Below are 60,948 nucleotides of genomic sequence, written 5' to 3'. Positions count from 1 at the left end.
ATTTAAAGTGGGATATTTAAGAGGTATTTGCACAGGCCTGGCCGGCGTGGCTCAAAGGTTGGGCGTCAACCTATGAACCAGGAGGTCACGGTTCGATTCCAGGTCAGGCCACATGCCCAGGTTGCGGGCTCGATCCCCAGTTGGGGGTGTGTAGGAGGCAACTGATCAATGATTCTCTCTCATCATTGATGTTTTTCTCTCTCTCTCTCTGAAATGAATAAAAATATTTTTTTAAAAAGAGGTATTTGCATACCCATGTTCACAGCAGCACTATTCACAATAACCAAGAGGTGGAAGCAACCTTCGTCCATAAATGGATCAAGGGATAAACAAGATGTGGTACACACACACAATGGAATATTATTCAGCCTTAATAAATAAGGAATCCTGTCATGTTACAACATGGATGTACCTTGAGGACACCATGCTAAGTGAAATAAGCCAATCACAAAAAAGTAAAGTGTATGATTCCACTTATCTGAGGTATCCAAAGCGGTCAAATTCATAGGAACAGAAAGTAGAATGGTGGTTACCAGGGCCTAGGGGTAGGAGATGAAAGGGGAGTTGTAGAGTTTCAGTCATGCAAGAGGAGAACATTCTGGTGATGTTTCACAACAATGTGAACATACTCAACATTACTGAACTGTACACTTAAAAATGGCTAGTATGATAAAAATTTTTTACAATAAAAAATTAAATTTAAAACATCTCATCACTGGTGTGGCTCAATTGGTTGGTGGTCATCCTGTGCACCAAAAGATTGCCGGTTCATTTTCTGATTAGGGCACATGCCCAGGTTGTGGGCTTGATCCCTGGTAGGGAGCGTGCAGGAGGCAGCCAATCGATCTCATATCGATGTTTTTCTTTTCTCTCTCTCTAAAAATCAATACAAATATTTTTAAAAGCATATTAATTTATTTTTAAATCCTCACCCAAGGATATTTCTTCCATTGCTTTTTAGAGAGTAAGGAGGGAGAGGGGGAGGGGAGGGGGAGAGAGACAGAAAAACACATCAATTGGTTGCTTCCCACACACACCCCAAGCCAGGGCCCGGGATGGAACCTGCAATCGAGGTACGTGCCCTTGACTGGAATTGAATCCAAGACATTTTGGTGCACAGGCTAACACTCTAACCACTTAGCAACACTGGCCAAGACTAAATCATATTTCTGATAAGGGGTTAATATTTAAAAATATAAGGAAGTCAACTCCATAGCAAAACAAACAAAACACCCAAATAAGCCAATTTAAAAATGGGCAAAGGATTTAAATAGATGTTTCTCCACATAATACACACAAATGACTAGGTTCAGAGAACTTTCAGGGTGGTGAACAAGAAGGCATCCACATACATAGGGGGTGGCATACCCTGAGCAATATGGGGTCAGAAGCACCTGTGCTCAAGACCCTTCCAGGCCTTATCCTATAGATCGCTTCACCTGGCCATCCATTTGTATCCTTTAACATCCTTTGTAATAAATCAGTAATCTAGCAAATAAACTATTTTCCTGAGTTCTGTGAGCCATTCTAATAAATGATTGAACCTGAGGAGAGGGTTGTGAGAATCTCTAATTTATGGTTGGTCAGAAGCACAGGTGATAAGCTGAACTTGAGACTGGAAATGTAGGACTGACCCTCTCTCCAGGTAGATAGTGTCAGTATTGAGTTAAAACTATAGGACACCTAGCTGTCTCAGAGAATTGCTCGGCGTGGGGGTTGAAGTATAGAGTATTCTATGAGTGAATAGTGAGTAAAGGAAAATGAGATTTTCATTTCAGGTATCTAACACAGTCAAACACATAGAAACAGAGAGTAGCCGAGACTGGTTTGGCTCAGTGGATAGAGCGTCGGCCTGCGGACTGAAAGGTCCCAGGTTCGATTCCAGTCAAGGGCATGTACCTTGGTTGCGGGCACATCCCCAGTAGGAGGTGTGCAGGAGGCAGCTGATCGATGTTTCTAGCTCTCTATCCCTCTCCCTTCCTCTCTGTAAAAAGTCAATAAAATATATTTAAAAAAAAAGAAAAAAAAAAGAAACAGAGAGTAGAATATGATATCAGGGGTTGGGAGCAGGGGGAAGTGGGGAATTGCTATTCAATAGGTATAAACTTTCAGTTATGTAAGATGATTACATTCTAGAGATCTGCTGTTCAACATTTGTATTTGTAGTTAACAATACTGTACTGTACATATAAAAGGGTATATCTCATGTGAAGTGTTATTACAAAAAAAGTAAAAAGGAAATTAAAACTTTTGTGAATAAAAGGACACTATCAATAAAAGGTACAGACAACCTATAAAGTGGAAGAAAATATTTGCAAATCACATATCTGATAATGGTCTCATATCCAAAATATATAAAGAACACATAACAACAAAAGGAAAAACAACCCAAATAAAAAATGGGCAGCCCTAGCTGGTTTGGCTGTGGATAGAGCATCAGCCTGTGGACTGAAAGGTCCTGGGCTCTATTCTGGTCAAGGGCACAAGCCGGGATTGCAGGCTTGATCCCCAATAGGGGGCATGCAGGAGGCAGCAGTCAATGATTCTCTCTCATCATTGATGTTTCTCTCTCTCTCTCCCTTTCCCTTCCTCTCTGAAATCAATAAAAATACATATATTTTTAAAAATGGGCAAAAGAGAGCCCTGGCCAATGTGGCTCAGTTGATTAAGCATCATCCCATATACCAAGAGGTCGCTAGTTCGATCCCCGGTCAGGGCACATGTCCAGGTTTTAGGCTCAATCCCTGGAAGGGATGTGCAGGAGGCAGTCAATTGATGTTTCTCCCTCACATTGACCTTTCTTTCTCCCTCTCTCTCTAAAATAAATAAAAACATTTTTTAAAATGGGCAAAAGACCTGAAGAGACATCTCTCCAAATCCTATCTAATAAAAGAGTAATATGCAAAATGACCATACCTCTGCTACACCCACAAGCCATGCCCACCAGCCAATCAGGAGTGAGTATGCAAATTAACCCAACCAAGATGGCTGCGGCCAGAGTGAGCAGGAGGCTTGGGTTTCCCCGGCAATGGAGGAAGCCAAGCTTCCCTGCACACTCTGGCGGGCCCTGGACTCCACTCAAGGCCACAAAGTTTCAATTATAGAAGATAAATAAATCCCAACAAAAATGGCTGTGGCCACAGAGCGAACAGGAGGCTTGGGTTTCCCTGGCGATGAAGGAAGCCAAGTTCCTGGCTGGCCCAGGCCTCCTCTGAAGGCTACAAAGTTTCAATTATAGAAGATAAATAAATCCCATATACCAGGGCCTCCACTTGGGTCACCGGGGGGCATGGCCAGCCTGCAAACCACCACAGGTCCCTTGCCCAGGCCACCCCATGCCCCAGGGGAACCCCCACTCTGATCCAGGACACCCTTCAGGGCAAACAAGCTGGCCCCCACCCGTGCACCAGGCCTCTAGCCTATCTAATAAAAGAGTAATATGCAAATTGACCATAACTCCAACACACAAGATGGCTGCCCCCATGTGGACACAAGATGGCCAGCAGGGGAGGGCAGTTGGGAGGGATCAGGCCAGCAGGGGAGGGCAGCTGGGAGGGACCAGGCCAGCAGAGGAGGGAAGTTGGAGGCGACTGGGCCTGCAGGGAAGAGCAGTTGGGGGGGAACCCAGGCCTAAAGGGGAGAGCAGTTGGGGGGGGACTGGGCCTGCAGGGGAGGGCAGTTAGGGGTGACCAGGCCTGCAGGGGAGGGCAGTTAGGGGCAATCAGACTGGCAGGGGAGCAGTTAGGCATCAATTAGGCTGGCAGGGGAGTGGTTAGGGGATGATCAGGCTGACAGGCAGAAGCGGTTAGAGGCAATCAGGAAGGCAGGCAGGTGAGCAGTTGGGAGCCAGCAGTCCTGGATTGTGAGAGGGATCCCTGATTGGAGAGGGTGCAGGCTGGGCTGAGGGACACCTCCCCAATGCACAAATTTCATGCACCGGGCCTCTAGTAAGATATATAAATGGCCAACAAGCACATGCAAAAATGCTACACAGTATTAATCAATAGAGAAATGCAAATCAAACAATAAGATTAAGACTTCACTAAGCTAACTATAATCAGAACAACAGAAAATGAGTATTGGTGAGGATGTGGAGAAATTAGAAACCTAGTGTGTTGCCGATGGGAACGTAAATTGGCTCAGCCACTGTGGAAAACAGTTTCATGACTCCTCAAAAAGTTAAACATAGAATTACCATATACTCCTTGGTACATACTAAAGGACAAACTAAAAATACAAATTTGAACAAAAATTTGTACACAAGTGTTCATAGCAGCACTATTCACAACAGCCAAAAGGTGGAAATAACCTAAATGTCCATTAACTGATGACATGTAGTGTACTCATACAATGGAGTATTATTCAGCTATATAAAGGATTGAGGTACAGATGCATACTATAAATTGGATGAACCTTGAAAAAATTATGCTAAGCAAAAGACATACACAAAAGATCTTTTATTGTATGATTCCATTTATTGTTTTATAATTTAAAAAATGTTTTTATTAATTTCAGAGAGGAAGGAAAAGGGAGAAAACATCAATGATGAGGGTAATGGTTGCAAACACTGTGAATGTGCTAAATGCCACTAAATAGTATACTTTATTATGGTTAATTGTATGTTATGTGAAAAAAAGGCCCTGGCCTGGTAGCTCAGTTGGTGTCTCAATACACCAAGGTTGCAGGTTCGATCCCATCAGGGCACATACAAGAATCAACCACTGACTACATAAACAAGAGAAACAACAAATTGATGGTTCTCTCTCTCCCCCTTCTTAGCTCTTAAAAAAAGGAAGAAGCCCTAGCTGGTTTGGCTCAGTGGATAGAGCGTTGGCCTGCAGCCTGAAGGGTCCCAGGTTCGATTCTGGTCAAGGGCACATGCCTGGGTTGCAGGCTCAATCCCCAGTAGTGGGCGTGCAGGATGCAGCCAATCAATGAGTCTCTCTCATCATTGATGTTTCTATCTCTCCCTCTCCCTTCCTCTCTGAAATCAATAAAAATATATACAAAGAAAAAAAGCAGTAAGAAAACCAGACACACAAGGTATAAGGTATAAGCAAAAGGTATATATTTACAAACCAAAAAGTTCCCAAACTAGCTGGAGGTAGCAAGTATAAACAGTTCCTTTAAGTGCCCAACTTTACTCCTTATAGAAACATTTGAGTACCAGCTGAATGAGGTCAGTTCGTACTCCATGGCTTCTTCCAACCCAAGAAGTAATCCCGCCATAGGCCACAGCTCTCAGTCCTCTTGCCAGTCATCCTGTGCCCAGGTAGGCATGGGTGAAAAGTACTCAAAACCTGGCCCTTTATAGCGCAGGGCGTGCAGAAACATCACAAGGTCCTGGGGCAAGGGGTCCTGTCGCACCAGTCGGCACTCTGCACAGAGGGGGTCTATTTCTTGATTCACAACATCTGTTTCAGCTGCATTCCCTGGTGCCAGGGCCTTTGTGTCCAGATCCTGAGGGGCTGCCTCAAGTACTCCATCCATCTTTTGAGCAGATGCAGCTAAGTCTTCTAGGTGGTCCTTGCCCAGCTCTGAGGAGGGAGCAGTAGAGTCTGTGAGTCCTGGGGACAGATCACCTTCACAGAGATCTAGCACGTCCAGGCTCTGTTTGGCTTGGTGTTCTGCAACGAGGTCCCGCAGCAGTTCCTCATCTGTCTTTGGAATGTGGCCACCCCGGCCCAGGGAGGGGCCCCAGGCCACTGAGTTGTAGATGGGGTCATTCAGGATGGGGTGGCCCAGGAACTGGAGGTGGACTCGGATCTGGTGAGTGCGACCTGTGAGCGGCCGACACCGCACCACACTGGAGTGGCCGTTGTAGCTCAGTCTCTGGAACACTGTCTCACAGGGTTTGCCCCGAGGATTTACACGGCACACCCCTACCTTGTAAGATACTACCAAGATGGGTTCCTTGCAGGTCACTTCCTCGGAGGGGAACTCCCCCTTCACGCGGCACACATACTCCTTTTCCAGCTACACAGGAGGGAAGAGGGAGAAAATCAGCACAAAACCTAAACTCATGAAGCCCAGACCCACTGCAAGTGGTGAGGAATGCAAACAGTGCCAGGCAGAAGAGGATGCAAACCCCACCTCCACCATTTGCCAGTTTCATGATTTTGAGTACATTACTTAGCCTCTTTAAATACCCTTAACTTGTCTAGAAAAAGTGAGATTAGAAAAGCATTAACCTCAAAGGGCTGTTGTAAGGATTCAGTAAGTTAGCCAGTGATGGCGAACCTATGACACGCGTAGCCATTTCTGATGACATGCGGCCGCCTTAGCGGCCGCATGCCAAACATGAAACATTTGTGAAATAATGTTTTTTCCTCAAAGTGACACACTACCCGAGTTATGCTTAGTTTTTTGGCGAAGTTTGACACACCAAGCTCAAAAGGTTGCCTATCACTGAGTTAGGCTCTAATGTACTTGGTACTTAGTCTGATATACAGTCAGCACTCAATAAATGTATCATAATCAGATCCAGAATTACAAGTCTCAAGACCACAATCAGTACCACTTAATTATTCTACCCAAGCCTCTTCTAATTTCATTCACAATCTTTCCACCAACGAGGCTCTCCCCAAAACCTTAAAAAACTCGCTCAGCCTGTTGGCACTTTAAAACTTCCAAAGAGCTAACTACCAAGACAGTGTATGCCATCTCTAAAAATCTCTTGAAACATCCCACATAATAAAAAGGTAATATGCAAATTACATCACTCCGCTACGCCCACGATTGGGCCGGCGGGAGGCGTGGGGGGCGGGACTCAGGGTGGCCGATTGGGTTGGCGGGAGGAGCGGGTGGTAGTTGACCACCGAGGGCATCTGCAGCAGCCGGATGCAGAGCTTGGGGTTCGCGTTCTCCAGGTTGGCCTCCGTGGGGTCCGCGTCGCACCCATAGTGGCCGTGTGGGGACGCTGGCATCGTAGCCCCAGCAAGAGGCCAGCTTCCCAAGCCAGGCTGCGGGGGGAGGGAGGGCCTCTGGGCTGGGAGCACTCCCCCCACCCCAGCGGACAGGGCTCGGCAGCGAGCAGCAGAGAGCTACCAGCGGTGGTGGGTGTGGTGGCCTGGCTTCCAAGAGGCTGGCTTCAGCTGCTGTGGCCTGCGCTGAGGTGGCTGGTGGTGGGGGCAACTGCGGGGGCACATCTGAGGCTGGGGCACTGGGAGACGTGGGACTGCAGCTCAGAAGGCGAGGCTCCGGAGGACCTGGTCACCGACCCCCGGCATTGGAGCCGCCTCCTACAAGGTGTATCCTAGCCTAGGTGTGTGGGAAGCAGGTTCAGGAACCTCTCCCTTTGCGGCGCCAGAGCCCAGGCCTGCCAGCGCCCCAGAGGAGACCCCCGCCAGGATTGGGGGTGTGATCAGTCTCCAAACCAAGGTGGCCATTAGCCCAGGCCTGCCAGCGCTCCAGAGGAGACCCCCACCAGGATTGGGGGCGTGACCAGTCTCCAAACCACAGGCGGCCATTAGCCCAGGCCTGCCAGCACCCCAGAGGAGACCCCCACCAGGATCGGGGGCGTGACCGGCCTCCAAACCGCCTGCAGCCCTAGCCCAGGCCTGCCAGCACCCCAGAGGAGACCCCTGCCAGGATTGGGGTCATGGCCGGCCTTCAAACTGTGGCAGCCCCTAGCCCAAGGAGGCCTCCTGGCCGAGGACGCCCGAGTCTGTTCTTGACCTAGGGCCGGGCTCTCCCCACAAGGGACTCAGAAACCGCCAGAGCCTAACTGCCAGTCTCGGGGAGGTGGGAGTGCATCCACTGTTCACCAAAAAGTAGGGCCATCAAACCATTCAGTCTCAGTGCAGGCACAGGTCCGTGGCTGACGGGGTGGAGGCCAGACCAAAACAAAACAGCAAAAACACCCTGCCCACCTGGGTGGGTGCAGCTGCAGTCCACGTGGCCTGGGCAGCGTAGAAAGCGCTACCTTCTCCCAGGTCCTGTGCTGGCACTGCTGCCTCGCTCACCCTCAAGCCCCCCTGAGTCCTGACGGGGAAGTGTGTAGGGCATCCTGCAGGAGTTGTGCCGTTCTGGGTTCTTTTGCCCAAAGACACCCTTTGGGATGAATTCAGAGCCACATCTCACTTCCCATGAGACTGGAAGAACCATGTAAAAGGATTTTTGACAAAAGCTTTCCACATCTCTGTTTATTCTTTTGAATCCTTAAACCGACCTTAAAAAAAGCATTCGGGCCACCTAAGAGAGAATGCACTTTCTGGCCAGAGCACGCAGGATTCTTTTGCCCAGCAGGTTAAAGGAAGCAGAGCTGGCACAGTAGAAATGGCCCTGGTGCCCTATGAGGAGACCATGGGAATGGGGTTACAGAAATTCCATAAGCCTCTTGCCACCTTCTCCTTTGCAAACCACACCATCCAGATCCACCAGGACTGGAGGCAACTGGGAGTTGCAGCCATAGTTTGGGACATAATAAGCAAATCCTGGGGGGGGGGTGGGGGGCTCTGAAAACATCTGCAATTGATTATAAGGCTGGTCTTTATTTAAAAAGAAATAAAAGAACAGCTTTATTGAGATATAATTCATATACTGTACATGTCACCTAAAGTGTACAATGAACTGGTTTTTAAAAGTAAATTCAGAGTGGTACCACCATCACCATGCTCAATTTTTAAATATTTTCACGACCCCATCCCCTCCAAAAAAACTTCTACCCACTAGAACCACTTTCCTGATCATCTTCCCCAAAATAGATTGTATTTTAAGGGTGGGTAAAGGAAAGCTGAGGGAAGTTAAAACACTGCACAAAGGATATTGTAAAATGACAAAGCCCAAAGTGAAGATCATGTGTTTTCTTTAAAAAATATATATTTTTTAAATTTCAGAAAGGGAGAGGGAGAGAGAGAAACATCAATGATAAGAATCACTGATCAGCCCTGACCGGTGTGGCTCAGTGGATAGAGCGTCGGCCTGCGGACTCAAGGGTCCCGGGTTCGATTCCGGTCAAGGGCGTGTGCCTTGGTTGCGGGCGCATCCCCGGTGGGGGGTGTGCAGGAGGCAGCTGATCGATGTTTCTCTCTCATCGATGTTTCTGACTCTCTATCCCTCTCTCTTCCTCTCTGTAAAAAATCAATAAAATATATTTAAAAAAAAAAAAAAGAATCACTGATCAGCTGCCGCCCACAAGCCCCCTACTGGGGATTGAGCCCGGAACCCAGGCATGTGTGCCCCTGACCAGAATCAAACCTGGACTCTTCAGTCCACAGGCCGATGCTCGCTCCATTAAGCCAAACTGACCAGGGCCATGTGTTTTCTTCAAGTTCTGCGGGGTTGTAATGGTCCTCAAATCTATACTAATAAAAGGGTAATATGCTAATTAGAGTGGTTGTCTTCCGGACATCCTTCCAGACAAAGCCGCAGTGCCTACAAGGGCCGAGGCTCAGGCAGCCATTACCAGCTGCGAAGTGCTGAGGCTCAGGCCAGCAGTGGCAGCAGCATTGGGGTAATGGGAGGCCAGACTGGGGGCCAAGGCACAGGCAGTTTGGGGTGATCAGGCCGATAGGGGAGGGCAAGGTAGGGGCAATCAGGCTGGCAGGGGATCAAGGTAGGGGTGAGCAGGCAGGCAGGCAGGCAGTAGGGTTAGGGACAATCAGGCAGGCAGGCAGGTGAGTGGTTAGGAGCCAGCGGTTCCGGATTGTGAGAGGGATGTCCGACTGCTGGAAGTTGGACATCCCCTGAGGGGTCCTAGATTGAAGAGGGTGCAGATTGGGCTGAGGGGCACCCCCCCTCCCCCAGTGCACAAATTTCGTGCACTGGGCCTCTAATAAGAGACAATAACCTGTTTTTGGTACTTTAGGTGTTGACCTCCCTAAAGGTAGGAAGCCTGGCCAGAAAAATACAAAGGCCCACTTCAGATAGAAGTCAGTGCTGCCCTTCTGACACAGCATTTGTGAGCCCAGAAAGTGACGGGCGTGAAACAAAAGCCAGGCTCACCTGCCGGTCCCGAACTTGCTCATGTATCTTCTCCGAAACAGCTGCTGTCTTGGCAAACATGAGGACCCCCGAGGTAAGGCGGTCGAGCCGATGCAGTGGGTGCAGCTCCTTAAGTTGGTGCTCCTTGCCCAGGATGAAGATGACCGTGTTGTGTCGGAAGCGGCCACAGGGGTGGACAGGAATGGAAGAAGGCTTGTCTACAACCACCATGTCTTCATTCTCAACCAGCAGGCGGATAGGCTCTGCCGTGACTGGTGGCTCATGCCTGTGCACTGTGTTCCGCAAGAAGTCATTGTCCTGCCGATGACATAGGCAATTGTTCAGCCCAGGGACCAGCAACCTATCATCACTCAACTTCACACACAGCTTCCTCTCTTATTTACTGACACGAAAGAATGGTTAAAATATATCCTTACACAAAAAGCGGTATGCACAGTGTATACTCATTTTGTAACAATGCAGACAGCAGGCACTGAAAAAGAACTAGAAGGATAAGACACAAAAAGGTTAATGGTTATATCTCCAGGTGATGAGATTATGGATGGTTTTTTATTTTGCTTATTTGTATTTTCTCGACAGTAACATTGTATCTAAAGGTAATTTCACTTAACTTCTCTAAGCCTTAGTTTCCTTATCTATAAAATGTGACAGCTAGACCAGACGCTTGCTTTTCAAAATTGGGATGGGAGAGTGGATTCAAGCCACTCATTCCCCAAATGTTGAGATCGCCTTGTCTCCCCTCACAACCTGGTGAGCCAGGGGTGTCTGGTACCTCTTAGCTGTGAAGGAATTTTAAAGAAGGGTCAAAGCACTGGGCTAGACAGCTCTAGTCTTTATCCCTGAGAGTTCACAATTCTATCAACTTAGTTTCTATAATACATAATTTAAGTAGTTATAACAGCACAGGCTTTGGAGGTGACACTGTTGCCTTACCTCTGTGAGGTTTACCTTTATTTAGTTCCCTCACAGGTAAAATGAGGTGGCAATACCTACCCCAAAAGGCGATCGATAAAATTAAATGTTCAAGTACTCAAAAATGCCTAACTCTGTACCCAGCAAGGAGACATAAATGATAGGCTCTACTGTTCTATTTGTAAAGGGATCCACAATGCAAAATAGAAAGTGATCAATGTCCGTGCCAGTGGCACAGACTGCATAAAAGGAGCCACAAGAATTCCAACTTCTATGCTCTGGAAACAAGAAAACTGTTTTTGAAGCACTGAGGCTACTTGCGGAGATGCGGTGGGAGGAGAGGGCTTAAAGACTGAAGTGAAAGCGAGAAAGCCTCGGAATTACCCCGATTTTACTCCAGTACCTAGGCCCAGTAACTCAGGGGGGGAAATCCCTGCCCCTTTCCTGGTCCCCTTCCGACCGGCCCCATCAGTACTCCACCTTGAGCACAATGCTGAGGTCTTGGACCGGCTCCTCGTTGAGGTGCAGGCGCCCCGCTCGGACTGCGGCCTCGTAGTAGGCCAAGGGCTGGGCTCGGAACTCAGTACTGAAGACGTGCAGCAAGCTGTGGCCCACCCAGCGGCCTTTGCAGTAGGTTCGGAAGTCAAAGTAATAGGGCCGCACTTTGCGCAGGCCGCCCTCGAAGTAGTAGCTGGTCTCTGCAAAGTGCTCATCGCCGAAGCTCACCCCTGCCCGCCGCTTCTTCGGGGGCGGCACTACGCGCTCCCCGGTTGCGCCCCGCCGCTTCTTGCGCTTGCCCGGGCCCGGCGCTGCAGCCGGGGCCTGCTCCTCGCTCCCGGTGACCTGCTTCCCTACCCCCGGGGCCGACTCCACTCCCGCGGCGGCCGGCTCCGGGCGCCCTGGGGGTCGCTCGTCCCTCGCGTCGCCGTCCGCGTCTCCGTTTTGCTCAGCCGGAGCCCTCAGCTCGCTCGCCGCCTCCGCCCCGGCGGAGAGCATTTCCGCCATCCGGCCTCCTCGACCACCCCAAGTCCTGGCAAGGCTGAGGCCCGGGAGGCTCAAACACCCCTTCACGAGAACCTGGAGCCACCTGCAGCCGCCCAGCCTCATAGCCACGCGGGCGCCCCGGCTGGGTCGCGATCTGAAGACGTCACTCAGCTCCAGCCAATCACGAGGCCCAGTGCGAGGTGGGGACCGCGAAGGGAGGAAGTGAGTTGAATGACTTGAGTGGGGAGTTGAGAGGCTCTGAGGAAGACTCACCAAAAGCATTGAATTCATGTAGATATACTCCAAGTTCCTTGGGTATGGAAAAGCTCCTGAAACAGACTTTAAAACAAAACAGAGTGCTAAATTCCGAATATGCTAGGGATATTTAAGCATAGCGTTGTATACTTTTAAAAAATGCAGCTTCCCTTGCATCTTGCACATTGGTGTATCCTCTGGGCTCTATCCGTCAGGCAAAGCCTTTGGTACCCGAGGCACACAGCAGAGGAAGCCAGCATCGTGTCTGACAAGATAGTATTGGAGGCATTTGATTTGGGGGGCTAGCAGTGGGGGAGGTTCTTGTGCCCAGTTTCCCAGTCAGCAATGCCAGCTGCAGTGGCAGTGTGGTGTTCCTTGAACAGTTCCTCAGTGAGCTTAGGACACTGCTCCTGGCTCCATAGACCCCAAGCCTTACTGTCTGGCCCATCTCAAGATTTCCTGAACAACTTACTATCTTTTAATCCTGTGCTGTACAATAGAGCAGTCATTAGCTACCTGTGGCTATTTAAATTAATTAAAATGACATAAAACTTAAAATTTAGTTATTCGGTTGCACACGTTGCATTTCAAGAGCTCAATAGACATATAAAGCCAGTGGCCACCATATTGGACAACTCAGATATAGACACTTCTATTGGACAGAGCAACTTTAATCAATTCCTTTTACTGTTTAAACTGGCTAGAATGAGTTCTGTGGTTTGAACTAAGAACTCCAACTACCTTACTGTGATAAGGATTTAAGTAATTTAAGAGTAATGGGAAATCATCAAAGAGTTTTTTGGGAAGGGGTTCATGACATGATTTGGTCTCCATTCCAAAAGAATCACCCTGGTCACAACTTAAAGAAGGGAGAAAAGAGGGAATCACACGTTCTAGCTCCAGTTCAATGTGGTTCTTGACCATGGGGGCTCTAATCCAAACATTCATATACCACCAAATTTTGAACATTTGCCAGGCATCACTTGGCTTCGGAGGTACAGAGGTAAGAAAGACATGGCTCCTGATTGTAAGGACAGAAAAAGTCCTCGCCTTTTCTTTGCTGTGGCCTTTCCACAATTCATGAGGAGTACCTAGTAATTAAACCCCAAGATTATTGGCTCTTCTGATTCAAACAGTTCCTCTATTCAAACTGTGGGACAAAATAAGACTATACCCTCTAAGTTGCATTCTTGCACCCCCTCCTCCCTGCTGTTTTAACTCTGGAATAATTCACACTAAGGAGGCTCTAGTTAGTTGAAACCTGTCTGCCCGCCCCCCCCCTCCCTTTCAGAAAAGCCTCTCTTTTGAACTCTTCATAACTTTTGTTCTAAGCATGTTTTACAGGCTGGGGAAAATACTGATAAGACACCTCCTTAGGATATCTGCCGGACTGTCTCCTGGAAAACAAACAAACTGTAACTTTTTAAGACAACCACCCTGGTATCTGCTTAACTTCAACACAATCCCACTTCCTTCCTTGTCACTTAGCAATAGCAACTGCTTAAAAGTGCAAGCCACTTTTTCTTCCCCACCCTGTAAAATAAATTTCCTCCCTGCATCTATCTCTTCTCAGTTGTGAATTCTTTCATGGTCCCCGTCACCAGCCAAACCCTAACACTGATTTCAATGAAGGCATAGGCAAGTAGAGAATACAAATAAAAAACATATTTGTGCCGAAACCGGTTTGGCTCAGTGGATGGAGCGTCGGCCTGCGGACTGAGGGGTCCCGGCTTCGATTCCAGTCAAGGGCACGTGCCTTGGTTGCGGGCACATCCCCAGTGTGCCCATCAGGAGGCAGCTGATTGATGTTTCTCTCTCATCGATGTTTCTAACTCTCTGTCTCTCTCCCTTCCTCTCTGTAAGAAATCAATAAAAAATATATTAAAAAAAAACATATTTGTGCTAACTGCACTGTTGTTAAGTTAGAGTCCAATATGTCTTGTGTTCTTTAAAAATAATATTTGAATTTTTAAATTACAATTGACATACAAAATTATATTAGTTTTAGGTGTAGGACATAATGATTAGACACATAACTTACAAAGTGATTGCCCTGGTAAGTCTAGTACCCATCTGATACCATACATAGTTATTACAATACTAGAGGCCCGGTGCACGAAATTCATGCATGGGTAGGGTCCCTAAGCCTGGGCTGCGATCAGGGCCGATCTGCGGGGTGAATGGCGGGGTGATTGGGGGCTCCTGCTGGCACCCACCTTGGCTGGCCTGGGGCCTGCGGGCTGGGGGCAGCTCCTGCATTGAGTGTCTGCCCCCTGATCGTCAGTGGGCATCATAGCGACCAGTCATTCCACTGGTTCTGCCGTTCGGTCGATTTGCATATTAGGCTTTATTATATAGGATTATTATTGACTATATCCCCCCATACTGTACTGTACATCCCTGTGACTATTTTTATAACTGGCAATTTGTACATCTTAAAAAAATCTTTTTCATCCTCACCCAAGGATATTTTTTCCATTGATTTTTAGGGAGAGATGGAAGGGAGGGAGGAGGGGGAGAGAGAGAAACATCCACATGAGTGATACACATCAACTGGCTGCCTCCCATACATGCCCCTACTAGGGCTGGGGAACCTGCAACTGAGGTATATGCTCTTGACCGGGAATCGAACAAGTGCCCTGACTGGGAATTGAACCTTGAACCGGCAATCTTTCCGTGCACTGGACGATGCCCAACCAACTGAGCCACACTGGCCAGGACAATTTGCACAACTTAATCCTTTCCCTTTTTTCACCCTTTCCCCAAAATTCCCTTATATCTGACAATCATCAAAATGTTCTTTGTCTCTATGAGTTTGTTTCTGTTTTGTTTGCTTGTTTATTTTGTTTTTTAGGTTCCACAGGTAAGTTAAATAAATGACATTTGTCCTTCTCTAACTTATTTCATTTAGGATACTACCCTCTAGGTCCATCCATGTTTTTGCATATGGCAAAATTTCATTCTTTTTTATGGCTGAGTAATATTCCATTGTATTTATATACTACATCTTTGTAATCCACTCACCTACTGGTAAACACTTAGGTTGCTTCCATATCTTGGCTATTGTAAATAGCCAAGTTTGTTTGGTGAGCAGGAAATCAGAGAAAAGGGCATAAGTGAGTCAAGAGACCATGGAGTAGTTTTGTTTTTCTTTATCTTTATTGTTAAAAGTATTATAGATGTCCCCTGTTTTCCCCCATTGACCCCTTCCTCCCCATTCCCGCCCCCTCCCCAGGCCTTCACCCCACTATTGTCTGCGTCCATGAGTTATGCATATAAGCATGTAAGTTCTTCAGTTAATGTCTTCCTCCCCCTACCACTTTCCCTCTGAGACTTGTCAGTCTGGTGCATGCTTCCATATCTCTGGATCTACGTGTATTTTGTTTGTCAGTTTGTTTTGTTCATTCAATTCCAAATATAAGCGAGATCATGTGATATTTGTCTTTATCTGACTGGCTTATTTCATTCAGCATAATACTCTCCAGGTCCATCTGAAATCCCTCTTTTTTACAGCTGTATAGTATCCCATTGGGTAAATGTACCACAGCTTTTTTATCCACTCATCTATTGATGGGCACTTTGGCTGTTTTCAGATCTTAGCTGTTGTAAATAATGCTGCTATGAAATAGGGGTGCATATTTTCTTTCTTATTGGTATTTCAGGCTTCTTAGAATATATTCCTAGAAGTGGGATCACTGGGTGAAATGGTACTTCCATTTTTATTTTTTGGGGGGGAAACTCCACACTGTTTTCCATTCCCACCAGCAGAACGTTGGAAAAAATGTAGTAGGGTTCCTTTTTCTCCACATCCTTGCTAGCACTTGTTTGTTGATTTATTGATGGTAGCCAGTCTAGCAGGTCATTTTAATCATACTCAATGGGCAAAAACTAAAACCATTTCTCCTAAGAACAGGAACAAGATAGAGTTTCACCACTTTTATTCAACACTAGAAGCCCAGTGCATGAAATTTGTGCACGGGGGGGGGGGGGGGGGGGAGGTGTCCCTCAGCCCAGCCTGCATCCTCTCCAATCTGGGACCCCTTGGGGGATGTCCGACTGCCGGGTGGGATTGAGCCTAAACCAGCAGTTGGACATCCCTCTCACAATCTGTGACTGCTGGCTCCTAACCACTCATCTGCCTGATTGCCCCTAACCACTCTGCCTGCCAGCCTGATAGCCCCCTAACCACTCCCCCACCAGTCTGATTGATGCCTAACTGCTCCCCTGCTGGCATGATCATCCCCAACTGCCCTCCCCTGTGGGGCTGAGGGGACTGGGGGACTCCGGCTGGATGAGGCTGGATGCTGCAGGGACTGGGTAACATGGGACTGAGGGGACTGGGGGACTGAGGCTGGATGAGGTGGGGCTGAGGGGACTGGGCGCCACCATCTTGTGGCTGTGGGCACTGCCATCTTGTGAGGGTGTGATAGTCAATTAGCATATTCCCTCTTTATTAGATAGGATAGTATTGGAAGTCTTAGCTACAGCAATCAGACAAGAAGAAAAAATGAAAGACATCCAAATTGTAAAGGAGGATGTAAAAGAGTCATTATTTTCAGATGACATGATACTGTACACAGAAAATCCTAAAGATTCCACCAAAAAACTAGGTTTAGTAAATGAATTCAACAGTGTAGCAGGATACAAAATTAACACCCAGATATTAATGATATTTTTATTCACCAATAATGAACTCTCAGAAAGAAAGAAAAAAAAATACCATTTACCATTGTAGCAAAAAAAAAGTAAGATACATAGGAATAAACTTAACCAAGGAGGTAAAAGACCTGTATTTGGGAAAACTACAGAACGTTGAAAAAAGAGATAGAAGAAGATATAAACAAGTGGAAGAATAGGCCATGTTCATGTATTGGTAGAATTAACATAATTAAAATGTCCATCCTGGCCATGGAGTAGTTTGATGAAGCATCCATAAGTCTATGAGACTGCCCCATTCTGTGGATCAGATGCAGCCAGACTCAAATTACATAGGATGGTAGTTGGAGGACTCATGATCCTTCAGTGGGAGATTCCACTCCCCCCATTCATTCCCTATAAATAAGCACTGTCAAAACCTTGCCTGCTGTAAGTTCCTTTTTTTGTAACCTCCTTGCTTTCCGCTTCCTTCTGTTTGCACATTCTAAGAATGGTTATAAATGTGAGCAACGGAGTACCTTGTAGTTTCCTTTCACATATTGGTAGTTATTAACACCACAGCCACATTAATTTACTTTGGACACATCTAGACGCTATATCATAAGCCAAGTTACTTCTACTGATGGTTGGCTAATGTCTTTCCGCACGTCCTTTTAGGAGTAACCAGCTCTGGAAATTGGGGCTGTAGGGGCGAGGAAGAGTTGCATCTCAGCCTACTGATAATCCCTAAAAGATACCAAAGGTCACTTCCTTTTAAAAAGTGTTTCTGACTCTCACCTCCCAAGACCACTCTCTCCTTTATGTGCTCTGGCTACACTTCTGTTATATCCTCTATAACTATTTGCTGTTATTTGTCAAGTTGTCTGCCCCCCGACGCACCCTCTTACAGTAAGCTGTGAAGACCTCCCGGGACCCATGCCGAGTCTGTCTGTCTTGAATTCCCGCTTCACACAATGCTTAGAACACAGCAGGAGTTTGGCTATTGACTAAATGGATGAGGAAAAGCTTCATAACACGAATGGGACAAGGGTCTCCTGGTAGGGACGAAGTCTCCTCCTACCCCATTAACGCCCCCAAGTGCTCTAACTTGGGTAGCGGAGGGCTGAAATTTGTGGAGACAAACACCGGCCCAGACAATTGCTGAAGAGGTGAACTTGCTCAGGGAACCAAGCAAAGGCAAAGGCCTTGGAACCCGGGCTTCCTCACCCAAGCAGGGGATGGTGGAGGCCACAGTCCGCGCGGCTGGGACACCCAGGAGTCAGGGGAATCAATCCAGCTCCAGGGAAAAGCAGGCGCCCGGCGTACTTGGCTCCGCCGTTTCCCGGCAACCACAGGCTCGCCCCCCCCTCCCCCCCCCCGCTTCCTTGCACTCAGCTGCTCACTTCCTTATCCACTGGACCTATCCGCGCACAGAACATCGCCAGGTCGGCGGTGGTTGGAGGATTTTCAGGATCCGTCACTCGGAGACTCCGCCCACCATTTCCTCCGGCTGCCGCAGACTGAGCGGAGCGGAGGGTTTGCGGGCTGCAGGGCCGGCTGTTGCGGTAGGTGAGGAGGGGCGGGGGGCCCAGCATTTTGTGTCCCCGGTTCCGGCCTCATCCTGGAATACCGCAGGGAGGCCTCGGAGCCGGACTCGTCTCGCCCAGCCCGTCCTGGAGGCCAGAGTGACTGAGGCCCGTCTGGCCACCCAACTTCCCTGCGCTGCCCTGGACTTCCTAGGAGGGGAGGGGGACCGGGCTCCGGGGTGAGAAAATGTTTGGTTTGGGTGCGTTTAAATTATTTTGGGGTGGGGGTGGGGGTTCATTGTGCCCCCCCACCCCCCCCGGCATTAGTTCATTCAGGGCTTCCGTGACGCACCTGTCCCGTTTACTTCTGAGCCCTTGCGCTCGTTGGGCTCTCCTAGAATTGGAATTTTTCAAACCTTTCTGTTGGCAGCCTTCCTAATCTCAAAGGCCCATCCTGTAAGAGACTAGACAGTTATGAAAGCCTCCAGGTGCTGTGTGGAGCCCTCCACCTACCTACCTCTGCTAGGGCTACTTTCAGTATATTCCCAATCAGGCAGAATGGTATCTGGTAAAAGGATGGATTTTGGAGCGGCACTGGTCTGGTTTCCAATCAGGGATTCACCATATATCAGTAATTACCCTTCTGATCCTCAGATCCTACAGATTCTCCATCTGAAAAATGATGAAACTGTCTATTAGTGTTTCTATTAAAACAAGAACACAAGCCCAACTTCTACCTATAATGAGCGAATGGGCCTTTGCATATGACAGTGCTCTCTGAGAGACACTTTTCACCAAGCAGCACTTGTGTATATGGAACTGTGCAAGACCGTTTAGTGCCTTATTGAAAACGGAATTTAATTAGCTGAGGGCAGAATTGTTGAATTTGGGAGCTTTTTGGAGAAAAGTGCAAGCTGATTGTCTTCACTGGAAATGCCATGAAATGTGCACGCACCTGTGGTGTGTGTGTGTGTTTAAAAACATACAAAAGTAAAATTTGCCATTTTAGCCATTTTTAGATATATAGTTCAGAGGCATTCACATTGTTATGCAACTATCACTACCACCCATCTCTAGAACTTCCCAAACTGAAACTCTGTACCCATTAAACTACCCATTAAACAATAACTCCCATTCCCCCATTCCAAAAACCCCTGGCAACCACTGTTCAATTTTCTGTCTCTATGAATTTGACTGTACTAGGCACCTTATATAAGTGGCATCATCCAGTATTTATCCTTTTGTATCTGGTTTGTAGAAATTCCATTTTTGAAGACAAACTTCATTATGAGAACAACTTGGGTGCAGAGCCAGAAGAGGAACCCAATTACCTTTTTGTCATCTTTTTATCTCTAACACAGAAACCTAATAGAAGAAATTTTAAATTTTGTTAAAGTTCTTAAAAGCCTATTACCTTCAATGGGAAAACATACATCTGAATACTACATACTTATACTGTATCCTTAAAGCCAGTCCTTGCTCACTTGAGCTTCTGTTTTTTCAGCTCAAATTCCAAATGAAAATGTTTGAAAGCATTGACTCTACGGCTACAAAATCTGGCCCGGATCTTTGGGCTGAAATATGTTCCTGTCTGCCAAATCCTGACCAAGAGGATGGTGCCAAAAATGCCTTCTCAGACTCCTTTATGGATTCTTATCCTGCAAGCACAGGCCCGAGGGAGGCCCCGGACTTTGCTACTCAGCCAGCTATAAAGCCTTGGGCTCCCTTGCAGGATTCAGACGTGTATTTAGCATCTTTAGGTAAGTTAGATGGCTTTTTTAAAAAAAATCATAAATTGATGGTTTTAAAGATGCTTGTTGAAGTTCCTTTACCTTAAACCTGGTTTTCTGTTCTTTTTTAAAATTCTCACCCAAGGATATTTCTTCCATTGATTTTTAGAGAGAGTGGAAGGGAGGGAAAGATCAGGAGAGAAACATTGATGTGAGAGACACATCAATTGGTTGCCTCCCACACAGGCTCCAACTGGGTCTGGGGATCCAACCTGCAACCCAGGTATATGCCCTTGACTGGGAATCCAGTCAAAACCCTTCAGTGCACAGGCTGACAGTCTAACCATTGAGCCACATCAGCCAGGGTGGTTTTCTGTTCATAAAAAAATTTCTTTTTGTCCTCACCACATGTATCTGTCAGGTGTAAGTAAGTATAGGGGTTGTTTCAGGTTGGTTGTGGGAAGGACCCCATTTTCCTTGTACATAGGGATTAAAATGGTCTTTGCAAACTCTTACCTCTGTTATATCTAAATTATGCTTTATGCCCTGGCTGGTTTGGCTCAGTGAATAGAACGTCGGCCTGCGGACTGAAGGGTCCCAGGTTCGATTCCAGTCAAGGGCACATGCCTGGTTGCAGGCTTAATCCCCAGTAGGGGGCATGCAGGAGGCAGCCTATCGATGATCTCTCATCATCCATGTTTCTTTTTCTCCCTCTTTCTTCATCTCTGAAATCAATAAAAAAATATATTTAAAAAAATAAATTTGCTTTATTTCTTGGCATTGTGTAGACCCTCTTGCCTACTATTGGTGGCTCATATATTCAAATAACTAAAAAATATCAAATCTTATGCTATCCTAAAAGGAAAGGTCAGAGCTACATGTGGATTTATGGTGCTACAGTTTGAAAACCTGTTATAGTAGATAGATTGATTGTTGGAATGGGAACATGTTGACATAAAATTCATTCTGCCTCTTGTTAGCTATTTTATTTTTTTAATATTTCCTGAACATATCTTCACTATCCTGTCCTATGGCCTTAAGTGTTAGTATTTAGAAAGACTAAATACACAAGAAAGAGATTCAGATTGTTCCATGCTAGGGGAAAGAGAAATATCAGTCAAGGGTAGTAATCGCCATGCTTTAAAATTGTAGTATATTTTTATTATTAAACATACATGAGACCCATCTACGTGTCACAAAACCAAACCTAGGAATAATTGCTTAAGGAAGGAAAGGCAATTCAGGAAGAAGAAGCTTTTAAGGAAGGGTAGAGAGAAGAGTCAGAATAGAGTTTACATAATTGCTGAGAAATACCTTGGAAAAACAAGGAATTTTGTTAACTGTGTACTGGGGGAAAAGATATGAGAAAAACAGGTGGAATGATGGATAATGAGAAAGATGAGGGAATAATGTGAGATTCTCAGGAAGCCATCAAAGATAGGCTATGACCATGGCTGAGTAGGTTGGCAGTTCTGTTTTGTGGTAGTCAGAACATCTGTTTAATGATGATAAGGAGAAGAAGCAACATTCTGAGAAAACTAAAAAACCAGATCCTTTGGCTTGTGGGTGCTCTGTGCCCAAGGGTTATAAGAAACTTTCATGGGTTACAGACATGGTGGCCGTTAGGATGGGAAAGCTGACAACTATACCTGCAAGTCTGATGTTCGCATTTATATGTGTGCATGCAGCCAGAGAAGAGGAATCCAAAAAGGAGCTAGTGAAACCACCGCTCCAGTCTAACTATGTTGAAGAGCAGCCTGGTAATTGACAAGTGGGCTTTGGCTCCATCCACACTGCAGCTGATCCTGATATTGGCTGGCGCAAGGGTGTCTATGTCCTTGTGGAAAATGGGATAATGGATACAGTACAATTTGGACAAGAGGCATATGTTTATCTGAAGAACCCACCATGGAATTTTCTTCTGAAAACTGGACTAATTGGTTTCAGGATTGGCAGGCTCGGTTTCAGCAAGAAAAGGTTCTAGATTTAAGAAAATTGGTTCTCCACTGGGACTGGCCACTTCAGGAACAACTGTTTATTGTCCAGTTCAGTCCGTAACAATTGCAAAGGTAACTAGAAAAAAGGCATATGGTACAAGCCAGAAAATTTGTGAAGCAGGTAAATCGTTATGGAAAAAAAAAAAAAAAACCACCAAAAAAGTATCACTTCCTGAACCTAAAGAAAAAAACAAAGCTAGGAACCTCTACTGAAATAGAATTACCTGCAAAAACAACTCACGACTTGAAACACTCAGTTTCTTTGCCAACAGAACTCAGCTCTGAAACGAAGACCAAATCAGAATTCACCTCAGGTGCTACACGGTTTATGCCTGACATGGGTCACAAGCAGTCCCATCTAGAAGGTGTAGATATGTATGTACAGCAGTAGAAGCTGAACTCGGCTAATAGAGAACTACAGATGTGTGAAGTTCCAAATAATGACGAAAAAGATCATGTAATGAGTAACTGTGACACATAGAGTATAACTTAAAGCAAGTTTGTCCTTTAGATCTTCTAATGTATAGTTTGGCCAATCACATAAGTGTTTAAAACACACACAGCAAACACAATCCAAATACTAGTAAATGATTGGTGAAGAGGCAGTAGTATTAGGATGCATTTGATGACTTTCAAGGGTGTTTATAAAAACAACAAAAAATAGAGTGAATACGTGAACACTTCTGAGACTAAAATTTGAAGAAACATCTATCTGTATATAAATACTTATACATATACACTAGGTATATGTGCTTTAGCTTTTGTAATTAATGTCAGCTAAATTAGAATGGTGTATGGAAGGATGTGTTATTTATTTCCCAGAGCTGGAATAAAATATCCATAGTTTATGACAAAATAAAAGAAGCTTTCATGATTATCAGTGATAATTTTGATTGGTTCAGAAAGTTAAAATTCCCTTGATATTTTCTAAAATCAGATAAGATGATGATTAAAATTTCCTTCTCCGAGGAAAATAAGAACCATTTCTGGCTCCTGTGGCAGAGTTTGGGAGACAATGGCAGGCAGGTTTGGAGTATGTAATGGCACCTGCTTCTGCCTGCCCAACTTAGATCACCCCTGATCATGGACTCAGCACACTCAGAGAGGGGAAGACCTTTTCCAGCCCAAAAGAGCACCTTCCACCTGACAGCCAAGGCCAGACAATATAAAGATAGTTTTTATTGCCAAATAAACTGTATCAAAGATAATTCACTAAGATCACTGATTAAAACCTTAGTCAGTTCAACATGAGATATACATAATTCTTTCCATATCCTCAAGGAGAAAAAAATTCCTCAAATATTTTACAGGTGTTTTACATGGGTGAGCTTGGAGGTCACTTGCATCAACAGAAGGTACTTATTGCCCTAACTGGTTTGGCTCAGTGGATAGAGCGTCTGCCTGCGGACTCAAGGGTCCCAGGTTCGATTCCGGTCAAGGGCACGTACCTTGGTTGCGGGCACATCCCCAGTAAGGGGTGTGCAGGAGGCAGCTGATCAATGTTTCTAACTCTCTATCCCTCTCCTTTCCTCTCTGTAAGAAATCAATAAAATATATTTTAAAAAAAAGAAGGTACTTATTGTTTTGATCAGTAGATGCTAGCTGATGTGGCTTATCTACAATAATAAAAGGGTAATGTGCTAATTAGACCGGATGTCCTTCTGGACGCCCTTCCTGACGAAGCTGGGCCAGAGGGAAGCCAGCCCGGGTACCCGGTGCCTGCCTGCGGCCGGAGGAGGGAAGCCCAGGTCCCAGGTGCAGGAGGGAAGCCGGTGCCGGCAGCTGAGGGAAGGAAGGCCTACTCTTGCACAAATTTTCATGCATCGGGCCTCAAGTTTAGAAATGAAAACAGGATTGTAAATCATAAAGTTTCCATTGGTTCTGGGCTTGATGTTCACCATCCCTAAAAGCTATCATTTACCCATTTATTATAGTTGAAGGCAAGACTAAACAAAGGCAGAGGTACATGGTGATACCCTCTCTTGTAATCTTCAAAAGGGGATATCTGTTCTCAACAGTTACACTTAAAATGCAATAAGAGTAATTAAACATCTATCGTCAGGAAGCCATATGGACCACTCTCAAAGAGATTACAAGATGTTTGTTTTTATTAGGCTCCAACATCCAGGCCTGAAGTTGAGCAACTTTAAAAAATGTTGGGAGATTCCTTCTCTTTAATCAAGAATTTAATCACACATAGAAATCTTACAAGTCTCTTACTGAGTTCTTATCAAGTCAATTTTAATGTCTAATGAACCATTGGATCTCTCATCATTTTCTCTAAGTCTTTCTCTTGAGGTTTGGCAACCACTTTATGTCACTGTAACAAAAAAACCATTTACTCCTCAGAGAGACTATTTTCAAGGAGTTAAAAAAAGATGAGAGTATACACATGTCAAGCCAGGGAAAACAAGCATTCCTTAGAGAGATACCTGCTGGGCTTCTGTGACTTCAAAGAAAACATGCCATCAATTTGTTATGAGAACCTATGGTTTTTCCCTTTTTGGGGTAAAACATTTATTTGGTGCAATGTAGAGTGAAAACATTGTTCAGGAAAAGGAAAATTGTACATTTCTCTTTATCTGCCCTCCTTAAAAAATTAGGGTTTTTTGTTTTGTTTTTTTTTGTAGAGTGTGTGGATGTACTCATCAGTCAGAGAATTTTTGAAGTTGGCATTTGCATTTAAAATTTAGTTTCATTTCATATTCACTTTCCTTGTTAAGCTCCATTTCTTCTCTCTTTAGAGAATAAACTGAGAAGAATCAAAGGTTTAAATCAGGAAGTGACTTCTAAGGACATGCTTCGAACCCTGGCCCAAGCCAAGAAGGAATGCTGGGATCGGTTCCTCCAGGAAAAGTTAGCATCAGAGTTCTTCGTGGATGGACTTGATTCTGATGAGAGGTAAGTGATTCCCAGGCCAGTTCTAGGTGACGGTCTGTTTTACTGTGCGCATTTCTTTTTCTCTAAAGAATTCAGGGAGAGTGACATGTGAGTTGAGATATTAGTTGATATCAACATCGGCGTCTGAGTTAAAATCATCCTTTGTCAGTTTGCTCTATTTGCTCTTAGTACAGCAGCAGATTTTTGAGAAAGGGTATTTTTGCCAAAAGGCAAATACTCCAGCCACATCTTGATCACAGATTGGATGTAGTTGAGGATAAACCATTGCCTTCTTTTTTTTTTAATTTTTTTTTTTTTATCCTCACCCTAGGATATATTTTTTTATTGATTCTCAGAGAGAGAGAGGAAGTAAGAGAGAGAGAGAGAGAAACACTCAATCAGTTGCCTCCCATACATGCCCCAACTAGGAATTAAACCCGCAACCTAGGTACGTGCCCTGATCTGGAATCAACCCGCAACCTTTTTGGTGTAGAGGATGATGCTCCAGCCAACTGAGCCACCCGGCCAGGGCCATTGTCTGCATTTTTAAGTGCAAGTACATAAAGCACTTGAGAAATCGACAACTGGAACTATGTCTTCTTACCTCCAAATCTCTGTTGCCTTACAGAGTTTCTGTCATATTGTAGCCACTCAAATGGGTGTAGAGTAAATGAATAATTTCTTAAGCATCTACTGAGTGAAGGCACTGTGCCTGGTGTCTTGGGGCTGGGTTGTAAGGAAATTTAACACCCTCTTTTTTTGTCCCTGTAACTAGTTAGGGAGAGATGACAAATAGGTATAGACGTACCTAATAATATGAGGCAGCATGAGAGAAGAGCCAGATGAGAAGAAGTGATAGAACATGCTTTAGGAGTTGAGAGACCATTGAGCTCCCTTTGGGCTCTGGTGTTTGTGCCAAGGAAGGAGGCAGGACTTGAAAGCACCTGCAGGTGGGCCAGATGCAGAAAGGAGAGAGCATTCTGCCACAAGGCAGGGAATGCTTGACAGCGGGAAAATGGCTCTGCCACTTAGTGGTTGGATGTTCTTGGGTAAGAAAGCTGTGTGTGCCTCAGTTTCCTCCTCTGTAAAGCAGAGGAAACCTCATAAGGTTATTGTGAAGGTTGAATGAGTTACTGTGTGTAAAGTTCTTAGAACAGTGCCTGATACATGGTAAGTGCTATATAAGTGTTAGCTATATTAATATTATTCTTCCTAACATAATTTTATTTATTTTTAAAGACTAGTTTAATGATTTTTAGAGAAAGAGGGAAAGAGAGGGAAGAGAAGCATCAATAGATGTGAGAGCACAGTATGGATCAGCTGCATCCTGCACGCCCCCTTACTGTGACTGAACCCACAACTGGGGCATGTGCCCTTGACCAGGAATTGAACCAGCCACCCTTGGTACACGGGACGACGTCCAACCAATGGAGCCACACTGGCCAAGGTGCTAACAGAATTTTAAAGTTCAGTAACAACTTATTCAAAATAAGATCAGTGAGGGGAGTTAACAACCTCAATTTTAACAAAAGGTCTTGAGGGGAATATGACTTAATCTAAGTTTACAACATATCTTTAACATTGATTTTGAAGTCCCATTGTGTCAGATGAAGAGATTGCTGCTGAAATTGTGGGCAATATGTGAATAAAACTTCATACATTTTATTTTTTAATTTGCAAAGTACCTTCACTTACATTATCTTAAATACCAAATCAGCATTCCCTGAGATCCTTCAGAAATCGGTGTGGCATCTAAGGTCAGGCCAGCTACCTTCTCAGGTTCAGAAAAATAATACAGATTTTGCTCTTTTCTGTATCTAAAAGCTCAATCCAATTGAGCTTTAAACTGCCCCAAATACAGAAGACTTGAAGATACACAGATTCCTGACTCACTAATAATTTGGTGTTTTCTCTCCCCTTGAATAGTTCCTTCCTTTCCAGCTCTCAGAAGGAAAGATAAAACTTTCTCCTGCCTAATTCCCAACTAAGAATTCTTTTTCTTTGAAATCAGATCAGCACCAAGGCTCGTTAACATTTCAGTGTATTTATCAATAGCTAAGATAATGTGTTTTTCCCTTCTCTATAGAAATAATTGAGCCTGGCTGGCATGGCTCAGTGGTTGAGGGTCGCCCAGGAGGTCACGGTTCGATTCCCAGTCAGGGCACATGCCTGGTTTTCGGGCTTAATCCCCAATAGGGGACGTGCAGGAGGTGACCAATCAATGATTCTCTCTCATCATTGATATTTCTAGCTCTCCCTTCCTCTCCCTTCCTCTCCGAAATCAATAAAAATATATTTAAAAAAAGAAATAATTCTATGAAAAGCGTGGTAGGTGAAGATTAAATGCCTGTGCAGCATCTGAGTCCCCTGAGCTGGGCTGTTACTCCCCCGAGCCTACATCGGTGGGAAAACTTCTGTCTTTCTTCAGAGCAAGGACCAGCAAACAGTATATATGCATCTGTTTTCAAACTCCAAAGTTTATGTTTTAAACAGAGGCCATTTTGTAGGGGATTGTGTGGTTCTTCACCTACAGGAAGGCCACCCTCTTCATGCTTTTGGCAAGGAGTCATGGCTGAGCAATCCAACTGTGCACAACATGAATCCCCATCCCTGAAAGATGTCTTAAATCTGCTGCTTATGGCTTTATTTCTTGGCTTACTAGTAAGACTTTGTGCTATTGAAGAGCATAGAATGTGGTTAACATTATTTCTGGTCATTTATATTTTACTGTGGATGTCTAATGGCTGTAGAGGGAAAATCCTGTGTACTTAAGGAAGGTGGGGAGGAGACCACTTCTCCCTTCCCCACAGATCCAAACCAAAAAGGGCCTTCTGGCTTGGTGGCCATTCCTTTATGGGGGACATTGCTGTTCCAGTGTTTCTATCTTGGGGACTTGCTATAGGGTGAACTAAACAAACAAAAAGCCCATAAACAAAATTGCTCTCAGTGCAACTAAGCATAATTGAGTCTCAGACTATCTCAGGTATGACATTTCAAGATGCTCAGGTTTTTGCCTAATAATTTGGTATTTATTGGAATGTTTTCTCCCCTTGACAGTTTCTCTCCTCTTTTGAGGGGGGAAAAAAAAGGACAGGACTGAGGTATTAGCTCTTCAGCTGTTCTCATCAAGCCTTCAGAGGCTCTGCATTCCTAGGAAGTCTGATGCTGCTTATAGCCAAGTGCCCACCAGGGGGTAAATTATGCCTGGGAGCTGCCAGGATGCACAGCTGTCAGAGGAGTATCGTCTCCTCCCCGCGTTAGCAGTGAAAAACTATTGTAGGAAGAAATTGGTTGTGGGTGGGAAGGCAATATTTGAGTAACTGAGATAATCATTAAGTAATTAATCATCCAGGTCTGATGCAGTCACCCTTTTCTCTTGCTCTTTTCTAGCACCTTGGAACATTTCAAGAGGTGGCTCCAGCCGGATAAGGTGGCCATCAGTACAGAGGAGGTCCAGTATCTGATTCCTCCAGAGTCACAGGTGGAGAAGCCAGTGGCTGGGGACGAGCCAGCGGCAGCAGAACAATAAATTACACCCACATATAGACAGACAGACAGACACAGATAGACAAGTAGACACACACACACACACACACACACACACACACACACACACACACTTGCGTGGAGCAGCTGTCTTGAGTCCAGAGGGAAGTGGGGAGCTCAGCGGCAGTATCAGCAAGGAGAAAACTCTGGAGGGGCAAAGCCCAACTTTCCACTCCACAAAGCAAACAGCTGTGGGTACCTGAGGACTTGCTTGGGGCTGGAATGTGTGTCTGTCTTGGATGAAGTGACTGACCCAGTGCATCCTGGATCAAAATACCGGTTTCCTGTATGTCTCACAGCTTGCTCGAGCTCTGGTGGAGCAGGTGAGAAGTCTACCGAGAATCTACTGAGAATCTAGTGAAGGATCCAGGTGTAAATGTATGTGGAGCAGCTGATGCCCTTGTGTATAATGTTTAAGTTAAGTGAGCCATATTTATCCTTGCCTCTTCTGGATTTTCCTGCCTGTGTCCCAAGCATTCCCTGGGTAACTTGTCAGGGGTGAGTGGGCCAAAGAAAGTGAAGTCTGCCTCCTTAAATCCAAGCCCCATTTGGGGCTTCTCTAAGTCCATAATAAATATGAGGACTTTAGCAAAAGAGCCTGTGCTTTTGATTTGTTTCTTGTGGGGAAAATGGACAAAAGAAATGTGGAAAGGTGTGTGTGTGTGTGTGTGTGTGTGTGTGTGTGTGTGTGTGTGTGTGTGTATTTTTAAATTTCATGAGTGGTTTCTCCCCTAACTTCCTCCTGCACTTATAAAGGACTAAGTTCCAAATTAGACTTGCAAATATGGTTTTGGTATTTGACACCACTGCTTGAATGTTCCCTGCTTGCTACTAGTAGCAGCTTTTTTGGATGAGCCTGTGCTTCCCTCCTTATTTATGGTGCTCTTGTTCCGATGGTGTTGTCCATATAAAACTTTTCTCATCAGAACAGCTGTATGTGTGGTGCAATTGACCTGATTCTTCCCGGAGAGATGCTCCCAGGCAGTGGGGAGGTAAAAACAAAAGCATGCCAATGCAGGTGAGCTGGTAACTTGTCAGCCTTCTGTTTTTAACATGTGCCCTCTGACAATCCAAACCTCGGTGCTCTGAGGGGTACATTTCTGAGGCCACAGCTCCATGGAACTTCTTCCTGGATAACAGATTCCTAGTCCCTAATGATGAGCAGGGTGGCCATACAAATCTTCAGAGAACATTTGCTCTTTTTTTTTTTTAATTGAATTTATTGAGGTGACTTTGGTTCACAAAACCATACAGGTTTCAAGTATACAACTCAACAAAACATTATCTGCACACTGCATCGTGCACCTATCACCCAAAGTAAAGTCTCTTTCCATCCCCATTTATCCCCCCTTTGCCCACCTCCACTTATCCCTACCCCCTTTCCCCTCCGGCTATCAGCACACTGTTGTGTGTGTGTGTGTGTGTGTGTGTGTGTGTGTGTGTGTGTGTATATATATATATATATATATATATATATATATATATATATACTGGAAGCCCGATGCACGAATTCGTGCAGCAGTGGGGTCCCCTGGCCTGGCCTGCGGGATCGGGCTGAAACTGGCTCTCTGACATCCCCCGAGGGGCACCAGATTTGCAAGAGGGCGCAGGCCAGGCCGAGGGACCCCACTGGTGCACGATCGGGGCCAGGGAGGGACGCAGGAGGTTGGCCAGCCGGGGAGGGACCACGGGAGGGCTCCAGTGTGTGTCTTGCCTGTCTCAGTCCTGATCAACCCGACCCCAGCAGCAAGCTAACCTACCGGTTGGAGCGTCTGCCCCCTGGTGGTCAGTGCACATCATAGTGACTGATTGACTATCTGCCCCCTGGTGGTCAGTGCACGCCATAGCGAGCGGTTGAGTGGCCTTAGTATATCATTAGCATATTATGCTTTGATTGGTTGAACAGATGACTGGATGACAGGACACTTAGCATATTAGGCTTTTATTATATAGGATATTTGCTTAATCCCTTCACCTTTTTTCATTCAGCCCCCCAATCCTCCTCCCCTCTGACAGTTGTCAGCCTACTTGATGTATCCATGCCTCTGTTTCAATTTTGTGAAGGACCCAGTTTATTTTGTTCATTAGAGTCCACATATAATTGAGATAATATGTTATTTGTCTTTCTCTGACTGGCTTATTTTGCTTAGCATAAAAATCTCCAGGTCCCTCCCTGGTGTCACAAAAGGCAAAATTTCCTTCTTTTTTAAGCCTGAGTAGTATTCCATTGTATAAATACACCATGGCTTTTTTATTTACTCATCTATTGATGGACACTTGGGCTGTTTCCAGATCTTGGCTATTTAAATAATGCTGCAATGAACATAGGGGTGCATATATTCTTTCAAATGAGTGTTTGTTTGTTTTTTAATATATATTCCCAGAAATGGGATTGCTGGATCAGAAGTCAGTTGCATTTTTAATTTTTTGAGGAAACTCCATACTGTTTTCCACACTAGCTGCACCTGTCTGCATTCCCACCAGCAGTGCACTAGGGTTCCCTTTCTCCACATCCTCTCCAGCACTTGCTGTTTGTTGATAAATTGATAATAGCCATTCTGATAGGCATGAGATAATATCTCATTGTGGTTTTAATTTGCATTTCTCTGATGATTAGTGACATTGAGCATTTTTTTCATATATCTAATGGCCATCTCTATGTCCTCTTTGGAGAAGTGTCTATTCAGGTTCTTTGCCCATTTTAAAATTGCATTTTCTTGGTGTTGAGCTTATAAGTTCTTCCTTTTTTTTTTGGTATAAGTTCTTTTTATGTTTTAGAAATTAACCCCTTATCAGCTATGCCATTAGCAAAAATGTTCCCCCATTCTATGGTTTGCCTTTTCATTTTGTTGATTTTTTTTTTCTGTACAAAAGCGTTTTAGTTTGATGTAATCCCATTTGTTTATTTTCTCCTTTTTTCCCCCTTGCTCAAGGAGATACATCAGCAAAAATATTGCTATGAGAAATGTCTGAAATTTTACTGCCTATTGCTTATTTCTAAATCAAGTATTTGCCTTGTTTGAAAGGATGGTAACCACCCAAGTAATTCTGTATCCTTGCCTAATTATATGAATACTTTTGTTGTAATTTCCAGATATATTTCCCCCTTTCTTTTTAAAAAAATGTATTTTTATTGATTTCAGAGAGGAAGGGAGAGGGAGAGAGAGATAGAAGTATCAATGATGATAGAGAATCATTGATCAGCTGCTTTCTGCACACCCCCCACTGGGGATTGAGCTCATAACCTGGGCATGTGCCCTGACCAGAAATCAAACCATGACCTCCTGGTTCATATGTCGATTCTCAACCACTGAGCCATGCTGGCTGCCCCCGCCCCCCCCTTCGTTTTTTTGTTAACTAATAGTATTAGCTTTGTTCTTTCACTGTTTTTTATTGGTTGGATACCTTTGACATAGAGTGGGCCTCTATGTTCTCCAGAAACTTTGAGGAAGCCAGATGCTGACAATCATCTGGCTCTGGACCAAGCTTGCAAGCTGCCATCTCTACCTGGGGTTCATACCTCGCTCTTCCTACAGGCCATTGGATGGCGTTCAACTGGAAGGATTGTTTTAAAGAAAAAAGAAGACTAAGATTTTTTTTTTAATTCTTTTAAATCATTTTAAATTTATATTTTATTTTTTAAAATATATTTTTATAGATTTCAGAGGGAGGAAGGGAGAAAGACAGGTAGAAATATCAATGATGAGAGAGAATCATTCTCCCACATGCCCCTACTGAGGATCGAGCCCACAACTCTGGCATGTGCCCTGATCAGAATCAAAACGTGACCTCCTGGTTCACAGGTTGACACTCAACCACTCAGCCACGCCAGTCAGGCTCATTTTTTATTTTTCAATTACAGTTGATATACATTATTATATTAGTTTCAGGTGTACACTCCAGTGATTACTAGTAAACATTACATAAATTACTAAGTGAAGATCCCAATAAATCTCACCCATCTGATAACATACATAGTTATTCAAATATTATTGACTACTAGAGGCCTGGTGCATGGATTTGTGCTCCGGTGGGGTCCCTTGGCCTGGCCTGCGCCCTCTCACAATCCAGGACCCCTCAGGGGATGTCAGACTGCTGGTTTGGCTCGATCCCTGAAGGCGAGGACAAGGGACCCCACCGGTGCACAAATCCATGCACCAGGCCTCTAGTATGCATATGAGATCTTTGATTAATCTCTTCCCGCCCTCCCCCGACTCGCTTCCCTCTGAGATTCATCAGTCTGTTCCATGTTTCCATGCCTGTGTGCTGAGCATCTGCCCCTGGTGGTCAGTGCGTGTCATAGCTACTGGTCAAATGGTCGCTTAGGCTTTTATATATATAGATATTTCCTATGTTGTACTTTACATCCCCATGTCTATTCTGTAACAATCAATTTGTACTTCTTAATCCCAACCCCCCTCCCATCTGACAACCATCAAAATGTTCTCTGTATCTATGAGTTTGTTTCTATTCTGCTTGTTTGTTTATTTTGTTTTTTAGATTCAATTGTTGATAGATATGTATTTATTGCCATTTTACTCTTCATATTTTGATCCTTTTTTTCCTTAAAAAGACCCTTTAACATTTCATATAATACTGTCTTAATGGTGATGAACTCCTTTAGCTTTTTCTAGTCTGGGAATCTCTTTATCTGTCCCTTGATTCTAAATGATAACTTCATTGGGTAGAGTAATCTTGTTTGTAGGACTCTGCTTTTTGCCACTTGGAATGTTTCTTGCCAATCCCTTCTGGCCTGAAAGTTTCTGTTGAGAAATCAGCTGTCTTATGGGAGCTCCCTTGTAGGTAACTAACTGCTTTACTCTTGCTGCTTTTAAGATTCTCTTTTTGTGTTTAAACTTTGGCATTTTAATTATGATGTTTCTTAGTGTGGGCCTCTTTGGGTTCATCTTTTCTAGGACTCTCTGTGCTTCTTGGACTTGTATGTCTACTTCCTTCACTAAATTAGGGAAGTTTTCTGTCATTTTTTCAAATCGGTTTTCAATTTCTTGCTCTCTTCTCCTTCTGGTACCCCCATTATGCAAATGTTGGTACCCTTGAAGTTGTCCCAAAGGCTCATTACACTATCCTCAATTTTTTGAATTCTTTTTTCTTTTTGCTGTTCTGACTGGGTGTTTTTTGCTTCTTTATATTCCAAATCGCTGATTTGATTCTCTGCTTCATCTACTCTACTGTTGATTCCCTGTAAGTTATTCTTCATTTCAGTTAGTATATATTTAATTTCTGATTGTTTCTTTTTATGCTTTGAAGTTCTCACTAAGTTCATTGAGAATCCTTACAACCAGTGTTTTGAACACTACATCTAGTAGATTGTTTATCTCCATTTAGTTTAGTTATTTTTTCCTGGTGTTTTGTTCTGTTCTTTCATTTGGGACATGTTTCTTTGTCTCCTCATTTTTGCAGCCTCCCTGTATTTGTTTTTATGCATTAGGTAGAGCTGCTATGTCCCTCAGGCTTAAAGTAGTAGGTATTCTGTAGGGTCCAGTGGCACAGCCTCCCTGACCACCCCAGCTGGGCACTAGAGATGTGTCCCCTGTGTGGGCTGTGTACAGCCTCCTCTTATAGTTGAGGCTTGATTGCTGTTTCACATCAATGGGATGGATTTACCCTCAGGCCCATCAGCTGCAAGGACTGGCTGAAACTACTGACCACTAACCTCTGACAACTGTGGAGGATCAGCTGTGCAGGGGCCCACACAGAGCAGGACTTACTTCAGCAGGGCTCTGGTGCCCACTGAGTCCGCCCCTTGAGTGTGTCACTTGTGCAGGTGGTTGGGTGGTGCTTTGATGTGGTCTGAAACTGTCCACTGGGAAATATCTATATATATAAAAGCCTAAGCGACCATTTGACCGGTAGCTCTTGAGGCCTCCAAAGAGGTATAGGCCAAGGTCAGTAGCCACCTGTGTTCTCCCCAGGGACATACAGGGAGGACATACAGCGCCACCTGGCTTGATCTGCAAAGAAACATGCAGATGGCTGCTACTTGTGCTTGGCTTGGTAGTGCCAAGGCAAGGCCAAGCTGTGAACCAATACTGGCTACTGCTAGTGCCCAGCCACTTATTGAGAGGTATGGGACATGCTGCTTGTTTGAGAGATTTTAGGAAAATCTGAAGCATGAGCCAAGACAGGCCATTTGTATGGAAAAGCCACTGGAAACCGCTTGGGTGGGCCCAAAACTTGGGTGGGGCAGGGCCTCAGGGAATCACCAGGATGGGGTCAGGTTGTGTGAGCCAGGTTGACAGAGTCTCAAATATGGTGTCCACTTGCCAGCTCTGTGGGTAAGGGCTCCGAAAAGGAACAATGGCCTCTGCCAGTGCTTCTGTCTGGGAGAAAGCTGCCCCCAGTGCTTGCTTGATGCAGGACAATTCAGTTTCTGTATGTCCCTGGTGCCTTTTGAGCCACTGTGCCAGCACTGGGGCTCAAAGCAAGTGAGTACAATTAAGTCCATATGTGGGCCCTTTAAGAGGAATTGCCTCAGATCCCATCAGCCCTCCCTCACCCTTAATCCCTATTTTTTACAAACAGAAGTTATGGGGGCTTCTCTTTCTGACACAGGATTCCTGGGCTGGGGGGCCTGGTGTGGAGCTGGGACCCCTCACTCCTCAGGGGAGACCTTGGCATGAGCAGAGCCATCCCTCCCAATTTTTATCCCCTACACATGGATGTGGGACAAGCCCCTTCTGCGACTCTCCCCTTCTACTACTAGTCTTGCTGTGTCTTCTTTAATTCCCTAGTTGTGGGACGTCCATTCAACCAGATTTCAGATGGTTCTGAGTGATGGTTATTCTGTAGTTTAGTTGTAGTTTTGATGTGATTGTGGGAGGAGGCGAGAACCATGTTTACCTATGCCACTATCTTGGCCAGAAGTCCAAAAGACTAAGATTTTTCTTCTCCTGGTATGATAAACAACTATTTAAGGAAAAAAGCAATAAGGTCTCAAAACATTTTCCCAAAGAGTAGCTGATCAAAAGATGGATAGGGAATATTTCTGTACCAGAAAGTAGTGTTTCTGTAATTCAGGCAAGATTCTAGCTTTGCTGTTTCTCTACCTCCCTCCCCTTTTATCTTTAGGAAACAGAAATTTTAGTATGAGAAGATGGGGAGTTGATTTAAAAGAACCAAAAAGAGATTGTAGGACTGAAAGGCTTTTAGCCCCACATGAAAACCTGGATGAGGTCGGAGGAGCAGCTCCCAGATCTCTGCTTACCTTCTTGTTTCACTTTAATAAAGATAGATTTCCACAGAAGCGAGTCCAATATGTTGTAACTATGGTTTCTTAATTGCTTTAGAGGTGACAATGTAAGTGATGGCTCTAAAAGAAGGTGAAACTATTTACCAAAAATAAATTTGATATTAGTTCCCAAAGCTAACTTATTAATATAGACTTACCTTAGGCTATTTAAGTGGCACTAAATTTGAAACCAAGAGTCTTGGGTGCTATCTTTATCTGTCTGTGGCTTACTGTGTGGTCATAAATAAGTCAAGACCTCTTTGTGTTCCAGTTCCTTTCAGAAATTGGACCAACCATAGGAAAAATGGTATTGGCCAAAAATACTGATCTGTTTCCTTTGACCCTGGAAACTCCCAAAGAACTCCAGTTAGACTTCCTCAAACCAGTAAAATTTATGAGTTGAGAGAGCCTTTTTTTATCACACCAAACTTTCTTCCTTCCTCGTGTCCTTAGTGAAACAGAAAGTTAGAGCAAATGGAGCAATGAATATTGCTAAACCTTAGAGCCAGGGAAGGACAATTACCAACAAGGGCAAAGCAGTAATAACTTGGTCTATCCAGAGAAGGTTGGGTTGGAGCCAAGGAGATAAGCTAAGTGTCTGCTACTGTTCTCTTCCGGTACATGCACTCATCACCCAGGGCTTGGCAAGATTAGTGCTGGAACAGCACAGGCTTGCATCCAGTACCTGCTCCAGAAATAGGCTCTAGATATGGGCACAGCAAGTAAACAAATACCCTACCAGTTGTTGCTGAGGTGTCCTTCCCAGGCAGGCCTGCCCACGGGACTATTGCTGAAAGAGGAAGACAGCCTGGAGCCACTCCCTGGCCCTGCCTTGGAATGAGTCCCTAAGGCTGAGAATAGCTGCAGTCACCTGAGACAATAGGTATTTTCCTGAAAATTCCAAACTGTTCCAATCAGCTCTGGCCCTACTTCAGTTATAAGATTCAAGACAGGCTTGGCTGGTGTGGCTCAGTGGTTGAGTGTTGACTCAGGAAACAAGAGGTCAATGGATCAATTCCTGGTTAGGGCACATGCCTGAGTTGCAGGCTTACTCCCCAGTAGGGGGCATGCTTCAGGCACTGTGCACGGTGGGAATAAAACAAAACCAGGCGCAGTGGTGGTGGAAGTGGGAGCAGGGCTGGCGTTTTGGAGAGCGCTGAAGAATCTGCTGGAATTGGAACTTGGACTTCTCTGTCCCTGTCCTCCCTTGAGTCTCCTTCTTGGTGGGAGCCCTGGTGATAGGCCCGGCTCAGAGCCCCCAGAGGAGCAGTCATTTGAAGGATGACCTACCTCTAGGAAGAAAGCGTTGCTGAAGGTTATCATCCTGGAAGATTCTGGAGTTGGTAAGACATCACTCATGAACCAGTGAGTGAAGAAGAAATTCAGTAGTAGAAATTCAGAAATTCAAAGCCACAATAGGAACAGACTTTCTGACAAAGGAGGTGATGGTGGGTGACAGACTAGTTACAATGCAGGTCAGAACCTGCAGGGCAGGCATGGTTCCCGTCTCCTGGTGTGGCCTTTTCCAGAGGTGCAGACTGCTGTGTTCTGGTGTTTGACGTGACTGCCCCCAACACGTTCCAAACCCCTGATAGTTGGAGAGATGAGTTTCTCATCCAGGTCAGTCCTTGGGATCATGAAAACTTTCCTTTCGTGGTGTTGGGAAATAAGATTGACCTTGAAAGCAGACAATGGCCACAAAACAAGCACAGGCCTGGTGCTGCAGCAAAAACAACATTCCCTAATTCAAGACCAGTGCCAAGGAGGCCATCAGCGTGGAGCAGGCATTCCAGACGATTGCACGGAATGCACTTAATAGGAAATGGAGATGGAGCCTTACTACGAATTTCCTGAACCCATCAAACTGGACAAGAATGTCCAGGCCCAGGCCTCGGCGGAAAGCTACAGTTGCTGAACGAGCAGTGAGAGGAGAGCACAGAGCCCTTCACGAACCAAGAACACACTTGGGACTTCCAACACAAACCCCCTCTCCTCCTTCAAACAAAACATGAAGTGATCTCTCATATCCAGCTGCCGAAAGAAACCGCACCAAACACACTCAGCCCTCCATACAACACACACACACACACACACACACACACACACACACACACACACACACACAGATCTGACACAAGCAGACAGACTCCAGCAGCCCAGGCCTGTGACGGCTCCATCAGGGTCTGCCCACCCACTGCATCCGCCCTCATGTGGCAACAGGATGGGCCAGCTGTAGAAATTGTTCCGGTGTAGAGTCAACATCAGAAGCTTATTCCTTTTGTCCACCCGGGAGAGAGAACTGTTTACAGGTAATCTGTGCCTAATTAGTTATCTGATTTTTTTAATGGTCTTGTGATCTTTTTACCCCATCACTCCCCACTCCTGTGAAGGCCAGCACTTGGGAAGGCTGGTGCCCTATGCTTCGCTACAGGCTCATACCCAGTCTGATCAGGCTGAGTTTTGTATGTATCTGTTAATGCTTGTTACTTTTAACGAATCAGACCTTATTACAGTATCTATTTATTATATAAAACTTATTAGAAAAGAATTTTATAGTACATGTTAATATATGCAACCAATTAAAATGTATAAATTAGTGTAAAGAAAAACAAAAAAACCAACCAAACAAAACCAAACCACATCTTCCCACATTATGGCCTAGCTAATTAGTGCTGTAATCACCACTGTTGTAGAGCCCAGGTGTGAGCACAGGGTGCTTTGAGAGCGTATAGGAAGGCGATATGAGAGCTCTAGTAAGTCAGTGTGGTAGGTAGGAGAGAGGCCATATTAGGAAGCTGAGTCCAGAAGAATGAAAAGCAGAGAGAATGAAGGGATAGAGCATGGAGGCAGAGAAAAGTCCCAGAAGAGGACAGCAGTATATCCATCTAGAAAGATGGTTATGGCTGCCATGGGCTTGACAAGATTGATTAGAGGAACACAAATTCACATTTGACAATGCTATGTCTACATGAAATAATACAATTAGAGGGCTCGTGGTCTTCCTTTTTAATTTTTTAGCTTTATTTCTTTTTAAAAAATATATTTTATTGATTTTTTACAGAGAGGAAGTAAGAGGGATAGAGAATTAGAAACATTGATGAGAGAGAAACATTGATCAGCTGCCTCCTGCACACCCCCTACTGGGGATGTGCCCGCAACCAAGGTACATGCCCTTGACCGGAATCGAACCTGGGACCCTTGAGTCCACAGGCTGATGCTCTATCCACTGAGCCAAACCGGTTTCGGCTAGCTTTATTTCTTTGAAGTTAATTTTTTCACTCTTACAGAACAAATAGAATCATCTATTTACCAACGATGGGTATATCAATATATCACATCCCACACTTTGGTCTTGCAGGGAGATGAGGACACTCCTTCATTGAGATGTTGGGTCAATATTCCCTCTCCTTGAACCTGGGTAGACCTATGTAACTGCCTTGCTAATAGAGTACAGCATAAATAATGTGACTTCTGAGGCTAGATCATGCAAACATTCCACCTGGTTCTCTCTCTCTCAACATGCTCCTTGATAGTTCTAACCAACAGGTAAGAAGTCTGACTACCTTGAAGCCCCCGTGCCAGAGAGGCCATGCAGAGATAGAGGTGCTCCCGGCAGTTTACTCCCTAAGTCTTCCCACCCAGACATCAGACACAAATGATCCAATCATTTCAGGCCCTAGTCTTACAGCTGCCCCAGCTAACTCTGCAAAGCCCTGAAGATTCATGAACACAATAAATTTCATGGTTCAAGCCACTAAGTCTTGGGTTGGTTTGATACTCAACAATAGATAACCGGTACACCGTGACCTAGGTTTCGGATTTTATGTAGCTTATTCCAGGTATTTGCATCCCTTTTAGTTTCTGATGGTGACAGAATTTTTCTTCTTCTTTTTTTAAAATATATTTTTATTGATTTTTTACAGAGAGGAAGGGAGAGGGATAGAGAGTCAGAAACATCGACGAGAGAGAAGCACCGATCAGCTGCTCCCTGCACCTGCCCCCCACTGGGGATGTGCCCGCAACCAAGGCACATGCCCCTGACCGGAATCGAACCCGGGACCCCCCAGTCCCCAGGCTGACGCTCTATCCAGTGAGCCAAACCGGTCAGGGCGGTGACAGAATTTTTATGTTCAGTGTGGAGAGGAGCAGAATTGCAGGGGCCCAGCTGTGAGGTGGTTGCAGTTGTCTGGGAAAGAGATGATCGTATCTTGAGGACTTCTGTTTCCACTTAGGGTGTGGAATGCTGCAAGAAAATATCACTCCCCTCCTAACAATGAGAAGTAGCCAAATAGTCTACAAAACCATAGCTTTTCTCGAGCCCTCAGAAAGCTGAGGTCACAAGGCAACCAAGTAAAGCTCTTCAAGGAGAGAGACACACATGTCCTGTTTGAACTTTAGCAGGCCTGCGAGAAAGAGGTGGCTGTCATACAAGCAGATGAGAAGAACCCAACAAAAACTGAACACAATTTAAAAGGCTGCACGTGGGCTAGTGTGCACAGGGGACAGTTTGTACTCACAGGCTAGTGTGTGTGGGGGTGAGGTGTGGGGAGGGGGGGGGGTTGGGAGTGGGAACAAAACCAAGCTTCCAAGGCCTCCCCCGAGGTTCTGAGAAAGGGTGGGAGCAGGGCAAGAACGGGCAACGGCCTTTCCTGCTTGGTGGTGCAGGCACGTAGGAACTGACTAAGGCAGCTGCTGGGGAACGAAGACAGGCCCAGCGGCTTCCACCGTCCTCCTCTCTGGGAAGCAAAAGCCTTAAACCACGGGGGGAGGGGCAAATTCTTGCTTCCAGGGAGGAATAAAAGCAAAACTCAGCTGCTTCTGGGTGAGGGGTAAAAAGCTCCTTGAACACAGGCAAAGATCCACTGTTTCTGGGGAAAGAACAGAAGCAGAAACCCTTTACCCCAAGGGGAGAAGCAGGCAACTCTCTTGGGCTGAAGATTCAAGCAAAGGTCTTCTCTGTTGGGGAGAGAGCAGGGCACTCTGGCCACCCAAACCAACCCTAGAGCAAGGCCGCGTTGGGCTGTCACAGGGAGCAGGGGCAGAAATCCCGAGAAAGCCCCTCTCCTGAAGCGCAGGAGCATGGGACCAGCCTAAGACAAGCTGAACCAGGGTAACAGAGACACACGCCCTCCGCCTCCATGCCCTGCGCCTCCAGGAGCCTATCACCAAATAGCGCTCTACCACGGGTGGAGGGCAGGCATGCAGGGATGGCTGAAGAGCAGAGGGTGGAGCAGGAACACAGAAAAACCTTCTGACACCCCAGTCCCCACTCTAAGTTTCACCCCCAGAGAAACTCGACGCCTGTGTTGCACTGAGATAATGATAACAACAAAACCCAAACCCTGCCTGATTCCTCACTAGGTTGACTCAACACTCGCCAGACCAGCACCTGACAGAAGAGGCACGCCCACTTCCAGGCATAAATACTTTCTACTTCAGTCTCTGCTGTTCTACACGCGATGGGCAGTCCATAAAACAGTTATGAAACACACAAAAAGGCAAGAAAGGAAAAACGGCATTCTGTTGTCAAAAGATAAATCCGTAGAACGAGAGCCACAGATAGCACAGATACTGGAACTACCGGACAGGGACTTTAAAATAATAATGACCAATATGTCTAGTGGAGAAAGGTGGGCAACTTGCATAAACAGATGGGGACTTTCAGTAGAGATGTGGAAACGGCAATAAAGTCAAATGGAAATGCTAGAAATAAGCCATGATAACAGAGATGAATTCCTTTAATAGGCTTTTGAATAAGTAGGCACAGCTGAGGAAAGAACCAGTGAATCTGAGAAAGGTCAATAGAAATCATCCACACTGAAACAGAAAGAGAAAAAGAAGTGTATGTGAAGGAGGCGGGGTGGAGGGGGCGGTTAGGAGTGGGAACAAAACCAAGCTTCCAAAAGCGGTGGGAGAATATAAACCAATCTAATAAACGTGTAATATGAGTCCCAGAAGGTAGAGACTGGAAATGGGGCAGAAGAAATAGTTGAAGATTACAGCCACATGCTGGTGGCAATGAAGTGATGTGGAAGCATTTAGGGGAAGGACCACTGGAACTTGGTAACTGAGTGGAGTGGAGTGTGAGCGCGTGGGGAGAATGAAGCATGCTCTGCATATGGCACACGGTAGTGTTAGGTGGTTAGCAAGTGACAGTGCCAGGACCGAGAGCCAGGCCTAGCTCTCTCCAGAGCCCGTGCTCTTTGTTGCTGCACAATACTGCCGCCTACAGGCCAGGCTAGAACGGCCGTGGTTCTCTGCGCCTCCAGTCCCGACTCTCCAGCGTCAGGCTTTAGGAGGGCCATCAATGTGCTGCCTGCTGTGAGTCAGTGTGTGGTTGAGAGATACTCATCTTCCATGCTCCCCATCTCTCTTTCCCAAGATGAGAACAATCTCTTTCACAGATGGTTCTGAAGTAAAGGTTTTTCTCCTCCCCAAAAGACAGACTCTCATCTCCCTTCATGCTGTCCTAATATGCTTTTTTAAAGAATTGATTTCAGAGAGGAAGGGAGAGGGAGAGAGAGATAGAAACATCAATGATGAGAGAGGATCATTGATTGGCTGCCTCCTGCATGCCCCACACTGGGGACTGAGCCCTCAACCCGGGCATGTGCCCTGACCGGGAATCAAGCTGTGACCTCCTGGTTCATAGGTCGATGCCAGGCAGGCTATAGGTAGGTCTTTCTAATAGCTGTCCAAGAGTAGACAGGCTACCTTATAAGAGACAGTGAGTTCCCTGTCACTGGAGGTGTTTAAGCAGGTGTCAGAGAGGTTGTAAAGGGGATTCCTGCATTGCATAGAAAGCTAGATCCGGGGACCCCCAAGGTCCTTGAAAGTTATGAAAGTCTGTGGTTGTCCATTGGCGATCCCCCGGGGCTGGCTTCTAATAAGTCAGCCCTGGCCTCCGAGATGACAATGACCCCTTCCAATAAACACCCAATCGCCTACCCATAAGCTGTCAGAGGCACAGCCCTCTAACACTTCTGTCTTAGCCCAGCCTCGAGGGGCAGACACTGGCTGGGAAGAGCACAGAAAGATAGCCCCTGTGCTATTTTATGTCCTCTGAACACATTCAATGTGACAAGGACTTGGATGGAGGCAGTTTACTTTGCGGGGAGAGCAGGAATGAGGGAGCAGGGAGAACGAGACAGAGAAGGGTGCATGGAGTAGAGCTCAGTCCCCTGGGGTCACTCTGAGGACCTTAAAGATCTCAGCTCGGAATTTTCCCATTGAGTGATGGGGAAACCTGGAGTATAATCCCACCAGTGCCCACCTCTCATGGGTTGAAGTTTGCCCTTTGGGAGTGTTAAGCTCCTACTACTTCCAAGCTGCCCTGGAGGGGCTGAGAAAAGCCTCCGGCCGAGAAGGAGAGAGGTGGGAAGCTGTGAGCATGCACCAGAACTGTCCGCCGCAGCTGCAGTTGGACCCAGAGGGGGCTAAAGGGATGTGGGCTTCAACAACGTCTGCCATAGTCCCTTTCCTGCCCAGGCCAGCACCCATCTCCCAGGGATATGGGACCTTTGACTTTCACATTCCAGTCTCTGTGACCCGTGTGTTCACCAGGTTGGCTAGTTCAGCATAGCCTTGTCTGACTGCCCCCCATAACTCTCTTGCGCTCAAGTCTCCCTTCTGGGCCCAGCTCCCTCAATTATTTCTACTTGTTCAAGGTTTCCAAAGAGCCCAGGGCAGTGGGCTCTCCAGGCTGCAACCAGACGTTCCCCACCCCTGCCTTAGGGCAGGGTCTGTCCTAAGGTGGCAACCTGTTCTATTCTACACCCACACATAAGTTTGGAACATGCTTATATTAGGGACGCTGGCTTCATTGTCCCCTCCACACTGTGGTCAAGGTCAGGGTAAGTCAAAAGTTAGATGGGCTCCAGAGTTTTCTCTGCGGATGGTCTCATTATTTCTTAAGAATAAAAAGCTAAGATTGACCAAGAACTCAAAAGACCCCAGGAGACCTCACTCGGAGCCTCGGAGTCACTTCCAAGATGGGAAATCATTGCACTAATGTTGGAGGCAGGGCTCCTGGCCAGACCTGGGGGACCAGTCCCTGCTGGCCCACCACTCCCCTTACTTCTCCTCTGCCCTGCCTTGGTCAGAGCTCTGAGCCGGTCTCTCTCCCTCCCTTTGCTCCTCTCACCCCTACACTCCTGTCTGGTACTCACTGACTTTCCACTTGGGGTCTTCTCTCTACTTTCATGTTAATTACCTCCAGGGCTTTATGATCTCTGATATTCACACTCATTGCTCCCTAATTTTGCCTCATTGCTTACCATCCCGTTCGGTGTTCTGACGCCCATTTCACCTCCTGGGAGAGGTGAGGCTGAGAACAGACGTTTATGATGAGTTTGGGGCAAAATGGAACCAGCTGCCTCCCAAGGGCAAGGAGGGGTTGGAGGATGTTGGGGTTGCCTTTTACCTTTGTTAGCTTAGGGCAGCGGTGAGGAGCCTTTGTTTCTGCCAAGGGCCATTTGGATATTTATAACATCATTCGCTTAATATAATTCACATAATGTAAATTTATGTTGCTATGAAGAAAGCTCCTAGGTTTATTGAATTTTGAGTCCCGCCTGTGGTTGCCTTGGCAGGGCCAGACCAAATGATTTCACGGACCAGACATTCCCCACCCCTGCCTTAGGGCAGGGTCTGTCCTAAGGTGGCAAACGTTATCCAGCCAGAGGAAGAACCTGGCCGAGACCTCAGAAAGAATGAGACAAAAAGAAAACTCAAGATACAAGCCCTGCTCAGAACGGGCCCTCTCCGTCATTCTAAGTTTGGGGTTCTCTCTCCCTATGTCCTCATGGGTCCCCTGTGTCTATCGTTGTCTCCTTTTCTTTCTCGTTCCCATCTCAGACTCTGTTTTTGCTTTATTCATCCCTCAGTCCTGCATCACGGAGGTTCTGTTACCGCCTCGCTCTCTTGCATCTTCCTACTTTCTGTGCCCCTCAGTATACTCGGTTCTCTGTATCTCCATCCGTGTGTGTGCCTCTGCCTTGATCTGCTTTTCTGTGTCTCTGTCTGTCTGTCTGTCTGTATTCCCAGAAGCCCTATAACCCTGGAACGCCGGGCAGGAGTGGCTTTTCTGTGACGAGAGCCGGGGACAGCCACCAGAGAAGTAGAGGTGGCTAAGGACACTTCCATTCCAGCAGTCGTCATGGTAACAGTGAGGGCGGGCCAGGAAGGGGACACGAGGAACCACGTGGGCTTGACCTTTCTGTGGGTGTCAGGTTTGAGCGGGAGCTGGGGGAACACAGCAACAACTGCTTCCCTCCGGCCCAGCCCTCGGGCCCACGGGCTGCGCTGAAAGGAGAGAGGGAGAGACTTAGAACTGGGACAGCTGGCGCCAGAGTGAAAGGACAGAGGGTCAGCCATAGCCGTCCAGAGAAACCTCGGGAGAGAGGGACAGAAGCACAGGCAAGCACACACACACGCACAGGCACGCACACACACGCATGCACACGCACACACACGCATGCACACGGTCCCAGGGTCGTCACCGAGACTCCCCTTGTGAACTGACCTGGGGAGGGCGCCGGACTTCATTCCTGGAGGCCTGGCTTCCACTTCCCCGGCCCCTGCAGCGCCGGGTGGGCGGTGACGAAAGGTCAGCGCCCACACTCAGAGCTCCCTCCCCGCAGGCTCCTTCAGATCAAATGTCACTTGTTCCATGCTGCGAAAACCTTGATTGCTCTAAGGAAAATATGCTAAGATAAAAAGAGCCAAATGACTCTTTCAAAAATAGAAAATATTATAAATGCAAAACTCCAAAGAGAGATACTGAAAATAAAAGGCATTCTAATCCTGCCTCTGCTCCCCCCAGCAATAAAGGGCCTTCCGCAGTTGCTTCCCCTACCTGCCAGGTCGGGGGGCAGCGGTGAGGATGGACACCAGACCGGTTGTTGCTTGTGTGTGAAGGAGGCTTGGACTCACAGCCCCCCGCTCCCTCAGCTCATACACACGCTCTCCACGCCTTCTCTTTTTCCTGTTGGAGCAGACATGCAGGCCCCAGGAGGAGGTGCCCACAGGTACCCTGTTAACCCTGTGACGCCTCAGGTCAGCTCCACAGAGAACACAGCTCACCTGTGGGTCTCATTTCCAGACCTTCCAGTCATGACCACACAAGAGATCCCAAGCCTCTTGGACACACTGCTGCGGAAAACAAGACCACAAACTCAGAATGAAAAATAAGGGCTTGTCAGATACGGAAAATCCACATTCAGGGAAGACATGAAGGGGCACTCACCAGACCAGAGGCGGGTGACTTCACAGGCCAGCATTCCAGGCTTCCTTTCATACAGCAGACACCCCCCCCCCCCCCGGGAAACTGCTGCTTTGGCAGTCAGATACCTTTCCTTCACTCACAGGCTCCTGTGCTGTGGGCCTCTCTTTGGGAGTTGACTGACATCACCTCCCAGTTACGCTCCTACAGAGCTCTCGCTGTACTTGTGCGTCCAGAGCAGTGGGCAGAGGGCAGGAGGGCAACTGGTGCTCTGACACCCCGGCATGAGGCCAGGCTGCAGCCTCGGACACACGCACTGCACCACTCCTCTTCCCTCGTTGTGACTGTTTCTCTGTGTGGGACCCAGCCCAGGGCCAAGTCCCTCCTTTTTTGGTCTAGGCCCTTTCCCTGCAGTTCAGCCTTTTCTATGTCAGCCCCTCAACTCAGCCCTGATCCCCCTCAGCTCAGCACCCGGGGCTGGGACAGTTCCCCAGAGATGCTGGTACAGTCTCAGACCCTCTGCCCAGCGCCTGAAGTGGTGCATGTGGGCACCTTGCCTGTGACCTCTGATGGCTTCCTTAGAATCCATCCTTGCCGAAACCGGTTTGGCTCCTTGGATAGAGCGTCGGTCTGCGGACTGAAGGGTCCCAGGTTCAATTCCGGTCAAGGGCATGTACCTTGGTTGCGGGCACATCCCCGGTGGTGGGTGTGCAGGAGGCAGCTGGTCGATGTTTCTCTCTCATCGATGTTTCTAGCTCTCTGTCCCTCTCCCTTCCTCTCTGTAAAAAATCAATAAATATATTTAAAAATAAAAAAAGAATCCATCCTTTCAGTCTCCATTCATGCGCTGGGCCAGGCCCGACACAACTTCTGCATGCTCACTGGGCTATTTTGTGCCCCATGCTTTTGCTCAGTCTATTCCCTTTGCCAAAAACATATCTTCTGGTAGATCCATGTTCCATTTAAAGGCTCACCTCGAATGCCACCGTACAAGTCAATTCTCCTCAATCTATCCTAGCCTGCTCTGTTGCCCACAGAACTTTTTTTAAAATCACGATCATAGGGGCCATGTTTCTGTTTTCACATAGGCTCCGCCACTAGAGGGCGTGCCTTCTGGAATAGACTGGGTCGTTCGGATCTGTGGATCTCCAGAACTCCAGAATTTGGCTGTGTCCCCCGCTGCATACTTGTTATTGCTGTTGACCACCCTCCGCCCCCCACCCGCCCTCCAGGGCAGACTCTTGATCTGGGGTGTGAGCCAGAGAAGGTCCCAGACTCCCCAGAGACAACACCATACCTGCGTGTAATGGGTAGTGGATGGTATGTGCCTCTGCTTCCCGGTCAGACCAGGGCCCCAGCCTGCTTGCTGCAGGTCCTGTAGTGCCAGGCTGGTTGCAAGACGCCTGTGATAAAACCAGGGCCTGGCCCATTGGCGCCCACGGAGAGATGGAGCAGTAACACCGGGCTAGCATCTCGATGCTTTTTCTCTAGCCCTTGGCAGCTGTTTCCTATAGCTGTCCCCTCACCCTATGGCTTTACTGACTCCTCCGGCTGCACTAAAGGGAGCCCTGGAGAGCAGGCTCCAAGGGGGAAGAGCGGGCTGGGGGCATCCTTCCTGCCTTCCCCTCTCTCCCTCCTCCTGGCTGGCTGCAGCTGTGCTGCGTGATGTGGAACAGCACAGTCTTAATTACTGCTCAGCCCTGCTCATTAGTGCCCTAGAATCCGGAGAAGCCCGGAGCTGCAGTGGGGCCAGGGCTCAGCTTTCCTGGGTGATCGCTAGTCCCACTTCCTGTGGATTGGGTCTGTGTGAGTTGGGATTCCTTTTTGGGCCCCCAGAGAGAGATGCCATTCCCTGGGATGGGGGGAAGGGCTGGAACTGGAGGAGGAGAGGGAACTCTGGGCCCTCCCGGGCTCTCACTTATGTGCGCAGAGCATCTCAGGAACAGCATATGGTGGGGCATGTGAAACTCCACGGCAAGCAGAGAAAGAGGAACAAATGATTAAATAAAATAAATGTGCTCAAATCCAACACACTGATGACTTCTCTGTCTTCAAAGGGATTTAAGCAAGGAGCCTGGTGCATTATTCAGCTAACCTTTATTTATTTTTAAAATAAAGAATCATGAAGGCCTGGCCTGGCCTGGCTCAGTGGCTATGAACCTATGAACCAGGAGGTCATGGTTTGATTCCCGGACAGGGCACTTGCCTGGGTTGGGGGCTTGATCCCCAGTGTGGGGCATGCGGGAGGCAGCCAATCAATGATTCTCTCTCATCATTGATGTTTCTGTCTCTTTCTCCCTCTCCTTTCCTCTCTAGTCAATAAAATCAATAAACACATATTTAAAAAGAAAGAACCACGAAGTACTTTAACACTGAACAACAGGGAGCTGAGTGAAGGAGGAGAGGAGGGGTGGACCCTGGACATATAAAAATGCACAGTCCTGGCTCCAATATCTGGGAAACCCCTTCACAAAAAATTAACTTAAAAACACCCTGTAAGATCAAATGAGAATATACATGAGAGTACTTTTTGAACTGTAAAGGGCTTTAGAAATATAAGGTGTTACTTATTATGCAATATTTCTGCTCAGTGCAGACTATAAAACAGATGCTACAGGAAGGCTGGAGATTTATGATAACGTCTCCTCCCTCACAAGGTGCTTACACAGTTTGGGCTGTTTCATTTAATTAGTCCTCGCCTCTCCTACAGACGACTGCAGAAGCCTTCTCAGTGGCCTCCCCTGAGTTTCCATCAGCATGGTCCTCACTGTTCACCCTGCCCTGGTGATGCCCTGAGACCCCGCCCCATCTTCCACCTTCTTGCTCGTTCCATTAATCGTACATGCCACTGCTGGGTTCATTTTCCTGATGCAGAGCTCTGATCAAAAACTTGCAATGTTCCTCTTGCCGACTGCACAGAGCCGGGAGACCTTGGCTTCGCAGTCAAGATCCTCTGTAATCTGGTCCCACGTGACTTTCCCAACCTGACTTCCCTCCTTCCATCCTGGCAGACGTAGGCTTAGGAAGATCAAGTCACTTATCCAAGACCACACAGATACCAAGTGGCAGATCCTGAAATCAAACTCTCAAACCCTGGACACCTCACCGCCAAACCAAGGCTCTTTCTATGTAGCCCATCACCTTTTCACGATGGATACAGCTGCAGTGAAGATCTTACTGCAGCGTTCTTTCTTTTTTGGAAAAATTACCCCAGGACAAATTCCCGGAGTGGGATTGCCACGTTGAAAGACATTAATATTTTTATGGCTGCGTGAATTAACATACGCCTTGCAAAAGGGCTGAACCAATTAACATTTTAGCCAATGATACATACACGTTTCACCAGACCCTCCTCTCTCCTGCGAATAACCTTTAAATAAATTTCTAATTGAATAAGGTATTTCTTTGTTTTAGTTTACATTTCTTTGACTATTGAGGTGGAATGTTTTCCATGCATTGACTTACAATTTGTATCTTGTCTTGTGTGAATTATGTGTTCCTATCTGTGGCTCATATAATTACTAAAGTCTTCACATTTCAGAAGTTGCAATGTAGAAAATTTTTAAAAAAAAGGCAACCTTGAAGGGAAGACATGGTAGACTTTGTGAAATCAGAGCAGAGGTCTCTATCGATAAAGCATGCAAATAGCTGTATCGTGAGTAAATCTTTAAAACAAAATTGAGGTCAACTAACTTAAAATACTAGGCTACACTTAACGGGAAAACGTAGGAGATGGCATTTCCTGAACTCAGACTATACTTTTCCTGACCCTGTCAATATGTCATAAAACTAACATTCATCATTTAATTTCATTCTGGGGACGGTATAATTGTTCTAAAACAGCAATGCCTTATTTTTTTTAATGTTGTTTTAAAAATTATTTTATTTTATTTATTTTTAAAATATATTTTTATTGATTTCAGAGAGGAAGGAAGAGGGAGAAAGAGTTAGAAACATCAATGATGAGAGAGAACCATTGATTAGCTACCTCCTGCACGCCCCCCACTGGGGATGTGCCCTTGACCGGAATCAAACCTGGGACCCTTCAGTCCACAGGTCGATGCTCTATCTACTGAGCCAAACTGGCTAGGGCAAAAAATTATTATTATTATTTTAAAAATATATTTTATTGATTTTTTTACAGAGAGGAAGGGAGAGAGATAGTTAGAAACATCAATGAAAAAAAAAAAAGAAACATCAATGAGAGAGAAACATCAATCAACTGCCTCCTGCACACCCCCTACTGGGCATGTGCCCGCAACCAAGGTACATGCCCTTGACTGGAATCGAACCTGGGACCCTTGAGTCCGAAGGCCGACACTCTATCCACTGAGCCAAACCAGTTAGGGCAGCAAAAACTACTTTATTTTTTGCCCAACCAGTGTGGCTCAGTGGTTGAGCGTCAACCTATAAACCTGGAGATCACGGTTCAATTCCCAGTCAGGGCACATGCCTGCGTTGCGGGCTCAGTCCCCAGTGTGGGGTGTGCAGGAGACAACCAATCAATTATTCTCTCTCCTCATTGATGTTTCTCTCTCCCTCTCCCTTCCTCTCTGAAATAAAAAAAATATATATTTAAAAACAAACAAACAAACGTCCCCACCTTTCAATCACTGACCTCAGGGCCTGCATCTTATTCAGAACTGTCCTGTTGCTTGGCCTATGCCATCGTTAGGGGCATAAGTCTCACCTGGGTACTGCCTGCTGTGTGTAAAGCAGCTTTCTTTGTTTGCTCCAAAATGACTTTGAGGCAGCAGATTGGCATTCGTTCTGGAATGAGTCATTGTTCACCCTGTTTATGCTTAGTATAATCTTTTAAACTTTGGTCTTATCTCTCTTTGGAGTTACCTTTTCAAACTTAGGGTCTTGGCCCTTCTAAATACCTGCTTTCCAATTGCGTAGTTAGAATGAATCATAAAAGTTATTTTATTTGTTCACTGATGTGATATTCACATGTTCTTATCTTCTCCAAGTCTGCTCAGATGTTACCTCCTCAATGTGGCCTACTCTGATTACTTAAAATTGAAACATCCCTTCCTCATGTACCCCCTTGTTCTCCTAACCCTGCTCCATTTCTATTTTACTTAGCAACTCCTAACAATATATACTTTTTTATTTATTACTAGAGGCCCGATGCATGAAATTCATGCAAGCGTAGGCCTTCCTTCCCCCGGCTGCCGGCACCGGCTTCCCTCTGGCACCTGGGACCCGGGCTTCCCTTGCAGCCCCGGCTTTGTCTGGAAGGTCTTCCGGAAGGACGTCCTGTCTAATTAGCATATTATGCTTTTATTATTATAGATGTATATTCGTTATTGTATAGCACCTTCCTCCAGGATGTAAGCTCCATTTTGTCTATTGAATTGCTGACGTGTCCCAAGAATCTAGAACAGGCATAGGAGGTCCTCCGTAAACACAGTGTTTGTTGAAAGAAAGTGATGTGCGCTCCTGCTGTGTATGAGACACTGGCTAAGTATGCCGAGGCCTCCGAAGATGAATCTGCTGTGAGTTCTAGCCTGGAAGAGCTGAGAGGTTAGCCTTAGAGTTGAGACATGGAATTAATAACTACAATACAAGATAGAAGCAGCAGAACAGAAAAAGAGCTGGGCCGTTAGAGGAGGAGAAAGAAAGCTTTCAGTCATGAAAAAGCTGAGGGAAGGCATGAGCAGAGGCACGGGGGCGGGGGTGGGAGAGGGGAGGCTGATGAATCAAAGAGACTGGAATTGAACCCTGAATCTGCCCTAATTGAATGAGGTTGGCACGTTATAAGCAACTCATCTGCAAATCGGGGTAAACATATTTATCGTAGTAGAATCGTGAGGGTCTAATAAGATAATGCCTGTGCATGGCCTATGGTGAATAGCACCTGGAGCCAAGTTCATGTTGCATTAATATCAATCCCCTTCTTCCTCTTGGGTAGGTCTATCAATAGGAAAGAATAAATTATGACATATAATGGAATAACATATCATTGAAATAATAGCTACCAGGCATGTGTAGTAGCATGGAAAATAGCGTATGACTGACATTGAGTGAAAAAAGGCAGATTGCAAAATTGTCCATGATGACAACGGGGTAAAAAGAACTCAAAACCTACAGGAGATCTATACATTCTTGGGCTATTCTGGTGGGGATGAGAATTAATTTACCTAAATGTGCTCCTCTGATTTTTGTAATTATGATGTTTTGTCAGCAATTATTTTTTTTCTTTATTGATTTTAGAGAGAGGAAGGGAGAGAGAGAAACATTGTTGTGAGAAACATCAATTGGTTGCCTCCCATATGCACCCCGACCAGGGATCAAAACCTAAGTATGTGCCCTGACTGGGAATAGAACCTGCAACCTTTTGGTGTACAGACAACACTAACCAACTGAGCCACTTAGCCAGGGCAGCAATTAATTTTGACATATTTCAAATTTACAGAAAAGTTGCACAGTACATACAAGGTATTCACAAACATCTTTTACCCAGAATCACCAATTATTTGCATTTCTCTCTCCCCCTCCCCCCTCTCTCTCATACATTTACTAAAAATAAAGACATTCTCTGCCCTAGCTGGTTTGGTTCAGTGGATAAAGCATTGGCCTGTGGACTGAAAGGTCCCAGGTCCAATTCTGGTCAAGGGCACATGCCCAGGTTGCAGGCTTGATCCCTAGTAGGGGATGTGCAGGAGGCAGCTGACCAATGATTTGCTCTCATCATTGATGTTTCTATCTCTCTCTCCCTCTCCCTTCCTCTCTAAAATCAATAAAAATATATTAAAAAAAATAAAGACATTCTCTTATATAATCACAGGATAGATTTCTTACTATTTTAAAAATAAAAAGGTTGAGAGAGTATGTCTTCTTTTCTTAAGATCCTAGACCACAATCTCACTAGGTTCAGAATGCAATCTTTGAGCATCTCGCATCTCAAAATAACCAGTAAGCCTCCAGGTCAGTCCTGCTGCCAGTGGGCAGGACCCCTTAAAACACCTGGTTGAGGACCGGTATTGTGCCCCCTCCCTCCACGCCCAGGTTGTATGGTGGAGGGGTGAGATGGAGCCACCTCTGGAGAGGCTCCTCTTCAGGACTGGGATTCTGCACGTTCAGGGCCACAGAGGTTCCGGTGACCCAGGAAGCTTGTCCACTTGGGCCCAGCTTCCCGGGGAATGGAATTTCAAGGGAAAGGCACTTAGCTCCCGACTGTCTCCCCACTCCCACCAGAGTCTGCTCAAAATGTTTCTTCAAACCACTGAGTTCTAAGGACCAAACTGCAAGCACTGGAGCCAAAAGTGGTTACATAAGTGTCAGTCCTTAGAACTCCGAAGCTTAGAGACGCCATTATACAAGGAGGATTGTTTAAGGGGCTGTGCCGGGAACCAATTTCAGCATGTCATAATTGCAAGAGTTTTATCAAAAGGTTGATAAGACTTGGGGGCTCAACAAGGGCTGAGTCACATACATTATGGCCTGTCGGAAAATGGTTTCAGGACGTTCCCCCAAACCTAAAGATTTGTATATGTTATTGTTAACTGCCAGACAGCTCAGGGTATCTTAAATCTGTTATTGCCTCCTGTTGGCCGAACACCTGAACAGCTGTAGGCTATTCCCCAAACTGACAATGCTTCTGTAAACCCTACCCTTTGAAGTGTATTATCTCCACCTTGCCTTAGGACAAATTGTGTTAATAAATAGCACAGGGTCCTTAGACAAGGGATAGTCTTCAGTTCCTTTAGCTGAAGCTCTTCTGACCCCCAATGCCTTTCAAAATCATCTTTCGTCCTTGGACTCCTTCTTGAATCTACGCATCAGCTCCTTTCTCCAGATTGCTGCACCCCTTCGTAATGCTGAGAAAAGAACCCCAGCAGGGCTGCTCTTTGTTGGAGGAATGGAGTCTGTGTGGAGGGCCCTGGGAAGTGACTGGAGTAGCAGCCAGGGGGAGGATGGGAGAGGTTTCCCAGGAGCTTGTGGACAAGGCCTGAACACACATAATCAATCATACACACCTCCACCGGCACCAGGGAGAAGGTCCACCCCACTCTTCCCTCGGTCCTTCTGGGTTACCACACACAGGGCGTTCCTCTCTCCATATTTGCAGTCTCTGCCTCATGCCCAACCAGGACAAGCACAAGCAGAACAGATGCCACACCCTGCAGCCCACAGGAAGGAATTTAGTATCATTCCTGGCTCCCACCTCCATCCCAACTGGTCTGGTTCTGGCCTTGAGACCCAGGCCTGGCCCCACCCAAACCCCAGGGTTAATAATGGCTTTGCCCTTGCTATTCTTCCCTCCACCCTGGAATGCCCTTCCTCCCTGGCTCTTAACTTGTTAACCCTGTGATTTGGAGGAGTCAGCCTCTCTGGACCTGCCTCCTCATCTATAAAAAACACAATGACACTTACCTCAGAGGATGGTGATGAGGCAGAAAAGAGACCTTGCATGTGAAAGCACATGACTAACTGGGGCAAGTGCGAGTCACATCTAAAGCTTATCCACCGGAGCCACCAGAGTTTGACCTGGCTTAATCTGTACTCTATCAGTGCCCTGTGCTGAAGGTCACAAGCTGCTCCGTCAATATCCACGGCTGAGGCTGATTTTTATTGAAAAGGTTATTGCCCATTTTCACCTATCAGATTGACAACATTACTTATAGACCAAAAAATATATAGGTTTTTTTTAAAAAAAAACAACTACCATATGGTCCAGCAATTCCACTTCTGGGTATATATCCAAAGAAAATGAATGAGATACCTGTACCCCCTTGTTCACTGCACCATTATTTACAATAACCTTGCCCGGCTAGCTCAGTCGGTAGAGCATGAGACTCTTATTTACAATAACCAAGACATAAAACAACCTGTCTCCATTAATGAATGACTGTATAGAGAAAATGTGCTAGCCCTGGCTGGTTGGGCTCAGTGGATAGAGCGTCGTCCTATGGAATGAAGGGTCCCAGGTTCGATTCTGGTCAAGGGCACATGCCCAGGTTGTGGGTTCAATCCCCACTGTGGGGCATGCAGGAGGCAGCCGATCAATGATTCTCTCTCATCATTGATGTTTCTATCTCTCTCCCTCTCCCTTCCTCTCTGAAATAAATAATAAAAAAAAGAAAACTGCCTAGCATGTAGTAGGTAATAAACAAATACATATTGAATTGAAAGAATATGATCTCAGATGTTTTCAAAAGGAAATTACCGTTCCCATATTTACAGACAAGCCCATACATGTCCATGTGCCTAAAAAAAGGCCCTTGAAGGACAGTGACCACTGATAGCTGTGCTTTCCCCTGGGTATGAGCAGCGTTCTGTTTCCCTGGCTCTGGTCTACAGAAGCAACATCGTGAGAGGTGGGGCTGCAGGGGGCGGCCCACACATACACCTGGCAGCTCACAGGTGTTGTTGTTGGTTGCCTTTTTTAGTCCTGCTCTCTCCATAGGAAAGAACAGTAAAGCCCAACCACTCCCAACCACCCTCAAGGTGACTTGCAGGGTCAGAGAGAAAAAGGCCAAGGACAAGATGTGCAATTATTCAGAACACTGTTTTATTTATATCTAAAGAGAGACACCTACCTGCAGAGGCCTGGGCCTTGGGCAAGCCAGACCTTGTGGGTGGGTGGCTTCTAAGGCTTGGAGCACCAGGCCAGAATCAGCCAATATGCCCAGAGCAGGGGGTTGGCTCATGTTCCAGGGGCTAAATCCTGAAAGTTCTGGTCTCTGTGCTCAAAGCCTAAGGGGTAAAAAGAGATGTCAGGGGACCATGTAGGTCCTCGTGGATCGGGCCAAGATCAGAGAAACACCCGGATCTGGGTGAGAGGTCACTTACGAGCAGCAGGGTCAGTCATAGGGTCCCGAAGAGAACAGGCCAGCCTCCCTGAGATTTCGGAAGTGGTTACAAAACAGTATGACTTTAGAATATTCCAAAAGAATTTTTCAAAATTTAGGAGACACAACATAGTTTGGGGGACTTTTAGAGAAAGGCCCACAGTTCACTTCCAATTTAGCAGCATGAAGTCTGTCTTAGTCTGTTCAGGCTGCTATAACACATTGCAGTAAACCCGGTGGTTTAAACAGCAGACCTTCCTCACAGTTCTGGAGGCTGGGAAGTCTGAGACGAGAGTACCAGCATGGTCAAGTTCTCGGTGAGGATCCTCTTTCCGGTTTGCACACAGTCACCTCCTATATCCTCAGGTGGTAGAGAGAGAGTGAGCTCTGGTCTCTTCCTTTTCTTATAAAGACACCAATCCCACCATCACAGTGGGGGTTAGGGCTCCAACATGCAGATTTTGAGAGGTACACAAACATTCAGTCCATGACAGGGTCCGAGTGACTGCAGTGCCATCAAGACGGCTTACAAGCACTCCCAGGCAGGAAGCATCCTGGGCCTGCGTCAGGGCCAAGAGCCAGAGGTTGACCAACTGCCTCCAGGTCCTCAGAGGCAAGGCAGCTCCCAGTGGTTCGCCCACCATGCTCCGATGGACACGGCCTTTCAGAAAGTGAGGGCGGGAGGTGATGTAAATAAGCCAAGACCGGAGCAGGGCAGAGCCAGCAGGACCGCTCAGCAGGTAGGTCAGGACTGTGGGGAGGCTGGACGAGCTGGAAGCCTGGAGGATCCCTGCCTTACAAACCATGACGGACTTGTAAAGCCATCAAAGCTGTACTTGTATATACGTATCACATTTGATCTTCAGAACAATACTGAGAGAGGCATTTAATCATCGATCAATAAGTCTTTATTTTTACCAAGGAAAACCCATTTTTAACATTCATTATGGTAATTAGTGAAGCACCTGATACAGATAAGAGATCGCTGAAGCACTTGTATTAGCCAATAATAAGTATGGACTTGTTATTTTATTATTTTTTAAAATATATTTTATTGATTTTTTACAGAGAGGAAGGAAGAGGGATAGAGAGCTAGAAACACTGATGAGAGAGAAACATCGACCAGCTGCCTCCTGCACACCCCCCACCGGGGATGTGCCCGCAACCAATGCACATGCCCCTGACCGGAATCGAACCTGGGACCTTTCAGTCCGCAGGCCGACGCTCTATCCACTGAGCCAAACCGGTTTTGGCGGACTTGTTATTTTTTAATCACCTTTGTTGAGGTCTGATTTACACATAGTGAAATGTACCCATTTTAAATCTATTAATTTGAGTGCACATCAAGTACATTAAAAGCAACTTGAAACATTTCTCCAAAGGTATATACCCCTATAACCACCACTCCAAGGAGGACAGAGCATTTCCATCACCTCAGAAAGTTCCCTCCTGCTTCATTACAGTCAATCTTCCCACCCCCACTGTCCCCAGCAAACCACCCATCTGCTGTTACTACAGCTTAGCTTTGTCTGTTCTAGAATTTCATATAAATAAAATCACCCAGTTTGTACTCTTTTGTGTTTGGCTTTTTCACTCTGCATAATATTTTAAAGATTCACGCATGTTATAGATCAGTAACTTGTTCTTTTAAGTTATTAACATATCTTTAATTATATTGGATACTAGTGGGCCGGTGCATGAATTTCGTGCACGGGGGCGGGAGAGGGGTGTCCCTCAGCCCAGCCTGCAACCTCTCCAATCTGGTACCCCTCTGGGGATGGCCGACTGCCAGTTTAGGCCCTGCGGGATTGGGCCTAAACCGGCAGTGGGACATCCCTCTCACAATCCGGGACCGCTGGCTCCTAACCACTTGCCTGCCTGCCTGCCTGATTGCCCCTAACCGCTTCTGCCTGCCAGCCTGATCGCCCCCTAACTGCTCCCCTGCTGGCCCAATCACCCAGAACTGCTCTCCCCTGTCGAGACCTGCCTCCTCCATGCGAGGCAGCGGAGATGCCAGGACTGGCCTCCTCTGTGCCACGTGGAGCCATGGGACCCCCAGGCCTCATCATGTGGAGCGGCTGCCAGGCCCGCCTCTGCTGTGTGCGCGACCATCTTGTGGTGGCCATCTTGTGGCGGCGATGTGCGCCAGGGTCACCTAGGCTTTTATTAGTATAGATACCACAATTTATTTATTCATTTTCCTATCAATGGCTATTTGAGTTGTTTCTGATAGTTGGTTATTGTGAATAAAACTATAAACATTCATGTATAAATCTTTCTGTGGATATATATTTCCATTTCTCTTGGATAAATACCACAGACTGAAATTATTGTTACATTATGTATGTTAACTTTTTTCCTTTTGTTCTTTATTTTCTTCATTCTTTTTGTTTGTTTTTTGTCTTTTTTTGTTTTGTTATTATTAACTTCATCTTTTCTTTTTTTGTTGTTGTTAACTTTATTATTTCCAATCTATTTTCCAAAGTGGTTGTACCATCTAACACTCCCACCAGCAGTGAATGAGAGTTCCAATTATTCCATAGCCTCACCACTGCCTGGTATTGTCAGTTTTTAAATTTTAGCCATTCTGGTGGGTGTGTATCTCATCATAGTGTTTTATATTTGCATTTCTCTGCTGGTTAATGATACTGAGCATATTTTTATTTGTTTATTGGACATTTATATATCTTCTTTAACAAGTATTCAAGTAGTTTGTCTGTTTATTTTTTATAATCGAATATTAAAAGCAATTTTATTTAACAAAATTTTATAAAAGTGATTGAGGTCATTATTGTTTCCCTTTTACAGGTAAGGAAAATAAGTCCAGAAGAGAAGACTTACCCATGCTTTGTTACAGTAGAAAACCAGCAGTTTGTGGCAGCAACTCCAAGTTATTCTGATCAACTATCTGTATTGCAAAGTGAGGCACTGCTATCCTTAAGCTGTGCTGAATGACCCCTACCTGCTTAGTAGACTTTATTTAAGGTATTTAGATGTTTGAGCACAAACCAGAACCCCCTGATATTTTAGTTTCCTGTCCAGTAAAAGAATAAATTTAAAAGTCAGACATGCACCTAACTAATAGAAAAACATCCTATGTTCATGGATCAAAAGACTTAATATGGTTAAGATGCCAAATTGATCTACAGATTCAACATACTCCATATCAAAACCCCAGCTGGGGGTTCTTTGGTAGAAATTGATAAACTGATTCTAAGATTCACATGGAAATTTCAGGGACCCAGAGTTGCCAAAACCATCATGAAAAAGAAGAACTTACACTTCCCAATTTTAAAACTGACTACAAATTCATAGCAATCAAGACAGTGTGGTACCAGCATAAAGATAGAAATAGGACAACAGAATAGAAGTTAGAGTTCAGATACAAATCTTTAATTTACAATCAAATGTTTTTTAACAAGGGTGTCAAGATAATTCAATGGGGGAAAGAATAATCTTTTCAACAAATGATGCTGGGACAACTGGCTAGCCAACTGTCAAGGAATGAAGTTGAACTTCTACCTCACACAATATACATTATATATTTCTTAGAAGAAATATAGGAAGAAAATATAGGCATAAACCTTCGTGTCCACCTGGCTGGTGTGGTTCAATGGTTGAGCATGGACCCATGAACCAAAAGGTTGCTGCTTAAATTCCCAGTCAGGGCACATTCCCTGGGTTGCAGGCTCAATCCCCAGTAGGGGGCGTGCAGAATCTTTCTTTCTCATTGATGTTTCTATACTCTCTATCTAAAAAAATTATTAAAAAGGTATTTAAAAAAAAATCTTTGTGACCTTGGGGTGGGCAAGACACAGTGACATGAAAAATATTAAACTTTATCAATATTAAAAAATTTTTGAAAAAAAAATTTTTTTGAGCTTCAAAGAACCATTAGGAAAGTAAAAAGATAACCCACAGAATAGGATAAAATATTTGCAAATCAGATGGCTGATAAGGGGCTTGTATCGAGCATATATAAAGAAATCTTATCATACAATAATAAAATGACAAATAACCCAACTAAAAAAAGAGTAGAGGATCTGAATAGACATTTCTCCAAAGAAGATATGCAAATGACCACTAGCTATCATGGAAATGCAAATCAAAGCACAATGAAATACCACTTCACACCTACTAGAATGACTATGATATAAAAGACAGATAACAACAAGTGTTGTCTAGGATGTGAAGAAATTGGAACCCACATATATTGCTATTGGAAAATAGCCGGGTAGTTCCTCAAAAAGTTAAACAGTTACCTAGGTCTATACCCAGGAGAAATGAAAATGTATCTCCACACAAAAACTTGTCCACAAATGCTTACAGCAACATTATTCATACTAACCAAAAAGTGAAAACAACCCAGTTATCAATCAATTGATGAATGGATTAAGTAAAATTCCATATGATGGAATATTATTTAGCAATTTAAAAAAGTTAATTACTGATACATGTGACAACATGGATAAACCTTGAAAACTTTATGCCAAGCCCAGCCAATGTGGTTCAGTGGTTGAGCATCGACCTATGAACCAACAGGTCATGGTTCAGTTCCTGGTCAGAGCACATGCCCGGGTTGCCGGCTCGATCCCAGTGGCAGGCATGCAAGAGGCAGCTGATCAATGTTTCTTTGTCATCATTGATGTTTCTATTGCTCTTTCCCTCTTCCTTCCTCTCTAAAAAACTATCTTACCTAATAATAGACAAACATGTAAATTGACCATACCTCCGCTATGCCCACAGCCAACCAGAGTGAGTATGCAAATTAACCCAACAAAGCTGGTGGGTTAATTTGCATATGCAGGCGTGGGGCGACCAGGAGGGGCGGGATGACTGCTATGAGGGGGAGGGGGACGGCGGAGGGAGCTACAGGAGCAGTGCTCCGAACAGAAGCAAGGACTTGCCAGCTCTCAGGCGGGCTGGGAGCGGGGACTTGCCGGCTCCTGGGTGGCTGGGAGTGAAGCCAGGGGAAGGAAGGCCTATTCTTGCATGAATATTGTGCAATGGGCCTCTAGTCCTATATAATAAAACCCTAATATGCAAATAGACTGGACAGTGGAACGACCAGCGGAATGACCAGTAGCTATGACATGCACTGACCACCAGGGGGCAGACAATCAATGCAGGAGCTGACCCCTGGTGGTCAGTGTGCTCCCACAGGGATAACAGAAGCCGGGTAAGGAGCAAGGGGTCCCGGATTGCGAGAGCCCTGGACTGCAAGAGGAATGTCTGCCTGACGGCTTAGGCCTGATCCCCGGGGAGAT

At 45.8% G+C, this 60,948-nt stretch overlaps 2 protein-coding genes and 2 pseudogenes across 6 annotated transcripts; 3 read left to right on the top strand and 1 right to left on the bottom strand.

The window, feature by feature from the left end:
- Window positions 1–3,942: 3,942 nt before the first annotated feature.
- RPUSD2 (RNA pseudouridine synthase domain containing 2) lies at window positions 3,943–11,977 on the bottom strand. Its single transcript, XM_079769381.1, has 3 exons — window positions 11,338–11,977; window positions 9,946–10,242; window positions 3,943–5,976 (listed from the first exon to the last, which is right to left on the bottom strand). Exons 1-3 carry the CDS (start codon window positions 11,962–11,964, stop codon window positions 5,242–5,244), a joined length of 1,659 nt encoding a protein of 552 aa, XP_079625507.1. The 5' UTR covers window positions 11,965–11,977; the 3' UTR covers window positions 3,943–5,241.
- A 6,247-nt stretch (window positions 11,978–18,224) lies between these two features.
- CCDC32 (coiled-coil domain containing 32) lies at window positions 18,225–28,971 on the top strand. 3 transcript variants are annotated; one of them, XM_079769393.1, is made up of 4 exons: window positions 18,225–18,300; window positions 19,762–20,017; window positions 24,729–24,885; window positions 28,255–28,971. In XM_079769393.1, exons 2-4 carry the CDS (start codon window positions 19,774–19,776, stop codon window positions 28,391–28,393), a joined length of 540 nt encoding a protein of 179 aa, XP_079625519.1. In that variant the 5' UTR covers window positions 18,225–18,300; window positions 19,762–19,773; the 3' UTR covers window positions 28,394–28,971. The 3 variants fall into 3 exon arrangements, with proteins under 3 accessions (XP_079625519.1, XP_079625518.1, XP_079625520.1); XM_079769392.1 differs by having other exon boundaries at window positions 18,241–18,296; XM_079769394.1 differs by lacking the exon at window positions 18,225–18,300 and adding an exon at window positions 18,311–18,496.
- On the top strand, window positions 21,600–23,498 carry LOC307098523 (MICOS complex subunit MIC27-like; annotated as a pseudogene). The gene has a single exon. The product of its transcript is annotated as an MICOS complex subunit MIC27-like (transcript).
- A 7,982-nt stretch (window positions 28,972–36,953) lies between the features above and the next one.
- On the top strand, window positions 36,954–37,574 carry LOC307097635 (ras-related protein Rab-7a-like; annotated as a pseudogene). The gene has a single exon. The product of its transcript is annotated as a ras-related protein Rab-7a-like (transcript).
- Window positions 37,575–60,948: the final 23,374 nt, after the last annotated feature.

This window comes from Cnephaeus nilssonii, assembly GCF_951640355.1.
Source record: "Cnephaeus nilssonii genome assembly, chromosome: 4".
NCBI classification, from domain to species: Eukaryota; Metazoa; Chordata; class Mammalia; order Chiroptera; family Vespertilionidae; genus Cnephaeus; species Cnephaeus nilssonii.
Note: the sequence above shows the minus strand (reverse complement) of the source record. Positions and strands in the feature narration are given on the sequence as shown.

Bases quoted from the DNA above. Each gene is read 5' to 3' on its own strand.
- RPUSD2 (XM_079769381.1), bottom strand. From the start codon at position 11,964: ATGAGGCTGGGCGGCTGCAGGTGGCTCCAGGTTCTCGTGAAGGGGTGT. The intron at 10,243-11,337 runs GTGGAGTACTGA...TGTCATCGGCAG, and splicing joins ACCTCAGCATTGTGCTCAAG to GACAATGACTTCTTGCGGAA. The intron at 5,977-9,945 runs GTGAGCCTGGCT...CCTCCTGTGTAG, and splicing joins AGCAAGTTCGGGACCGGCAG to CTGGAAAAGGAGTATGTGTG.
- CCDC32 (XM_079769393.1), top strand. From the start codon at position 19,774: ATGAAAATGTTTGAAAGCATTGACTCTACGGCTACAAAATCTGGCCCG. The intron at 20,018-24,728 runs GTAAGTTAGATG...TTCTCTCTTTAG, and splicing joins CGTGTATTTAGCATCTTTAG to AGAATAAACTGAGAAGAATC. The intron at 24,886-28,254 runs GTAAGTGATTCC...GCTCTTTTCTAG, and splicing joins GGACTTGATTCTGATGAGAG to CACCTTGGAACATTTCAAGA.